Below are 72089 nucleotides of genomic sequence, written 5' to 3' on the forward strand. Positions count from 1 at the left end.
ATTATTATCAACATGCCTCTTCAGTTGACTTTCCTACCTGTCTCAAAGGCCAAGGTCCACACTTAGTACGCATGTGGCTTACCAAGTTAAGTCCACCCAGCCTCATCTGGCCTTCAGAGCCCAGTGGGGGGGAATCCTTCCAGAGAGAACAAGATATTGAAATTGAAGGAACAGCTTGGTGTTAATAAAATTGCTTCAAACAGTAACTCTCCGGCTTCCAACCACCTTTCAGTCTTATTCTGAGCTCACCATTATCTCGCCTAAATTCCATATAAGAACTGGTCTGGGTTTCTTGATTCCTCCTCTTGTTTTAGACACATGTGGCTTGCTATGTACCCCTGGGCCTGCTTCTGGCTTTAATGCCAGCTTGCCCTCCATGTCCCCTTCAACTTCAGCTAGTGAAGAAGATCCTCTATCATTTTTATTTTTTTCTTAAATGATTTTTTTAAAAAAATAATTTATTTGAGAGGCAGAGAGAGCTAGAAAGAGACAGGCAGGGGGAGAGAGAGTTCCCATCTGCTGGGTCACCCCTCAAATGCCCCCACAGCAGCCAGGGTTGAGTCGGAGCTGAAGCTGAGAGCCAGGAACTCAATCCAGTTCTCCCACGTGTGCCGGGTACCCGAGTATTGGATGGATCACCTGCTGCCACCCAGGATATACATTAGCAGGAAGTAGAGCCAGGAATCAAGCAGAGGTGCTCTGATATGGAGTATGAAAGTCTTAACCACTAGGCAAAACACCCACTCCCCTCTTTAGTTTGAGGCTGGACCTTTCATGGAGTCTATGAGGGTTCTCCAAAAAGTTCAGGGAAACATGTATTATGTAACAACCATGCATGGACTTCATGTTTTATTTTACAACAAAAGAAATATTTTTAATTCCATTTAATTCCAGTAACTTTTTGGAGCATCCCTGTATGACTTCAGCCAAGTGTTCTCTGTCCTTTCTCTACGGCTCTAAGTCCGTAACTGTGTGATTGCCCATATGACTTGAATAGCTCACTGCTCAGCACTGTAGATATCCACTCAAGGGTCTTACACAGTTAATGGACTATAAGCCAACTGAGGGGAGAGTTTATATACATCTTGAATAATTTTATGTCCACTGTAGTGTGCAGCATGTATTCTTGAGCATAATGTGTACACAAGAAATTTGCTTAGTGAATAACAAAAAGAAATAAGAGTACAAAATATACCCCTGCATTAATTTGAGTAAGTGTGTGTTTATGAAGCTGTATTTTCTGTGCTGGCACTGTGGTACAGCAGGTTAAACTGCTGCCTGTAATGCCGGCTCCCCATAAGGGTACAGATTCAGGTCCTGGCTGCTCCACTTCCTATCTAGCTTCCTATTAATGTGCCAGAGAAAGCAGTGGAGGATAGCCCAAGTATAAGAAAAAGAGGCTGGGTCCTGCACTGTAGCATAGCAGGTAAAGCTGCCACCTATAATACTGGCATCCCATATCGTTGCCAGTTTGAGTCCTGGCTGCTCCACTTCCAATCCAACTCCTTGCTAATGTGCCTGGGGAATCACTGGAATATGGCCCAAGTGCTTGGGTCCCTGTATCCACATGGGAGACCCAGAATAAGTTCCTGGTTCCTGGCTTTAGATCAGCCCACCTCCGGCTGTTGCAGCCAACCAGAGGATGGAAAACCTCTCTCTCTCTCTCTCTAACTCTGTCTTTCAAATAAATAAAATCTTTTAAAAAAGGGGGGGGCTCTCTCTTGATCTCTCTTGACCCTCTCCCTTACTCTCTTGCACTCCCCCCCCCCGGCCCATCGGGCTTCCCCCACCTGACAATAAACCTTTCCTCTAACGCCAGTGTTTGGTGTGTTTTCTGGTGGCCTTACATTGGTGCCATGACTCAGATCCAAGCTCTTCCATCGACTCTGCTCTCCCCTCAGGGATTTTAGCTGCTTCAGGATCCTGGACCCTGCCAACCACAAAGCACACCCCTGGACCTCATTCCATCCCACCAAAAACTCTGTGATCTCCATCCACACACCGGCCTTTCAAATTCTTGAGCTCTGATGGACTTTTTCCAGTGAACTCTATTGTATTCAGTACTTTGGGATGGCTCTGTAAGCAGATGGAGCTGTATAGGTTCCAACTGAGAGAAAGTATGGTTAATCAAGGTTACTAAGAGGAGAAAGTAATTCAAATCAATTGGTAATTTAAAAACAGTTAAAGATTTTAAGAAGTTATTACTGAAACTGCTTTATTGTTCTATCTTGTATGTTATGTTATACGTGTATACATAATGTTATGTCTACATGGGAAAATTTATTCAAGAACTCTGTTTTAATTGGCTTATAGATAAAATAATGCTCACAAATTTAAACTGATAAGTTAATTGAAGATACATTTTGGTTTGTGTGACCTGAATCTGTATTGGATGTTTTAAATTTTTTGGGAGGAAAAAACTAAAACTGCTTAAGTCATTCACATGTTTGTACTTGAGTATTCTGGTTAAACAAGTTACACCGTGTTAGATATTTAAGAGATGTCTCCAAATACATGTATTCTTGTCTTAAAATTTATAGAAGGATGAGGCTGGCACTGTGGCGTAACGGGTGAAGCCGCCACCTGCAGTGCTAGTATCCCATTTGGGCACCAGTTCGAGTCCTGGCTGCTCCACTTCCAATTCAGCTCTCTGCTGTGGCCTGGGAAAGCAGTGGAAGATGGCCCAAGTCTTTGAGCCCCTGCACCTGCGTGGGAGACCTGGAGGAGGCTCCTGGCTCCTGGCTTCGGATCAGCGCAGATCCGGCCTTTGCAGCCATCTGGGGAGTGAACCAGCAGATGGAAGGAAGACCTTCTCTCTCTCGCTCTCTCTGCCTCTCCATCTATCTCTGTGTGACTCTGACTTACAAAGAAATAAATAAATCTTTAAAAAATTTATAGAAAGCATTTGACTTTCTGGTAAATGTTTTCATAGGCTGTTATTTAATGGTTGAAATTACTTGCTAAGTTTTCATTTGATATTGTTATTGTCAGTAAGTGATCTGGAAAGCCTGATGTTCCATAATTTCTCTATTCTCTTTAAGATGGGAAATTGATTCTATTCTGAAGGACTCTCTAGGATATACAGTTTGATCTTTAGACCTTATAAAAGGAGTGGCTAACATTTTCTGTAATAATAACATAGCCAAAAGGAGAGCTTAAATTAAATTATAATTTCACAGTTAGATTTACTTTGCCATGGGCACAGTAAACAGGCAAAACCTCCCTTTCAGACCAAAGGAAGGGAGAGAAAATTTTACTAGTGACTTCAAATTTTATATATAATGTGGTCATCATTTTGATGTTAAAGTGAAACATAACCTTCCTCATGGGCATTGTCTACCTCACAGAAAAATCACTATCAGAACATGCCTGTGACTGTAGATTTTTATTTAGGCCACTAAAGATTAGAGATGGGACTTGAGCACCCCCTTGACTTGCATCCTCCTAAAGATTTCCTCTGGTCTACTTTAACAGAAACCAGGAAGAAGAGGAAGCTAGGCAGCAGAAGCAATGTAAAGATAGGGGGCAGGCAATTAAGGCTGCTCGATAGGATGATCTGTCATCAAGGAGACCCACAGGCCAGTCCACTGCAGTGGCTTCCGATGTGGAAAGCCTGGGCTTCAGCAAAAGTCAGTCTATGAAGAGCCCTGGAAGCTGTGCCAGCCAAGAGTCTGGTTACTGGAAATGGAACTGCCCTGGAGTTGAAGGACATCCAGGTCAGAACCACAGATCTTGTTGGCTCCATGCTGAAAAGCCCTTCACTCTGTCCAGCTTCCAAAGTAACCACCGCAGAGGAGGGGATGGCCAAGTAGGGTCAGTAACTGCAGGCAGAACTGTAAATTTCCTGTTAGAGATGCTCCCTACCTTTACCTGGGCAGTCTCCTCCCAGGCCAGCTAGGGAATGGAAGTCAACAGGGTGCCTTCCTAAGGAGGATCACACCTCCCTTAGGATGTACCCTGTGTGAAGAGACAGACAGATTTGGGCCTCTTAACTTACAAGGCCTAAAACCCACCAGATTATTTTCAGGCCCCTTCTATCAATTTCTATTTTTCTCTCAATCAGAGAACTTATTCATGATTTAGACAGCACATTTCTTAGGTCCTCTAATAATGACTCTGTTCTTTGTTCTAGATTCTGTCTAGCCCACTTGGGGCCTCATTCCTTTGTAATCATAGCTTCTACTCTTACATCAATGGCTCTACTCCCAACCTGTGTGTATTGATGGTCTTCTCCCCCACTTAACATTGTATGATTGTTTAGAATTTTTCTACAGACAAACCCCTCTACCCACAAGAGATGAGTGGCCTTTCTCCCAGTCTTAGTTGGGAGCAGCTTCAAACCACATCCATCAAACAGTCTTCACTAGGGCCTAACGACCTCCCTCATTTCCTCTCCTCTATAAAATCCTCTCATTACTTGGTTAAGGCCACTCCTAGGACCATTGGCTGCTATTCTCACCCTGGTCTTTATACTATCTTGTCTGTTTAAGTGTTTACAGGAGGTGATAATGGAACGAACCAAAACCTTCACCAACCAGGCAGTCAACCAAATGCTGTTACAGGGATATACTCGGCTCCCTACCCATGAGATTGCAGCTTGAGACATCGTCTCATGCCAGTGGAGAGTCACTCATCACCCCCCATGTCAGCTGGAAGTAGCTCTAAAGACATATCAAAATCCCTTCACCCCTGCTAGACTTTTGAGGCTGATGTAATCACATACAACACTTGCTTTATAAAAAACAAAAGGGGAGAATGTTAGTAAAATGGCACAGTGTTATCTATGGCATGATCTATGCCCTGGATACCATCCTCTGCGCTATCCCTTGCCACCATTGTTAGAAGCCAGGTGACCAAATGGCCCAACCACAGGTTTCAGCTCCACCCCCACCTTAACAGTTTTCTACTCCTATTTCCCTGCCCCCTGCAAAGGTATAATAGGACTTGCTTCCTGCACATGTGCTCTCTCTCTTGATCTTTCTCTCTCGACCCCCCCCCCCCCCACTCTCTTAGCGTGTTGGGCTTCCCTACTCGATAATAAACTTTTCCTCTAAAAAAATAAGAGGGGGTGCAGAACAGAGAGGAGACAGAATACAAACTTGCAGCCAAATTTATTCAAAGAAAAGAAATCCACATAGGTCGACCAACTGCCAGCATGCACACAGACTGAACATGTGGCAGAGGGACCAAGACCCCAGTAGGCTGGGCCTTTTCATATCTTAAGTGGGCTAGGGGTGGGGGTGGGGAGCAGTGGGCAAAGGTGAGCTTCCCCATATATGTTCTTCAAGTTTGGTCCGCCCTGGATTCCAAACCTAGGGAAGACTGCAGAGGGTGGGGTAGAGAACAATTGGACGTGAGACTGAACTGGTCTCTTGAAAGAAGGCAGAGGTAACCAGAACCTAAAATGGTTGAAGATTATGTTCTTGTTCCATCACCAAGTGTTTGGGTCCCTGCCACCTATGTGGGAGACCAGGATAAAGCTCCTGGCTTCTGGTTTTAGCCTGGCCCAGTCCTGGCCATTGCAGCCATTTTGGGAGTGAGCCAGCAGATGGAAGCATTCTCTCTCTCTCTCTGTCTCTCTCTCTCTCTCTGTCTCTCTCTCTCTCTCTCTGTCTCTCTCCCTCTGCCTTTCAAATAAATCTTTTTAAAAATGAAGCTATATTTTTAAATCTTCCATGATTTCATAATATAAAATAAAGCCTTTCAAAACAGCTTTAAGACAGACAAAGACTCCAATGGATAATTTGGAAATGACATAAACATATTTAGTATGTTTACTAGACCTTTGTGTTTCTTCTTTTGTGGAGTGTTTTTTTTTTTCTTTCTTTCTTGATCATCAATAGCCATCAAGGGAATTTGAATTAAAATAATAGCAAGAAGCCCCTTTTAGCCTACCCAAATGTTAAAGTTTTTTTTTTTTTTTTTTAATGTGGAATACGTGGAGTGGGCATTTGGCTAAAATGCCACTTGGAATGCCTGCATTCCATATTAGTGTCTGGTTTGGCTCCTCTACATTCAATTCATGCTAATGTGTGTTCCGGGAGGAAGCAGATGATGTCTCAAGTACCTGGGTCCCTGCCACCCATGTGGAAACTCACAATGAGTTCTGGGCTCGTGGCTTTGGCTTAGCTCAACCATGGCTGTTGTGGACATTTGTGAACCAGTGCATGGAAAGTCTTTCTCTGTGTCTCTGCATTTCAAATCAAGTGAAAATAAATAAATAAAAGTCTTTTTAAGAGTGTGGAATACTTAATGTTGGGAATGGGTCTCTATGAGTTTTCATATGCTGCTGGGAGACTGTAACAGGAGAGAACTCTTTAGAATGGCAGTTTGTATCAGGAAACTTAAAATATGCATATTTTACAATCATTTTGGAAAACTGTGTGACAGTATCTACTGAAGCTGAACATACGCCATCTTTATGATCTCATAATTCCACTCATAGGTACATATCCAACAGAAGTGTGCACATATGTTCACCAAAAGACATGGACCAGAGTGTTCATAGCAGCACTATTCATAATAGCTCCAAATGGGAATGTACTCAAATGCCCATCAACAGTAAAAGGGATAAGTAAGCGTGGCATATGCACATCATAGAGTATCATCCACCAGTGAGAATCAACAAATGATTGCTATACCCAGCTACATGGAAAGATTGCACAAATGACATAATGTTGAGTGAAAGGAGCTACATTAAAAAAAAAAGAATACATGTCATTTGAATGATCTTGTTTGTATGGAGTTTAAAAATATTGAAAATAATTTACTGTGTGAAAGGTCAGTATAATGGTTACCTTTGTGATGGTCTGGAACTGACAAGGTGGCTTCTAGGGTGCTGGGAATATTTTTTGATCTGCATATTGGCTATTGGTTCCATAGCTGTGTTCCTTTGACTATAATTCATCAAGTGAAGCACTTATTATTTGTGTGCTTTTCTGTATACATGTTGTGCTTCAGTAGAAACTAGTTAAAGTCCGCAGGCTCCTTGACCCCATAATTTCACAACTAACACTTTATCCTGGTGAAATAATTATAGGTATCCACAAGGAATGTACATGCAAGGCTTTTCATTCAAAATGTTACTTTAACAATGAGAAACTAGAAATAATAGAAATGTCAAACAGCATTCAAGTGATCAAATATATTATGGTAGGATATTTACAGCCCATGTTTCTGATGACCATATAATGACATGAAAGATATGATTTCATATCAACTGAAAAAATGCAGGATGTCAAACTATACAAAAAATGATTGCAGTTTGATAAATAATGGTCAATGCCAACACTGGCTATTTTGGAGTGATAGGTTTTCAGGTGGTTTTATTTTCTTCTTTGTATTTTAATTTATATTCTAAATTATATGCCATGACTATACAATGATTTTATAAGCACAGAATATATTTAAAGTTTGTATAAAGTCATGATCCAAAGAGGACTCTGTCATCTCCAGTACATGCTTTTTCAAAGCCTATAAAAGTAGAAAAGCCAAACTGGAAACTGTTCTTGTGCCCTGATGCTCAAATCAATTTTCTTTCTGCAGGACAACTCACTCCAATAAAAGCCCATGGAAAAATCTCACAAATCCTAGAGGAAGTTAACCTCTTTCCTGAATAGCAAGTATGACCTAGTGGTAAAAAAAATAATAAAATAGGAACTTCCAGGGAGTAGGAACCCAGATGAGAGGAAGAGATTTTTTCCCCTTTCTTAGATTTACATTGGAGTTATGATTCATGGCTTAAGAGAAAACACTATTGTAATAGATGCCTATTCTGTTTTGCCCTTAAAGGTTCAAAGTTGGGAACTGGCTGTGGAGGGCAAACCCTGGGTGATCATTTTCTGTGTCTGTTGTCCTTGGGAAAGATGACCTGATCCAACCTACCTCCTTGATGCCAATCAAAGAAAAGGGTAGTGGGTGGTATTTCTTAGACCAAAGCACAATGACTTTTTCAACTGATCTCAATCATAAGCAAAATAGCTTTTGACTGAAATATTAGCTCATCTTAATTACGATAACTCCCAAACATCTTTACAATCAGCATCCAAAGCAGCCCACCATACCTAACACTTTGTTCTAGTTCACAAGAGTCTATCATACATTTTATAAATGGCTGGAAGTGGGGAGTTTGATGCCTTCAGACAAGAGGTGGTGATGGGGAGACAGACATGTTGATTGTCCTGATTTGATCAGAACAGATTGTGTACTCCTAAATGTATTAGAACATCTCATTGCAACCCAGAGGCACGTGTTATTATTCTGCAATCAAAAATGTTTTAAAAATGTTTAAGGAGATGGAAATGTCAACTACTCTGGTCATTATACAATATATACACATAATAAAGTGTCACATACCCCACAAAACTGTACAATAAAAATAAACAAAATGAACTTAAAATAATAAACAGTGAAACAAATCATTTGATAGCATTCTTTAGAGAAATTTTGCTGCTGGTTCACTATTGCTCAGGTAGCAAATTCAAAATAGATCTAACACTCAAAGCAACTGGTTGGTGTTACTCTAGTGGCTCAGACACTGGTTGAGATGTCCTAGTTGCATATCAGAGTGCCTGGGTTTGATGCCCAGCTCTGGCTTCTGACTCCAGCTTCCTGCCAATGTGGACTTTGGGTGGCAGGAAGTGATGGCTCCAGTACTTGGATTCCTACCTCCCCCAGGGGTAGACATGGACTGAGTTCTTGGCTCTTGGCCTCCTCCCCCCACCACCACCCCCTAACCATTGTGGGCATTCAGGGAGTGTACCAGTGGATGTGAGTGATTAGGCAGAAAAGCAGTGAGCCAGGAGGAGCCGAGGCCACCAGTTCCTCCCTGCAGCCTTGACTGCATGCAGCCCTGTCTGTACCACCCCAAACTCCCCACCCCTTCCAAGCAGTGGAAAACTGCAGCTTCTGTAGTTTCACCACTTGCAACTGGTGCTGGCTAAAAATAACCAACATGGCTGCTAACTACATACCCACAATGACCTTTAGCTCATTATAAGGTTACAACAATGAACTTACCATGGCTGACACTTCACTCCCATCATGCACCTGATGCAATGGAATTTCTGAGTTTTACGAAAAAGGGCAAGGACGTGGACAGTACTCAATATTCACCCCAAACTCTGCCTCCTTTGAAACTTTCAGTTAAGCTCTGCTCCAAACACCAGCCCCTTTGCCTCCAGTTCATATACAGGATGGAACCAAATCTTGTGGAGTGCAGCTCTCCCTTGAGCATGCCCACGTTCTTTCTTGGATGTGCACTTTCGCTTTGCATGCAAATAAATCCTGCTTCTCTGATGACCTTTACCTGTGTCTCATCCTTTAATTCTTCCCTTGCATAGGAGACAAGACTTGGACCCAGCCACCCCATGACAGGATCGATTTCTCTCCCTCCCTCTTTCTCCTTTTCTCCTTTTCTAACTGCCCCACTGTCTCTGTCTCTCAAATAAATAAAAATTAAAATTGAAATGAAAGTATTTGTGTATATACTTTATTTTTGTCAAGGGTAAGCCTGAAGTGTGTCTTTATACCTGTTGCTAGCATCAAATTCCCAGTTCAAGTCTTTCGCTTTTGTCTGAACAGGAGCTGCTGAGAGGACTGCTGTAGGCTACGCATCTTCCTCTCTGCTTTCAAACACAGAGACAGTGACTGGGCTGTTCAGCCCCACCTTGCCTCCTCCTCTTTCCCTGTTCTGCCTCTGCACCTCTCATTCCTTTCCATGCTGTTGTGCAAGGATGATGCTGCTCACCGATCTGGGCTCCTCCTCCTCGGTCAATGACAAAGGCAAGCCCAGTGAGTGAGCAGCTTTCCTTGTTACCACCACTAATACCGGGATTTAATCTAAGGCCCTTCTTTAAGGATTCAGAAAGCACTAACACAGATGTACTTGTTATCCTCCCTGTAATCCTTTGAAGTGGCAGAGATTGTGGACATTTATAAAAGGCAGAGATGATGCAGGCCCTGCCCTCAAGTTGACTTAAGCGTATTATGTCTGTATCTGGCATTCTGTCAACCAGGACTTTCTGTTAATCAGCAGATCTAAACATCAAAGTAGACTAGATAAAAAATCCACGTTATTCATGTAACCCTAAAGTCACTTAAGAATCCAAAAGGATTTTTGGAATTATCTGAGAGAAAAATTACTGTATTCATCACAGCTTTAATATTTTGTATGGGTTTTTTAAATTATTTATTTTTAATTAATGTATTTGTTTTTATTGTGATATTAATATACAGAGAACAGAGTTAATGTAGTTCATGGATTCAATCATTGATACTTTTCTTTCTCCCTTCTCGCCCTTTACCTTCTTTCTTTTTTAATTTTTGAGATAATATATTTTAGCTTACATTTATAGCAAAAGGCTTAATGCAGCACTAAATAACGAGTTCAGCAAGTAAAAAGTAAAAATTTCAGCAGGATATAGGCAAGAACTATAAAAAATAATAAGATGAAAAGATGTCCATTTCACTCATATACAGTAAATTTCAAAATAATATCAGACCATTAAAACTCTAGTAGTATATAATTCTTAACAATTTTTGACAACAATATAAAACAAAGTTTGATAAAACTATATTTGCAGCCATACTGACACACACAGGTATTTTCTTTTTTTATTTTATTTTGGTGTTTTGAGTTTTTTGGCATGGATTTTTAATAGCCCAAATCTTTGAGAATTTTAAACCCCAAATGCCATATTATATTGCTTGATTAGTGAGAATACCAATGAACTTTGGACCTTTAAAAATTCAAATACACATGCCTTGCCCCAGATACTCTCAATCAAACCCCTTCAGTGGGACCCAGGTATCTGTCTCTGTCTCTCTGTATCTTTATTATTCTCTCTCTCCCCTCTCTTCTCTCTCTCTTTCTTTCTCTGTTTATATATGGCATATTCATTTTAATCTGTTGTTACAGAATTTTTCAAACATACACAAAAGTAGAAAAAATAGCATTTCCCATGTATACATCATTCAATTTGAACACTCTGCTGTTTTAGTTTTAATTCTTCTCTATCTCATTTATCCCATTCCTTCCTCTTTTTTTTGTTTGCTGGAGTATTCCATTTTGTTTTTTCAATTATACATTTTTGTGGGAGTACAGTGAAATACTTCAATACATGTATATAGTGTGGCATGATCAAACCAAGGTAGTGGGGCCGGCACTGTGGCATAGTGGGTAAAGCCATTGCCTGTGGTGCCAGTATCCCATATGGGTGCTGGTTCGAGTCCCGGTGGCTCCACTTCTGATCCAGCTCTCTGCTATGGCCTGGGAAAACAGTAGATGGCCCAAGTCTTTGGTCCCCTGTACCTGTGTGGGAGACCTGGAAGAAGCCCCAGGCTTCTGGTTTCAGATCAGCCCAGCTCCAGCTGTAGCGGCCATCTGGGGATTGAACCAGCAGATGGAAGACTTCTCTCTCTGCCTCTGCCTCTGCCTCTGCCTCCACCTCTCTGTAGCTCTACCTTTCAAATAATACATAAATAAATCTTTAAAAAAATCAAGACTTAAAAAATGTTTTTGAATGGGGTGGGCATTTAGCAGAGCAGTTAAAAGCTACTTGGGACAGCTGCATTCCATATGAGAATACCTGGTTTGAGTCCAGGCTCCTCCATTTCCTATCCAGCCTCCTAGGTAGGAGGCAACAAGTGATGACTCAAATACTTTGGTCCCAGCCACCCACATGTGAAGCCCAGATTGAGTTTCCAGCTTCTGGTTTCAGGGTGGCCCAGTCCTGATTGTGTGGGCATTTGGAGGGTAAATCAGCTGATGGAAGATCTTTCTGTATCTTTTCATCTTTCAAGTTAAAATAATATTGAATTGATTAAAATGCTTTGTTAATATGTAATTATTCTACATATTTTCTGAAGTATGATATGATATTTCAATACATTTGTACAATGTGCACTGATGAAATCAGGTGATTAACATTTCTCTCTTACATTATGTTTGGCTCCTTGGAGCTTCTCTGTTAATTACTTATAAAATATACCATAGTTCATTGTGAACTATAGTTACCCACTGTGCTACAGAACACCATAACTTCCTCTTTCCACCAAAATGGATCTTCTTAGCTATTATCCAGTCTCCATCTGTCCCTCCTTTCCCTACCCTTCTCAGTCTCTGGTAACCACCATTCTATATTGAGATGCCCACTTTTTTGTTGTTGGAGTATTTTAAAAGTGAAAGCTAAATTTCAGATGATTTCTTCCAAATATATGTCCAGTTTGTCTTTTTAGACACGGACATTTAAGAACACATGATTATATTATGTGAATATCACTATCATAACAGAATATGAAACTTGATAATATCGTATCACACATATCACAATCACAGTTAACAATAATTCATCATTATCTGATATCTAGCTTGTATTTAATTTTCCCCAGTTGTCTCAAAAGTATCTTTCATATTATAAAGCATATAAAATCAGAATCCATACAAGGTTAACACATTGTGTTTGACTTATACAATTCTCATGATTCTGCTAAACCACAATAGCTCTTCTTCCCATTCTTACTATAATGTAGACACTGATCTCCACCTAGCAGTGCTTGGAGATATTCTCTTCCTTCTGATAGCCACATCAGAGTCTACTGGGTGGATGTACCATATTTTATTCAGTTCTGCTTCTGGTGAAGAATATTTGAGTTGTTTGTACTCTTTGGATAGTAAAAACAATACTGTGATAATTGGCCTGGTGCACGTCTTCTTATATATTTTTGCCAATGTATCTTGGGTATAGATTCCTAGAGTTAGGACTGTTGGATCAATTACTCCATATTTAATTTTGTGCTATCATCAAAAGATCTTGGTAGTTTGATAACATACTTTACTTCATGTAACTTTAGTGCTGTTTATGGGGAATGATGTCAATTGCTAACTTGAGGCACTGCTTGATACCAACTTTCTTTTTGCCTGCTGTGACTTCCTTTCACTAGCAAAGCTGACCAGCTTCCAAGTCTTGATGTCTTTATTTTTCATGGTTACCAGAATCTGAAGACTGTGCACATCCAAAGAGCCAATTTCCTTACAATTCAGCTTATTAACATTATTAAATTACATGTGTTATATAGCTATTTGGTTAAACATTTCCTAAATATTTTATGCCTAAAAAATGTGTGTTTGTATTTCCAAATCCACAAGCAAGAGCCCATGGGACCCTCCTCCACCACTGTCCTCACTTTACTGTGTCACAACTAAGATAATTGCTCCCAGGAAGCCTGCAAGAACAACTATTATTCTGCTTCAAAGTTTCTGATTGAAATAGAATGATTCAGCAAATTTCGGGGAAGAAGGCTACTCTCCTAAACTATCTTTTATAAATTAGATTCATTATTGACAGCAAACACATTCAAACAAAGCAGAGGTCAGTATAATCTGACATGTAAGTAGAGAAGAATATAAGAACAGCCATAATTATTAAAATACTCAAATAAAAATGAACAAGTTGTGATGGATAAGTGGTAGTCTGAGCAATCAGGAACACCAATATACATGTCCACATCTGCATGTGAACTTATCTAAGCTATTTGTGTACTGCTTGTGAGGCTGGGATGAGCTTGGCCAAATCACAGATAAATGGGTTAAATAGATAACTAGACAGAGTAAGGGACCTTGGCAAGAGCCAGCTCTGGCTCTCCTCCACCTGGTGCTAAGTATTTGTGGTGACTCTTTCCAACCAAATGCTGGTGACTTTTGGGCATGTGGGAGAGAAATATTCTGGTGTAAGTTGATTTCAGCTAGCAGATGGTATATTGATTCTTTTCCAGTGTCATACTTCCCAGAAGTCATATGGAAATGCTGCTTAGACACTGTGCATGTGCCATTCAACTAAATGTGGCTTTGAAGTCAGGGAGACCTGGGTTTAACCTCAAGCTCTCAGTGGCTGTGTGACCTTGTCTATGATTTAAGCTCCCTAAATTCTTTTTCCTCATTAGTAAGATGGAGATAATCATGTATAGCTGGGGTGTAAGGTGAGGCTTAATATTATGTTCTAACTTGACTTCTGGTAAAATGAAGAGAGTTTTCAATGGATTAACTGAAGTTCCCCTTTGCACTCTGCTTTTATATGGATAAGGTCCCCTGGGCAAACAGTTCTCCTTATCACACCATTCTTATCATAGGGACCAGGCATAGCTCCAACTTAACCCTTAGTAGGAGATTTCGGTTCCCTGCCAGCTCTTGGCATTATTCAAACAAACGAATTACATCCTTCCATGTGGACCGGGGACACCCCATCCTATACTTGACACAACAAATCTTGCTTCCTACAGTCCCTGCTTGTTTACTCTGTTCTTTAGTGCAACTCCCATGTGGTGCCACATAGTAAAGTCTCCTCCTCCCCTGGGATATGTATATATGAATCTAACAAACTGCTGTCAATTTGTCAGTTTCATCTGTTCATTGTCAGGTCTCATGTGTTCTTCCACCCCTATAACCCACTTTCACCAATGGGAAGAATAGGAGGTTATTAGAGCAATTTGTCCTGGGACTATTGTCAGGAATAAATGGAATTAAGTGAAATACTTGGGGGTAAAGATGGACATAACTTCTCAGGATGTGCTGAAGTGTTGAAGAGAAGAGAAAGAACAGATTCCGCCCTCTAGATATTCAAAGCATAGTGGAAGACAGACATCATGAAGCATTGCAGTTCTTGATTTATTCATGGCAGTGAAGATGTAGAGGTGAAACCAGGGTTCTCTGTAGGCCAACGGAAGGCATACAAATCAGTAGCCTTTATGACTCCATCTGTAAACTGTAAATGATCAATCATGCCTACATCATAAGGAAGTTTTGAAGATTTAAATAAACAATGCATATATCCCTTATCCTAGTTTCTGGCACATAGTAAGGTCTTAATAAATAGTAGATTGAGTTGAATTTGAAGGACTAATTGGCAGTACTATGTGAGAAAAGTATTTTACACAATGTGAAAGTTCCAATTTATTTCTAGAAATTGTCGCTCTTGTTTTTTCCAAGAATATCTTTTCTACGAGAAAACAGCCAATTAAGTTGAGCAGAATAATGCTGTTTCTTTATAGTAAGCAGTTCCACAGTGTAAATGTTCATACCACTGACATGTAAGTCCCCAAAGAATCTTACAAAAACACAAGGAAGTCAACCATTTTGCCAGCCCTGCCACATATCTTAGGCAGTTAGGACTTGTTGACTTCATGGATTTTGTTTGTTTGCTTGCTTGTTTGTGCCTTTTTTTTATACAGGCAGAGTGGACAGTGAGAGAGAGAGAGAGAGACAGAGAGAAAGGTCTTCCTTTGCCGTTGGTTCACCCCCCAGTGGCCGTTGTGGCCAGCGTACCATGCTCATCCGAAGCCAGGAGCCAGGTGCTTCTCCTGGTCTCCCATGGGGTGCAGGGCCCAAGGACTTGGGCCATCCTCCACTGCACTCCCGGGCCACAGCAGAGAGCTGGACTGGAAGAGGGGCAACTGGGACAGAATCTGGCGCCCCGACCGGGACTAGAACCTGGTGTGCCGGCGCCGCAGGTGGAGGATTAGCCTAGTGAGCCGCGGCGCCGGCCTGTGCCATTTGTTTTGCGTCTTTTCTTTTTGTAAAGGCTTCTCTTAGGCATTGCATCATTTTATTAATGAGTAAAAATATAAGTAGTGTCCAGAGAAGCATGTGATAAATAGCATTCCTGTCTTCTGGTGCCTGCTCTAAGATGACCCGTGAGAAGAGAATTTTTAAAAGGAGCTACCTTGTTGTGAACTTACATTTAATTGCTGCTTACCTGCTGCCTCTGACTGTTTATGCCACTCCCACTGGTCAGGTGTAAGGGCAGGATGATAAAGGAAAATACTTCCTCATGTGTCACCAGGCAGTCTCTTTTATCTCAGTTCTGTCCCAAGCTAATACTTATAAAATGTCTCTTAACCACTGGGAGTCACACTTTTTCTCCTCTGTGGCATCAAGTGTTGGACTGAACTCGCAGACACCTCATAATTCTAACATGCTGCGAGTGGGAGAATCAGGCGTATGGAGTCTGATAGATCTGGTTTGAAATTTTGATTTGTCACTCATTAGCTCAGGAACCTAGATAAGCACTCCCTGGGGGTCAATTTCCTCATCTTACGTAAGTTTTACACTCTTATTTTACTAAAGGTTGTTATGAGGGTTGACTAATATATATACGATCCACCAGTAGATTGCCTCTGTGTTCAAAATGATTCCAGAATCTGGGAGCAAGTGTTTAGCCAAGGGTTAAGACACCTGTGTCCCACATCGGAGTGCTTGGGTTGAATGCTCCAGCTCCTGATTTCAGCTCCCTGCCAATGTAGACCCTGGGAGGCAGCAGTGACAGCTTAAGTGGTTGGGATTCTGCAGCCCATGTGGGAAACCTGGATTGTGTTCCTGGCTCCCACTGAAGTCTTGGCTCAGCCCCAGCCACTATGGGCACTTGGGGAGTGAACCAGCACCAGCAGATGAGAGCTGTATCTCTCTCTCTCTCTTCTTTCCCCTGTCCCTCCCTCACCCAGCAAAATAAATAAAAACTAAAAAAATAAAAATATATATAATTCCGGAATCTGTTGAAAACTCATTACTTCCATGCCGCCATCATCTCCTGCCTGGATTATTCCAAAAGCTTCCTAGTCTCTGTAGCTTCCATTTTTGTTTTTAAGATTTTTTTATTTTACTTGAAAGGCAGGGTTACAGAGAGAGAGAGAGAGAGAGAGAGAGTGAGAGAGAGAGAGAGAGAGAGAGAGAGACAGAAAGAAGTCTTCCATCTACTGGTTCACTCCCCAGATGGCTAAAATGGCCAGGGTTGGTTTGGGGTGAAGCCAGGAGCCAGGTGCTTCATCCAGGTCTCCTATATGGGTGCAGGGGCCCAAGGACTTAGGCCATCTTCCACTGCTTTCTCAGGCCATTAGCAGGGGTCTGGATCAGAAGTGGAGGAGCTGAGACACAGCTGGTGCCCATAAGGCAGCAGCTTTACCTGCTATACCACAATGCTGGCCCCTGTAGCCTCCATCTTGTCCTCAGCCCCAGCAGTCTATTTTCAATGCATTAACCAGAATGACCCTTTTCTAATCAACTCATTTCATCCTTCTGTCGAAATTCTCTAGCAGTTTCTTGCTTCACTCTGAGTGGAATTTCAAATCCTTACCGGAGTGGATGAGGCCCCGCATGAGGAGACCTCCTGCTGCTTCCTCTCCTGTGACGCCTCCATTCTAGCTACACCAGTCTCTGCTAGGGCCCCTAAATCCTTCCGCTTCAGATGGCCCATGGGGGCACTCCTGTACTTTCTTTGGATTTCTTCTCAAATTTCGCCTTGTCAGAGGGGCCTTTTCTATCCATTCTCTTTTAAACAGTATCCCCATCATTCTCTATCACCTTTACCCAGTTTTACTTTATAGCAGTTATCATCATTTTCTGTCTCTCCTGACAAGAATGTAAGTTTCATGAAGGCAGGTACTTTCTTTCTTCACTGAGATACTCTCATCCTTTAGAATTGTACCTGACACATAGAAAACACTCGATAACTATTTATTGATTAAATTAACAAGCCATATAAAATTTCGGCCACTCAACACATGTGATTTCCCCACATCCCTCTTAAAATACGTTTGGTATAATCATGTTACGTTATTTGATTAAAATACAATACAGGACAGACTCTACTTTCAGCTTTAAAATGCCGAGAATTTCGAAGTCAACGCTTCTGGGGACGGTGCTTTGGCATAGCAGGTTAAAGCACTGGCTTGCAGTGCCGGCATCTCATATGGACGCCTGTTCGAGTCCCAGCTGCTCCACTTCCAATCCAGCTCTCTGTTATTGTGCCTGGGAAGTCAGCAGAGGATGGCCCAAGTCCTTGGACCCCTGCACCCGCGTGGGAGACCCTCAGAAAGCTCCTGGCTCCTGGTTTTGGATCAGCTCAGCTCCACCCATTGAGGCCATTTGGGGAGTGAACCAATGGATGGAAGACCTCTCCTCTCTTTTTCTTTCTCTTTCTCTCTCTCTCTCTCTCCCTCTCCCTCTCTTCCTCTCTGTCTCTCTGTCTCTACCTCTCTTTGTAACTCTGTCTTTCACATAAATAAAAATAAATCTTAAAAAAAAAGTCATCACTCCTGTTCTTATCAGAAGGAAAATCTAGATAGGCTGAAAATCAGTAATTTTTCTTGAACTCACTAGGGAACTGAGTTTGTAGAACAAACTGCGATGCTGAAATCTGTACAGACAGGTGCATCTGGAGAGTCACAGCTGAGATCTGCTACCCTGGACCAGCAGCCACTGGAGACAGAAACTGTCAGGAAAATACACATGGTGATTGTGCTGAATTGCTGGAGGCTGAGTGTGGACTAATAATGAAAGTAAGTAACTCATGAGGCCCCAGTTTTAAAGGGGCCACCCAGTTTTGTGGATTTTACCTTCACCAATCCCCTAGATGTTCCTGGTGAATATTGCAGAAAGACTTTGGTGGCCTGGCGAGAGGATGAGAAGCATAATCATTGTGAAATCCTCTCTCCGTAATAGACCCTTCCTCTCCACGAGAAAAGACGGCTCTAAAAGCTTTATCTAAGCGGGGAAAGGGCTCTCCTCTCACTCCGGCCAGCTCTCCCCAGCCTCCTGTCTCACTCAGCGGGGAAAGAATGCAGTCATCAAGGAGCAGCCCTTCAAGGATACAGACTGTGGACGCTGCAGCCAGGAAAGGATGTGGGCGGGGGCGGGGGGAGGACAGCTATGCCACCGGAGAAATGCTTGTGAGGGTCACATCTCTGAGACGCTGAGACATCGACTAAACACCGAGACATCTCCTAAAACACTGAGATTTAACCACAAGATTACAGAGCACTCTCCTCCCTCATACTTACGGCGGGCTCCACATCCACAGGGTTCCAGTGTAATAGCGGATAACAGCCTAAAAGGCTGCAAGACTCACTCTGTCTGATGAGGAGTTCTTTGGGAAGCACAGAGGGGAGAAGGGAGACAAAAACTAGGACACCAGAGGATTTTCAAAACTTCTGGAACTCATGGCAGATTTTAAACACATCCCAACATCCACCAAATGAACATGAATCCTCAAACTACAGTACTGTTTCTCTCACTTCCTGTTCCATGATATAGCATATCTGCTTCTCAACATCAGATTACAAGTAAAATTCAGTCTAAAGAGGCAAAACAGTCCTCAGAAACAAACTCTGATATGACACAGGCTTGTAATTATCAAAAAAGAACTTAAAATGATTGTCATTACTATGTTAAGAGCAGATGGGAAATATAAACAGAGAGACAGAAAATCTAAGTCAAAGGAAATACTGAAAATAAAAAAATAACATAAATGAAGGATATCATCAATGGAACCATCAGATTTGACAAGGCAGTAGAAAGAGTCATTGAACTTGCAAATGTGATAATAAAACATTCTCAAACTAAAATGCAAAGGCAATAAATCTCGAGGAAAAACAAAAAGTAACATCAAAGAACTGTGGGATGATCTCAAATGGTATACTACTAATGTAATTGGATTACCAGGAGAAGAGAGAAAACAATAGAAACATAAAAAAATTTTGAGTCATAATAGCTGAAAACTTTTCAAAATTAATGGCAGACATCAAACCACAGATCAAGGAAGCTCAGTGAACATCAGAAAGTAAAATACCACATCCCTCAAAAACAATGTCTACACCTATCCACATCATTTTCAAAGCATGGAAAGTTCAAGACAGACAGAAAATCTTGAAATAAGCCAAAAAGATGTATGTGAACTAAGTGACGGAGTGGGAATAGCAAGGCTTTGCCTAAAAAGGAAGAACAACACTGGCTTTCTCATTGGAGAAAAGCAAACAAGAAGAGAATGGAGGCAATGTTTAAAGCATTGAAAAAAAAATCTCACCAATCTAGAATTCTTTATATAGAGAAATTCTTTTTCAAATGTGAAGGAGAAATAAAAACTTTTTCAGACAAACAAAAACTGAGTGGATTTATTGTAGTAGACTTGCCCAGCAAGATATGTTAGTAGAAGTTCTTCAGGCAGAAGGAAAATGATATGAGCAAGAATTTGTACAAATTCATGTACAAAAAGGAAGCACTGGAGAAGGAGTAAATGAAAGTACAATGAAATTTGTAAAGTTTTAGTTGTAATTGGTCTAAAAGATTACTGTTTCTTTAAAGTAATAATAATAACAATGGATTGAGTGATTACAGCAAATGAAATTTGAACTGAAATGAATAAGTGCACCATTACAAAGAGTGAGCAGGGAGAACTGGACCTACTCTGTCAGAAGGTATCGGCACCATGCTTAGAGCAGTGTGGTATTATTTGAAGGGGGACTAAGATTACTTTAAAATGTATCTTGGAAACCTGGGAACAATTACTGAAAAATTTTAAAAGAACTGTAATTGAGATACTAAGAGATGAGATAAATTGGAATTATAGAAAGTGCTCAATTAACACAAAAGAAAGCATAAAAAAGAGAAGACAAAAAAAAAAAAAAGAAAAAGAAAAGAAACATGTGATGTATAGAAAGCCTAAAAAAATAAACTTCTACTCTGAAAGACACTATGAAGAGAATGAAAAGGCAAGGCACATACTGGGAGAAAATGTTTTCAAAAAATGTTTTCTTACTCAGCTGTAAGAAAATAAACAATCCAATTAAACTATGGGCAAAAGATATGAACAGACATTTCATTAAAGAAGATATGCAGAAGGCAAAGATTCATGTGAAAAGATATTTGTTATTTGTCAAGAAAATTTGGAAAATGCCAATTAAAACAATAATATGATCCTGCCACACAACTACTAGAAAGGCTAAAATCCAAAATCTGACAATACTTCTTGGTGGCTAGGATAAAGAGCAACAGAAATGCTCATTCACTGAGGGTGGGAATACAAAACAGTACAGCCATTTTCTAAAAATTTATTTATTTATTTATTTATTTTCATTTTATTTGAAAGAAAGAGAGAAAGAAATTTTCCACCTGCTTCTTCACTCCCCAAATGAGCAAAATAGGCAGGGTTGGGTCAGATTGAAGCCAAGAACCAGTAGCTCCATCTGGGTCATCCACGTGGGTAGCAGGGACTCAAGTACTTGAGCCACTGCACACTAGTAGTAAGCTTGATAGGAAGTGGAGGAGCTGCGAATCAAATCAGACATTCTGATATGGGAAGTGAGTGTCCCAAGTGGTGACCTAACTGCCAAGCCAAACACCCATCTTGGTACAGCTATTTTTTAAAAACAGTTTAACAGTGTCTTATACACAGTCCATACAATCAAGCAATTGGTCTCTTAGGTATTTAGCCAAATGAGTTGAAAATTTATGCCCACATAAAAAGCTACATGTGAATGTTTACCACAGTTTTATTTATGCATAATCACCCCTAACTAGAAGCAGCCAAGATGTTCTTCAATAGGTAAAGGAATAAGCAGACTATGGTACAGCATTATATTACATAATGCAATACTACTGAGTGATAAAAAAGAATGAGCTATCAAGCCATACAAAGACTTGAATGAATCGTAAATGTATATTGCTTTGTAAAATAAGCCAGTTTGCACAGTTATGTCCTGTATGATTCCATTTACAAGACATTCTGAAAAAAAGTAAAACTTACGAGACAGTAAATGCAGGGATGGGGAATCTTTTTTCTGACAAATGCCATTTTGATATTTATAACATAATTTGCAGAACATACAGAATTATCAACTTAAAATTAGCCTGCTAGAGAGGTATTGAATCTTGAGTCCCACCTACATTTGCCTTGGCAGGGCCAGATCAAATGATTTTACTGGCCTTATATGGCCAGTGGGCTGCCACCCATGACACGGGTCAATGATTGCCAGAGGTTCAATGAAGATATAGAGCTAGAGGTGGGGAAAGATTGAGTAGGAGAAGCACAAGGGGACTTTTTATGCAGAGAAGCTATTCCATATGAAATGCAATGATAGATATATTATTCTGTGTAATTGTCAAAACCCACACAACTACAGCCCAAAGATGGAAACTTAATGTATTTAAATTTGAAAGAATTAGGAGGTAAATGGATCCCAAGATGGAATGCAGAATGTGACAAAAATAATCTAATTCTGTTATTAATGTATTAATCAATGTAAATAAAGGGATGAGAGAATGTACAACTTAATGATTAGAGTCTATAGGACTAAAGATAAAAGAAACTGCACATAAGTACTATACTCTAGGTGATAAAGCTATTTCCCAAAAGGGTATGTGTTAGCAATTCAGAAGCCACTATATGTGTATACTTGGATTAAGTTGAAACAATAAGTAAATCAACCCTAGATGGTGGGAGCTCATGGTTGGATTGGAAAGGTTATAGATAAGCAAGGAGAAGAGACTAGAATGATCCACATGGTAATGAATTGGAGTTGGAGACATCAGTATGAACTCATGTTTAGCTTAATACGTATACAAATGTATGCATAGTTATAGACATGTATATATACAGAATTAATATTCACAAATATTTTCCTTATGCAGTCAATTTAGATGGCTCAGAAGCCAAAACACCCCAGGTATCAATGATAACATCCAGTGCCCATATCTCAGTTTTCAATACCATTCTCCAATAAAAGGAAGCAGGGCTCCTTGGCAAAATGGCTCATCTTGGAAGTGAGGCGGGAACTATACAGATGATCCTGGAACATTTTGTAGTGCCAGAAAATAAGATTCACAATGAAGGAAGTACATTGAAGAAACAGATGAGCCAGCTGAAAGAGTTGCAGTGGCCAAAGCTGAAATGATTTGAGGAACCAATCAAGTGGTATTGGACCATAAGTCAAAGTATAAAATAAATATTCATGAGTTCATTCTGACAAAAATAAGTGATTAAATAAGTAAGTCAATGGGTGAAAATAAACAAATATTCCATGCAAAAAATTCCAAATAATTTAAGTAGATAAAAGAGGTAGAGAATTTCCATTCCTTCAGTAGGGACTTTCTTTCAAAGAGAGCTGTATGGAAAGTGGGTGGAGAGGAGAAGAAAATTTACTGTGGAGAAACCTGACAATCACTGCCTCAGCCAGAAGATCAAAGTCAACATCAACAGTGATAAATCATGTTGATAGTATGTACCATTGACACGATATGATGTGATGGATATAGCACTTATCTCTCTGGTCGTCTTCCCCCAAACAAATGTAACTCATGTAACTCATGAGAAAAAGATCAGAGAAATGTGAATTGAGGAAAAGTCTTCAAAAGCTGACTACTATTCTTCAAAACTCTCAAGATCATCAAAGGCAAAGAAACTTTGAGAAATTGGCATGGCTCACAGGAGTTTAAGGAGACATGATGACGACATTATTGAGGTATCCTGGATGGGATCCTGGGAAAGAGAAGGGACATCAAGCACATTTGAACTAAGTAGGGACTTTAATAAAAATATATGTCTCTAAAACACAAGAAACAAAAGAAAAAATAGACAAATGGGATTCGATCAAAATAAAAAGCTTCTGCATGGTAAAAGAAACAACACACTGAAGAAAAAAGCTACAGATAGGGAGAAAATATTTGCAAGCCATACATTTGACAAGGAGTTAATATCCAAAATGTGTAAGGAACTCAACTATATCGAAAGAAAACAAATAATCCAAGTATATAATAGGCAAGGGCCTTCAATAGACAGGTTTCAAAGAAGGCACACTAAATAGTCAACAGATACATGAAAAAATGCTCAAGAGCACTAATGATTAAGAGTTTGCAAATTAAAATTACAATGAACCATCACCTCATTCATTATAAAAGCTATTATCAAAAACATGAAAGATAACAAGCATTTGCAAGGATGTGGGATGAAAGGAATGCTTGTACCATGTTGATGGGAATATAAGTTAGTGTAGTCATTACAGAACATTGCATGGTGATTCCTCAAAAATTAACACTAAAACTACCTTGTGAGCCAGTAATACCATTTCTGGGTGTTTACCCCCAAAATTTTATTTGTTTAAAGGTTTGTTTTGAATAAATATTTATTTATTTTAATCTACTTGAAAGGCAGATTGAGAGGGAGAGGGACAGGGTCAGGGACAGGGAGAGGGAGAGAGAAAAGGAGGAGAAGAGAGGGGTATCTTTCACCAGCTGGTTCTCTCCCTAAATGCCTGCAACAGTCAGGGCTGGGCCAGACTGAAACCAGGAGCCAGGAGCTCCATCAGGTGTCCCTCATGGTTGGTAGGAACCCAATTATTGGGCCATCATACAATGCCTCTCAGGATGCATTATAGGAAGCTGGATTGGAAATAGAGCAGCAAGGACTCGAACCAGCATCTTAAGTGGAAACAGCCAAAGTGTTCAACTGTGGTCTATATAAAAAATGGAATGTTATTCAGTCTCAAAAAGGAAATAAAGTTTGTCATTTGTAACAATATGGATGGAATTGGAGAATATGCTAGGTGAGATAAGTCAGGCACAGAGAGACAAATACTGAATGTTCTTATTTATATGTGGGATCTAAAACAATGGAACTCAAAAAACGGAACATCTAATGGTGGTTACCATAGGCTGGAGGGTGGGGTGGGAAGAATGGGTAGGTGATGGTCACAGGGTATGAAGCCCCGATTAAAGTATAAGTTGTGTTTTGTTTTTGTTTTTTAACTTTGTGAACCATTGCACTGTGTGATAAATATAGTGAATAATAATATATATTTCAAGGTTGCTAAGAGAGTACATTCCTAATGTTCTTAACCACAAAAAAATTATTTGCGGTAAACCATATGCTAATTCACTTGATTTAATTATTCTACATTGTGTTCATAAATCATAATATCACTCTGTATACTACATACAGCTATAATTTGTCAATTTACCATTAAGAAATAGATTTTTTTAAAAAATCAGTGTATCAGTATTGGTGCACTAACTGTGACAAATGCGCTGTTAATAATAGGAGACACTGGGACTGAGATGTATGGGGACTCTGTACTATCTTCAGAACTTTCCTGTAAATCTGGAACTATTCTAAAATTTTAAAAGTTTTGTTTAAAATTGCAGTGCCAAAATAGAATATTCATTTATTTTAGAGATATGAGGCCTTTTTGTTTGAGTATAAAGGAGCCTGCTCAGGAATCTATTGCTAGGACAGAGAATTGGGAATTCAATGCACTGGTATTATTCACTAAAGCCCAGATTTTATCAGCAAAGTCTTCCCATTTTGTTCCTCTGCCTTTATTAGCATTTGCAACTCTCCCAATTTAGCATCGTTTGCAATGTCATTACCATGCTGGTTATTTCCTCTTCCAGATCATTAAGTTAAAATAGACCAACTCCGACACCACACCCTGTGGCAGTTTTGAGACCTTGTCCTCAAATGGCTGCAGAGCTGTTAAGTTAGAAACTGGCTAAATAATAATTATGTGCAAATGGCAATTTCCTAACTTAATTGGTTGAATTTCATTCTGCAGGTGGTGATATTAAAGCAAACACTTTCCTGCTGTCCAAACAGACACACTGTGGTTCTGAATTCTGATGGAAAGGTAACCAAGTGAGTTTGTTGTGGTATATTATTTGTCACTCCCCAGGGCGAATTGTTTATATCTCAGAAGGCTGATCATTATCAGATGGAAATTCCCATGACACTCCTTTATCACTTTGTACTACTTTCTTATGTGTGGAGTGTGTTTGTTTTAGGATTCCCCATAGCAAAAACTTAATCAGTTGTCTGTCAGCAACTATAGATAGTCCCCAGTATATGATGGCTTGATTTACACGAAGGCAATGCACACTCAATGCAAACAAAACGTACTCCGAATGTTGAATGTGGATCTTTCCATGGCTAGCGCTGTGAGGTCATATCCTGTACGGCGATGCTGGTCAGTGGCAGAGAGTGCAGCTCCCAGGCAGCCCTGTAGTCATAAGAGGGATCTGCTGCTACTCTACAGTGTGCTGTGCTGTGGAGATGGGATGAGCTCTGGGTTAGAGGATTCCTTTCATTCCAAACTTAATGAGTTCACTGTCATGTGACACCATCACAGAGGAGGAGCATCTGTACTTTCTTCCTCTGCAGGTGTCCAGTTCATTGAATTATCACAAGGGTTGCATGCTGTCAGAATCAGGACGAACATCAAGAAACAAACTCCTCTTGTGCCACCAGGCAGGCTTCACCTGCCACCGTCCCAACATCAAAGAGTAACTGCCATCCTGATATTGAAATCACAGATTAACTTTGACTACTCATTTCATGTTTTAAATAAATAAATCGAATCATACAGTATATACTCATTGGGGTCTGCCTTCTTTTGCTCAACGTAATGGCTGGGATATTCATCCATTTGCTGCACGTAGTCGTGGACCATTCATTCTCATTTCCACTGTGGACTGTATAAATACACTACAGTTTGTTTATCTGTTCAACACTTGATGTGCATTTTGGGAAGTTTGTAGTGTTGAGGCTTTTAAAAATAGTACCGCTGTTTAACATTCCAGTGAATGTCTTTTGGTAACCATGTAAATGCATTTTTGTTGAGTATTGTTTAGCTTTAGTAGATACATTAGGCAATGCATTATTAAGCAGTTGAAGCTTAAATCAGATAAACCTGGCTTTGAAGTTGGACTCTGGTACTTACTAGGAACTTGGACAAGAGTGTGATCGAGAGAAGGACTTATGCCCCTTATTTTCTGTTCAGTTTCCATGGTAGCCCACAGGATGGGGACCATCTAGCTGCAAGCATGTCCTGATCCTCACCTCTGTTTATCTATCAAATGTGAATTCAAGCAGTTCCTGCCTCATAGGGTTGTTGTTCAGATTAAAAGAAAAAAATGCATGGCCCAAATCTGATAGTGTTTGGCACAGAGCAAGCACTCCATAAATGCCAGCCACTTTTTTTTTGTTTTTATCAAAAAGTTATTCCACACAATTTAAGCTTCAAACAAAACTGAAATAAACAGATTATTTACAGAAAATTTTTAAACTTTGTAAGATCCTGACAAAGAATGTGTACAACCTACAAATACTATTCTTCAAATCTCTCTACTGAGCCACATACCCAGTGTTGTTTCTCACTCACATTGTTAACACGAGGACATGCTTGCAACTGGATCTTCCCCATCCCACAGGCTGCCATGGCAGCCAAACAGATAATAAGGGGAATAAGTCTTCACTTCTGTCACAGTTTCCTTGTGGAAAGAACTAAAGGATATTTGCTACCTGGGACTCACTGCCAAATTTGTAGCTGCTTTGAACTCTTTATTCTAGATCATTCAGGCCCAACTTTTATTATTAAAAATATATTTCACGGTATTATACAAATAATAATGTGGTGGTTCATATAGAAAATAAAACATCATATATGAGAGATTCTCATGATTTCTTTGTGTAAAAAAAGAACAATTTTTCTTTTCAATAAATATTCTTCATGCTTTTCATAAACATATGAGAAGCATCAATAAGAAAATGAAGAATATTTGTAATCCTATTGCCTAAAGAATTCTTAAATAATGTATCAATTACAAAAATGTTAGAAAAATAAAGCAAAGCAGCCAACAAATTCCTGTGAAGTTATCATCTTGATATATACAACAAAATCTCAACAGAGTTGAGAGTTCTGATTCTGTTATTTTTTCTTTTTCCCTCCTCTCTTCTCCTCTCCTCTCCTCCCCTTCTATTCTCTTTTCTTTCTTTCCTTTCTTCCCTCTCAAAAAATCTCATCATGTTATAATACTCCCCAACTTTAAAAAAATCTTTTATATGCATATCAAATACTTGATATTTGATCTAATATTCATCTAACATTTAACTTTTAATAACTGAGTAACATCCCATCTTGTGAATAATTTGCCTAATTATTCTGCAGTTTAGATAATAAAAACGCCCATGATATTTGGGGCTGGGCCTGGCTGAAGCCAAGAGCCCAGAACTCAATCCAGGTCTCTTACAGAGGTAACAGGGACCCAAACACTTGCTGCTTCCCAGGGTGTGTATTAGAAAGATTCTGGAGGTACAGCAGTTTAAAGCCCTGCCCTGAAGCGCCAGCATCCCATATGGGCTCCGGTTCTAGTTCTGGCTGCTCCTCTTCCGATCCTGCTCTCTGCTATGGCCTGGGATAGCAGTGGAGGATGACCCAAGTCCTTGGGCCCCTGCACCCGTGTGGGAACCCCGGAGGAAGCTCCTGGCTTCAGATTGGAGCAGCTCTGGCCGTTGCGGCCACCTGGGGAGTGAGGCAGCAGATGGAGGACCTCTCTCTCTGTCTCTACCTCTCTCTGTAACTGTCTTTCAAATAAATAAAATAAAATAAATATTAAAAAAAAGAAAGATTCTGGATTCAGGAGCAAATCTGAGATTTGAACTCAGACACTTCAGTACGGGATGTGGGCATCTTTTTTTTTTTTTTTGACAGCCAGAGTGGACAGTGAGGGAGAGAGAGAGAGAGAAAGGGCTTCCTTTGCCGTTGGTTCACCCTCCAATGGCCGCCGCAGGTGGTGCGCTGCGGCCGGTGCACCACGCTGATCCGAAGGCAGGAGCCAGGTGCTTCTCCTGGTCTCCCATGGGGTGCAGGGCCCAAGGACTTGGGCCATCCTCCACTGCACTCCCGGGCCATAGCTCGCCTGGAAGAGGGGCAACCGGGACAGAATCCGGCACCCCGACTGGGACTAGAACCCCGTGTGCCAGCACCGCAGGAGGAGGATTAGCCTATTGAAACACGGCGCTGGCCTAGGGATGTGGGCATCTTAAGCAGCATCCTAACTACTATGCCAAACACTGACTTATAATGCACATTGTACATGAACTTTTTGAAGATGCTCATATGAATAGATTTCAAAATAAACCTTTGAAGTATCCATGAACAATTTTTTGCATTTCTATTTCCTTAGGATGATTTTATATAAGCAGAATTACAGATTCAAAATTCATGTGTATCAAAACTTTTTGAGACTCATGGCCAAATTGCCTTCTAGAAAATGTACACCATTTTAATTTCTACCATTAGTTTATGTGAGGGCCATTCCAGGCCTCTGGCAATATTGAGAATTATAATTTTAATTTTTCAATATTTATTTATTTGAAAGGCAGAGAGAGAGAGAGAGAGAGAGAATGCTTCCATCTGCTTCGTTCACTCCCCAAATGGCTGCAATGGCCAGGGGTGGGCCAGGCTGAAGCCAGGAGCCAGAAGTTTCTTCCAGGTTTCCCACATGGGTGCAGGGGCTCAAGGACTTGGGCCATCTTCCACTGCTTTCCCAGGCATATTAGCAAGGAGCTGGTTCAGAAGTAGAGCAGCTGGGACTCGAACTGACTCTCATATGGGATGTTGGCATCGCAGGCAGAAATTTAACACACAGCTTCACATCACCAGTCCCTATAATTTCAATTTTTACAAATGTATTAGGTGAGGCCAGTGCTATGGCACAGCAAGCTAAAGCCACAGCCTGCAACGTCAGCATCTCATATGGGCACTGGTTTGAGTCCTGGCTGCTCCACTTCTAATCCAGCTCTCTGCTAAGGCACCTGGGAAAGCAGCAGAAAATGTCACAAGTGCTTAGGCCCCTGCACCCACATGGGAGACCTGAAAGAAGCTCCTGGCTCCTGGCTTTTGCCTGGCCTACCCACGGTCATTATGGCCATTTGGGGAGTGAACCAATGGATGGAAGACCTCTCTCTCTGTTTTTCCTTCTTTCTCTGTAACACTGCCTTTCAGATAGATAAAAGTAAATCTTAAAAAAACCCAAATGTATTAGGTAAAAAATATTTCATTATTCTTTTTAAAATATTTGCTTATTTATTTGAAAGTCAGAGTTACAGAGAGATATCTTCCATCTGCTGGTTCACTTCCCAGTTGGCCACAATGGCCAGCAGTGAGCCAGGCTGAATCCCATAGCCAGGAACTCCATCTAGGTCTCCTACGTGTGTGGCCAGGAACTCCATCTAGGTCTCCTACGTGTGGGCCAGGAACTCCATCTAGGTCTCCAAGTGTTTGGGCCATCTTCTATTGCTTTCCCAGGCCATTAGCAGGAAGCTGGATCAGAAGTGGAGTGGCTGAAAATTGAACTGGCTCCCATTTGGGATGCCAGTGTCACAGGCTGAGGCTTTATCCAACTATGTTACAATGGCAGCCCCTCATTGTTCTTTTATTTTTCTTTAACAGTGAGGTTGAATATTTTCAGCTATTTTTCATTTTTATTTATTTTATGAATTAATTTTATGCCCTTTGTTCATTTTTCTTGGATTTTCTTGTAGAGTTATTGGCTTTTTTCTGTCTTATGGGGTAATTTTTAATGTTTTTAGTCTTTTTTAATATGTTAAGGGGCTAATATTGTATTTATTTATTTTAATATATTTTCTGATTCATTATATGACTTTTATGATGTACTTGAATATGTAGAAATTTAAGAACCAAGTCTTTTTATGTAATCATATTAAATTTTTACATTATTATTTCTTACATTATTCTTATACTTAGAAACCTATTGTCAGTCAGAAATCAATGGAATTATCACAGTTTCTACCTTTTAAAATGTTGGTTTACTTCTTAACTTTTTTTTTTTGACAGGCAGAGTGGACAGTGAGAGAGAGAGAAACAGAGAGAAAGGTCTTCCTTTACCGTTGGTTCACGCTCCAATGGCCACTACGGCCAGCGCTGCGCCGATCCGAAGCCAGGAGCCAGGTGCTTCCTCCTGGTCCCCCATGCGGGTGCAGGGCCCAAGGACTTGGGCCATCCTCCACTGCACTCCCGGGCCACAGCAGAGAGCTGGACTGGAAGAGGAGCAACCGGGACAGAATCCGGCGCCCCAACTGGGACTAGAACCCGGGGTGCCAGCACCGCAGGTGGAGGATTAGCCTAGTGAGCTACGGCGCTGGCCTCTTCTTAACTTTTGACTCTGATTCATCTGGAATTTATCTGACAATAAGAGATTATGAGATAGTGCTCTAGTTTATTTCCTTCAAATAGGCAATTTTCCAAAACCCCCGAATTAAATAAAACATCTACTACTTTCTTTGAAAAAAATGTTAATGGACTTATTTGAGAGAGAGAGAGCAAGTTTCCACCTGCTGGTTTCTCTCCCTAAATGCCCACAATGGCCAGAGCTGAACTGAAGCCAGGAAGTTGGCAGCTCAATCCAGGTCTCCCACATGAGTGGCAGGAACCCAACCACCTGAGCCATCACTGCTGCCTCCCATAGTCTGCATTAGCAGGAAGCTGGAATCAGGAGCAATAGTCTGGAGCTGATCCCAGGCACTCAAATGTGGGAAGCAAATATACTAACCCAGTCGAATGCCCACTCCAAAATATATAGCTCTTCTTGGTTTATGATACCTTTTTTTTATTACAATATATGTTAAGATGGGTTTTGTGGTTATCTATTTGGTCCCATCAATCTGTCTTTTATTTGTGCAACACACTTTTGTTGAGTATCTGTAACTACTAGGTCTCAGACTCTGTTGCAGGCACTGGGACACATAATGCTACACAAGATGCTGTAAGTCCCGGAAGGACAAGAACCATGTCATTGTAAGTGTTAGCACCACGTTGATTCTCACTCAAGTCTTCTTATCATTTCCTCATTTCTTTTTTTTTTATCTATTTTTTCACATGCTTCTTGGCATTCAGTTAATTTAGAAGCCTTTGGAATATCAGGGACTAGTCTTCCTTTCCCACTCACTCCTCCATGATGTTTTTTTCTAGGGCCAGATGGACTTTAAGGACTTCATAGTAAAACCAGTCAAGAAAGTGTTCTGCTCATTCCCTCCCACCTCAACTTAATAATGGCATAGAATCTCTTCTTTCAAGTGCAACTGTGGTTAATGAGAATAATGAATCTGCAGTCAGAAAACCTAGGTTTGAATTGTGATTATGTACTAAGTTCATTGCCTTTGAAAAATGTCTTTACTGTTTGGAATCTCAGCATCCTCATCTTTAAAATGGAGTTAATAGTACGTATCTTAGAGGAATCTTTCAGGGTGAAATGAGAATAGATGTTAAACTCTTCGGAAATTGTAAAGTATCATGGAGATAGAAATCATGATTTCTATTTTCAGTCAAACCAAAGAATAAACAGAAAACAAGGTTTATATCTTGCTGCCTTTCTCACCCCCCCCACCCTCACCCCACACACTGCCTCTTAACACTGCTTATTTAGTGCTTATACTGAAAGGAAGCCCTCAATAAATATTTATTGAATACATAAAGAAATTCCCCTGCTCAGGTAGATGCTATTCTAATATAATCTAAGGGAAACAGTTCCTGCCCAGAAAGCCTAAGCAAATAACTAATTATTTGCTATGGACTTCAATTGCCTTTAGTAGCTTATAAATATATGTTGATACCCCAGAGTTTGGAAACCATCTTAAATATTTCTTAAAAGGACAGAAAGTATCTACAAGATAACACATTAAGCCTTCGATATTTGAGAGCGATACTTCCCTTAAACCCTCGCAAATCTCCTAATTTGCCAATACTACATTGGTATACGCTTTCCATCATTGAATACACTAAAATGGAACTGAAATGTTTATGATTAGATTTTGGGTGATTCTATAAATCTGCTGTATCATCAGTCTTCAGTCCAACTGGTTGGCCATTGTTTTTTCTTGGGAGATGGTCTTTCCTGTTAGTCCCATGGCCTACCCTGTAGACAGGCCTCAGAGGACTTCCAGATTTGCCTGATCACTGAATCCAGGATGGACAAAGCTTCTGTCTAAAATGACATCCATTCTCAAATTTGCATCTTTTCTACCAGGAGAACAATATAAAAACCTGAACAAAATTGATGAGGCCAGATAAATAGCCAGGAGATTGAGGATACTTGAAAACTCCAGCTGGGAAAACAATGAGTATGGTGAACTCATTGGTCTTGTCAGTTTTTAAAAAATATTTACTTATTTATTTGAAAAGCAGAATGACAGAGAGTGAGGGAGAGAGAAAGAATCAATCTTCCATCTGTTGGTTCACTCCCCAAATGCCTAGAACATCAAAGACCCTAGCCAAAGCCAAGAGCAAGGAAATTCATTCAAGTCTCCCCCTGTAGGTGGCAGAAACCCAAGTACTTTGAGCCATCATCTGCATCTTCCCAGGCACATTGGCAGGGAGCTGGATCTGAAGCTTGGAGTAGCTGGGACTTGAACCAAGAATTTTGACACGCGATGCCATTTTCTCAAGCGGCAGCTTAACCACTGTGTCACAATGCCCACCTGTCTTGCCAGTTTTAGTTTCATTTTAAAAATGAGGAGCACTAGAACTTAGAAAGATTTATTAACTTGCTCAAAGTCAAGGAGTTGGAAAGTCCAGGCATTCAAACCCTGTTGGAATCCATATTTCACATCTCTTACTACCTTGTTTCATGGCACTGTGAGACTCTTTTGGACTTTTTTTTTTTTGTCTGTTAGGTACTCAATAAAAACCCAGATAAATTCAGGAGTTGTGGGGCATGATTTAGATTTGCTATGTAATTAGAAAGTGCATTTTATTCTGCTTCAAATATCTCTGTGAACAACGGGAAGGATGAAGCATCTGGTAAGCAATTAGGGGTCTGTACAGCTGAGTCCCACACTGAGCAAGACAGGCTGGCCAGTGGCCACGAAGGAGGGACCCAGGCACTCAGTGCCAGCTCTGTCTGGTGACTTGGTGATCCCAGGGATTCTGATCCTTGTGTTTCTATAGCACTCCCATTCCTATGTTTGATACTTCTGCATCTGTCAGCAGCTACCTAGTCATTTCCAATCTTCATGCTGCTGGGAATTTGCTCTGAAGAGAAATGTACAATGAGGAGGAACTTCCTGGAGGCCTATCTCAGAAGATCTAATTTTGTTACTGAGGTTCTAGAGGGCTCTCTTTTCTGCCTTTTCTCACCACCTCCTTGCCCCTTTGAAACGCCAAAATATGCCTCTCCATCATAATGCCATCTGTCAGGGTGGCTTCATCTTCCTTTTGCTGCTCCCTTAATTGGGGTACAAGAGACAAGTCCATTTGTCTATAAACCCCAGGTCTCCTCTGGGAGCATCAAACCCTTTCAAGAATTCCTCCCATTCAGACTTGGAGTCACAGGTCTCTTCTAGACATTGCAAAGATTATTTCCCCACAGGACACCTGGTCTTTGTTGTAATGCACCAAGTACACATTCTGGCCAAATGCTAAAAGGTCAGTATTAAAAATTATACTTGGTCAAAAGTGAAACCAAAGCTGAAAATCATCATTATAACATGAACTCCTAGGTCATAAATATGCATCTGAAAATGTATGAAAATATTTATTATCAAAAACCTATTTTTAAGATTTTTAATTTGTTTTTAACAGAGTCAATATAGTTTGTAGATACAGTTCTAAGAATATAACCATATCCCCTTCCTCCTTCACACCTTCCTCCTCCTCTTTCACTCTCACTCTCCTTCCTTCACCTCTTCTTTCTTTTTGTAGTTTTTGAAATAACATATTTTAAATTTATATTCCAGTAAAAAGGCTTAATGCAGCACCAAATAAGAAGATTAACAAGTATAAAAGCAAGAAGACCCTAGTTTAGTGGGACTATAGGAAATTGTTACAAGTAATAATTGAATGGACAAATGACCATTTCAGCAATGTCCAGTCAATTTTAAAATAATGCCAACTATTACAGGATTGATATTATAAATACGTGTATCTTCTCAGGTACTGTCAGCTGCTAGATTGCTTCTGTGGTCACCATTATGTACATTTGTGATACCAAATGGATGCTAACTTTCAAATAAGTTTGGTGGATAAGTGAGATATTTTGAAGCTTGTTGTGTCAATACGGGATTTTACTGGGGGCAAGGATGGCTTCCTTTCTCTCTGTTGGTAAGCAGTTGGTCTAGAAAGGAATTAATGTTCTTCTCAAACTTATCAACTAATACTTAATATGGTTTAAACTGTCAATCTACATTCCAATTTATTTAACTACTTGAAAGTTCTTAATAACTGTTTTTGAATATAAAATTAACAGCTTTCATATCATCATTAATTATACTAATGTTTAACTTTTGTGAAGATTAATATGCATTTATACTTCAACAGTTTGAAAGAATTTCAATGTATAAAGCACATGAGGGGATTTTTTTTAAACTTCAGGTTACATTTGGAATGCCTACTCCACGTTACAATTAGAATTTGAATGTGAGCATTCTGATATTAACAATTAATCAGAATGACATGTCTTGTTCATTTCACAGATGTTAGGTTGACTAAGTATGAGAGGAAGCTACATCATTATATGATCATTGACTATTCATAAATATAAAGATACCAGAAATGATACTGGTGTTTGGTTATTTTGGAATTCCAAGGGCCAAGACTGATGCAGATTTGCCTTAATACTGAGACTAAAACCTAATGTTAGGTGCGTCCTTAGTTTCCAGCTTCTATGGTTTTTAGGAGAGGGTTCAAACCAGCCCTCCTCTGACGGGCCATTCCTTCTACTTGACCTTAAACTTCTGGCTAACTGCAGTTGTACTACTTCCCATCTTTCATGGTTTCTCAACAAAGGTCTTCTCCCTGTCTTTCCATTTCTACATGACTCAGTCACTCATATTCACGCATCCAAGTTTCCCTGAGCTTGGACAATGTGGCAGGTAGCATGCTAGGTCCAAGAGATACAACTGAGAACAAAACATCGCCTTATCTCAAGCAGTCTCTATTTATAGAGGTGGAAAGATGAATACACATTGGATTATTATGATAGTGTGCAATTTATGCAGCGAAGAGGAGAGTACAGGGTGCTGTGGGAATCATGAAATGTGGCACAGCGCTGATCCGAAGGCAGGAGCCAGGTGCTTCTCCTGGTCTCCCATGCAGGTGCAGGACCCAAGCACTTGGGCCATCCTCCACTGCCTTCCCGGGCTACAGCAGAGAGCTGGCCTGGAAGAGGAGCAACCAGGACAGAATCCGGCGCCCCGACTGGGACTAGAACCCGGGGTGCCAGCGCCACAGATGGAGGATTAGCCTATTGAGCTGCGGCGCCAGCCTCATTTAAGCCTTTTAACAATAACCATTTTCCTATTTGACCATAACCATTTTCCTGATACTCATTCTCCTGGCCTCCATTTCCTCATCTTCTCCTGGTTCTCCGTATCTTTGTTGACATCTTTTTTATGCTTCTTTTCCAGATCTCATTTTCTTGTCCCTCTTTTTGTGTATGGAAACTCACCCAAGACTCAGCCCGTGGCCCTTAGAATTTTCTTCTCTATGTGGGAAAGTTCATCAATGTGCAAGACCCTCAAATCCCTGTCTGGTCTAAAAATTCTCACATTTAAATCTCCTGTATCATACTTCAAACTACCTGTGCCAGAGCCCATTCTCGGTCTTCATGTCTACCTCACTTTTATCATGGTCCTTCTCCTGTAGCAAGACCCACCACCAGGAAGAGAACAAATATCAGGCATTAACTCTTCAGTCAGAATTTGTTTTCTCCTTCTAGTAATGGTAGCAGTGGTTTCATTTTAAGCTTCATTGCAAACTGCAGAATATAGATTGTATTCTTAGTTAGAATTTCATATCCCATAAGCCATATGAAGTCATTTTTTTAAAAAATTTGGTGTTGCTGGTGAGTTTCTTTAGCTTCCTAAAATAATATCACTGAAGTCATGTATGAAAAAAGTTTTTATGTATTATGGTCGATTAAAAAATAAGAAGGCTCTACCATTTGAGTTGAAAACATACCAGGGGATTCCAATTCAATCCCATCAGGGTGGCATGTACCAATGCCATCTCACTATTCCAAGTGATCAATTTCAGTTCACAATTGATCATAATGAAAGGACTAAGAGTCAAAGGGAGCACATAAACAAGTCTAGTACCTGCTAACACTAACCGATGGAATAAATAAAGGGGAGAGTGATCCAACATGGGAAGTGAGATACTCAGCAGACTCATAGAATGGCAGATGTCCTAAATAGCACTCTGGCCTCAGAATCAGCCCTAAAGGCATTCGGATCTGGCTGAAAAGCCCATGAGAGTATTTCAGGCATGGAAAGCCAAGACACTCTAGCAAAAGATCTCTGCGAGTGAGATTCCAGTGGAAAGAACAGGTCTTCAAAGAAGGAGGTACCTTTCTCTGAAGGGAGGAGAGAACCTCCACTTTGACTATGACCTTGTCTAAACAAGATAAGAATCGGAGAACTCAGAGGGCTTCCATAGCCTTGGAAACTCATGACTGGAGCATAGGGAGATTACTGATGCCATAGACAGGTGTGTCAATTGGTAAAGTCAACAACAGGAGTCACTGTGCACTTACTCCTCATGTAGGATCTCTGTCCTTAATGTGCTGTGTATTGAGATTTAATGCTATAACGAGTACTCAAACAATATATTTCACTTTGTGTTTCTATGGGGGTGCAAACTGTTGAAATCTTTACTTAATGTATACTAAACTGATCCTCTATAAAAAAAAATAAAAAAAAAATAAATTATCAATTCCCAACTTGACTCTCACTGGGATTAAACATGACAATAGGTCTGATCTGATTTCATCATCATTTAAAAAAAATCATCTATTATTTTTCACTTTATGTTTCTGTGTGGGAGCAAACTGTTGAAATCCTTACTTAAGGTATACTAAGCTGATCTTCTGTATATTAAGATAATCGAAAATGAATCTTGATGTGAATGGAAGGGGAGAGGGAGTGGGAAAGGGGAGGGTTGTGGGTGGGAGGGACGGTATGGGGGGGAAGCCATTGTAACCCATGAGTCGTACTTTGGAAATTTATATTCATTAAATAAAAGTTAAAAAAAAATAAGAAGGCTACAAAAAAGTTTGTGCAATGTCTTCCTATTTATAAAAAAGTATACACAGTATACATGAAAATGTGTATTATGAAACAAAAATGCATGAATTTCAAATTTTTTTGCACCAAAATAAATTTATCTTTCAATTCCAGTTCCCACAAGCTTTTTGAAGTACTCTTGTGTGTATATGGATCTACAAGATTTGAATATAGCTTGAGTACTTCCCAAGGAGTCATGTGTTGGAATTTGCTCCTCAGTGTGGTGGTGTTGGGAAGGTGGAATGCCTGACGAGATGTCCTTAGGTCACTTGCAATGTATTCCTTGAAGGGACTGGGGTTATTCTTGTTTGATCCCTGAACTCTCATGAGTGGATTGTTATATGAGTGAGCTGATCCCCTGGCTTTTGTTTAATGCTGTGATCTCTTCCTCTTGAACATGCTCTCATCAATTTGTTGTCATCTGCCATGAGGGCCTCACCAGAGCCAATGCAGGTGTCATGTCCTTGAACCTCCAGAACTGTGAGCCAAATAAATCTCTTTTCTTTATAAAGTGAGGCTGCCGCAGGTATTTTGCTAGAGTAATGGAAAAGAGACTAATACACACACACAATACACACACACTATATTATGTGTATATGTATATGTGTGTATGTATAGTGTATGTTAGAATCAGTGTGTGTATTAGTTATTTATTGCTGCTTAACAAAGTGGCTTAAAACTATTTCTGTGTCTCTCATGATGTTGGCTGGGTCTGCAGTCTGAACAGTTGATGGGGTCTGCAGGATCTGCTTCCAGGATTTCTCACTCACATGGCTGTTGGCAGGAGGCCTCAGTTCTTCACCATATGGAACACTCCATTGGGCTGCTTGAATGCCCCCATATGGCAGTTGGCTTACACCAGAGACAGGGTGATGAGAAAAAGAGGGAGAGAGGAGATAAAGGAGAGAGGGTGAGAACTGCAATACATTTTATGACCTAGTTTCAGAAATTACACACCATCACATCTGTTAACTAGAATACAGTCATTAATTCTTACTCTCAATGGGATGGGGATTAGGAACTACCATTTGAAGAGAAGCATGCCAAAACTTTATGGACATACGTAGAAACTACCTTAATTTGAGGAAAGGCATCAGTAACAGTAAATGAAACATTTTCCTTAGTTTTTGGTTGTTTTTATTTTTTTTTAAATATACTTGAAAGACAGAGCAACAGAGAAGTGACTTTGAGAGACAGAGAGAAAGAAAGAGGCAGAGATAGAGTTCATTCACATGCTGGTTCACTCCCCAAATGCCCACAACAGTTGAGGCTGGGTCGGGACAAAGCCAAGTCTCCCACATAGGTGGCAGGAACCCAAGTACTTGAGCCATTGCATTTTGTCAACCAGGCTCCACATTAGCAGGAAGTTGGAAATGGAAGGAGAGATGGGACTCAAAATGGGATATGGGAGTCCCAAGTGGTGGTTTAACCACTCGTGTACTTCATAAATGCAACATTTTAAACAATGAATATCTGTGAGTGGTGAGATTATGAGTTATTCATTTATCTGCATTTGAAAATTTTTACACAGGCAATATATTAAAATAATAAAAAATTTTAGATGGGAACTCCCCAAATGGTATAAGGCTGAAGTTCTATAGCACTGAACACATTTCCTGAAATGTGTTCTCAATTTCCTGTTCTCAATGGAGTTACCATGGCTAGAAATGATTCCAAGACACAGAACTCCTGAAGTATATATTGTTATTGTCCTTCATTTACAAATGATAAAACCTAGGCATAGATAAGTTAATTGAGGTTAACAAGCTACTAAGGTCATAGAGTAAATAAGTGGTATAGATGAAATTAAGCCATAGGCAGCCTAGTTCTATGTTCCATGTTCTTAAACTAAATGAAACACCCATAATACATATGGGCCTTATAGAATCACATTGCAAATTGTACAAACAACAGCTCAGAGAAATGAAAGAGCCAAAACTGGTTTAGTGAGGGAAAACTTCACAGAAGAGTGGGACAGGGAGCTGGGTCTTGAAGGAAAGGTAGGGTAACTGAGGGATAGAAATTCCAAATGAGGGATGCAGTCTGGCAATAGTCCACAAATGAGTTGGAGCCTTGCCTTTCCAAGGATGTCCCAAGGAGAACATTAGTCTAGGTAAGTTGATGGGATCCTGGTGAGTGGTATGAATTAAAGCAAAATGAAGTGAGGTAGGAGTTAGCAGTGAGATGCCAGATTCAGATAAACCTCTGCTGGTCCAAACCCCTCATCTTAAATATGGGCAATTAAGGCCTGTGGAAGAAAGTGATTCATTCACTCCCCAAACTTATTTTGCAGTCAAATGCTCTATCCCTGAGCTATACCCCCACACCCTACCCCAAACTTATTTTGCTTATTACCTTATGTTAGGGATTACAAGAATGTTACAGCATTTTTTTTCTTTTAAAATATCTTATTGTATTTTTACTGTTAGAATTTTTTTCTAGGACAAATAATAAGGGAGCCCTTTCTATAATGTAGCATTGCAGGTTACAGTTTACTCCATATTAATAGAAGTTATATAAAGTCCTTGTGCTAGTACAAGTCACCAAAATCAAAGAAGACCCATTTACCAAATTACCCAGTATACTCATGTTGTTGTGGCGAGATTGATTTGTTTGTTTATTTAGTACATGTTCCGAATACAAAGAGATTCTCAAACCAGATATACAAACTTGTCTCCAAGGATTAAGCAGTTTAAAGTCTATTAAAACTTGAAAATCACCCAAACTGGATATTTTCACCAGACATTGCTGTGCTATTGCTCTCAGAAATCATTGCCAGATGGAAAGTTTTGAAGTCTCCAAATAACAAAAGAGACCCTATTTGCTTTCCTTTCTTCTGATTATCAGTCTATGTTGAAATGAAGCACTTCCAGATCTGGGGCCAGTTCTCTACAGTATGAAGTACCCATTTCCTACTGTACTCTTAGATGACCTTATCATGTTAATTGTCTGGAAAGGCTGGATGAAGCAATTCTTTTCCTTTGATGACTAATCATAACTGATGGATTTTAAACCCCCCCCCCCATCACCTGTTTTTCCCCAGCAAGAATCCGAGGAGTTTTTACTAGATTATTTGTAGTTCCTTAGTTCAGCCTGAAGATCCAAGGTGATTCAAAGTACGCATACACAGACCTGGAAACTAAACAGGACGTATCTACCTTGCTGAGTAATTCCCCTGCCTTTATACAGGGGCTCTAGTTCTTTCCAAGAATGAATTACAGTTTATTCTTTCTGTCTCCTGTCCACCTCCTTCCTTTTTCCCTCCATCCATTTCTGTCTCCCTTCTTTCCTTCCTTCCCAGCAAGGATACAAAAAAATATGCAATTATCATGGGCCAATCAGGGAAAAGAACTTATATGTGACAATTAAAGACGTCAGGCCATTAACAAGATAATTCATCTACCCAATGATGCCACTCCCCACGGGTCATGTCTTCCTAGTAGACAATGTGGGCAAAATGATCTTAAGGCATCCGTGAGGACTCTCATGTAAGTGCCCATGGGAATGAATTCACTGGCTGCCTCTACTTGGAAACAGTGTGCTCCCCTGACCTGGGGGCCTCCTTACCCAGCCACAGTGTTGGCCCCCCAGGTGACTCACCTGGCTCAGCTTTGTCCTCTTCCCACATCCTGCCATTTGGAGGGCCTCCTGTTCACACATGCTTGTGATTATTGGCCTATTCTTGCTGAGTTTCCTTCCCCCCATCCTGAATCTTTCAATCAGCCTTAACTGTCCCCATTTTGTATTACCTTTTCTTGGGCTGCTTATTGAATGCCATTTCCTGCACATTTTTCTGCCTCTTTGATTATTCTTCAGTTATACTTCCTATCCTTTACAACTCTACTAGGGAATTTTTTTTGAAAAAGAAAATTACCCTGCTAATGGAGATTAAATTGCAGGGATGTAAGACACACATTTAGCGAATGTTTCCTAAAGACAGCACATAGGATTTTCCTCTCTATATACATTTCTTATTGTGGTTTTTTAAAACCACAACTTTATTTTAGAGTGAAATTATGCTATAGATGCTATATTAAGAGGGAAGAAAGCTTTAGTTCAATACCTGGTTGTTCAGTTATAAGTTCTGTCACCCATTAGATTTCTGCTGATATAATGTTATCTAAAAACCAACACCTAAAATCTCAGCAGTTTATAACAGACATTTTCCCCACTTTTGTGTCTGCAGGTTGGTGGGGACGGCAGCAAGTAGGTGCATACAATTTTAACACCGACAAGGGGTGGGTACTAACAAGGAACAGGTGGAAGATGAGGTCCCAGCGCTGGGTGGGTGGCAGGTTTACAAGGGCCTCATCCAGCAAGCAGATAATGGGGAACCCCAGAGTTTTTAAGTAACTGTCATGGTTTTGTTTTAGAGGATACCATGCAAGTATGGATGTAACCGGGCTACAGTCTACTTTTTTTCTTTTTACATTCTAACCTTAGGACTAGCTGCACATTTGCAATTGTAAAAAAATATACCTTCTTTCCCTTTTTATATTCTGATTAACAAAAGCTCGTTCCAGCACATACATGGGATGCTGGCACTGCAGGCAGCAGCTTTACCCACTACACCACAGCACCAGCCCCTCAGGGCCCAATTTTAACTGATAACATGGAGAAAAGGCTGGGCTTAGGTGCCCACCTGTAAGGCTTCATAGGAGCCGATAAAAGAACTGGGGAATCTGTGAAATGGGTCTTTGGCCATAAGGATGGCGCCCAGAGTAAAGACACTGGAGAGTCATTCTATAAGGCCAATATTGCAGCCTATTTCATGTAGAGAATAAGGGGAGGAGAGGCTATGGTGAAGCCAGTATTCCAAGGCCACCTTGGAAGAGGGTACTGTAGCCTTGGAAAGAGCAGGTGGATACAGGAGAAACATGAAGGAAAATAAGACCTCAGTATTCTTCATAGATTCCCCAGGATGAAAAGGGACAGGCAGGCAAACTTGTTTCCTTAGCCATAGAATTCATTCAGAATGTAGAAGACGTAGCTAGATGATGATAATAATTAGAATTAACATGAATGATGTTGACAAAGAACAAGGAGTGGTTACCTTATTCGACACTCACAATAGCCCTGTGGTATAGGTACTACTGTATTACTATCCCCATTATTCAGATGAGAAACCTGACACCCAAAGTTAGTGACCTCCCAAAGACACACACCTGATAAATGGTAGCTTTGAAATTTGATCCCAGGTGTGCCTGGCTTCTCTTCACCTTGCTTGGTGAAGCAGTTGCTACCTCAAGGCTATGCTGATAATCAGGTAGTGCAGACTGGCATAAACCTACAGGGATGATTTCACAAATCATTTGGATCATATAATTCAGTGCCTTTCTTTTATATAATCATCGCTTGACTGATGGGTTGATTGCAAAGGCTTCACGATAAACATGTTCCTAGCTAATAAAGTTAATTCCTTAAAGGAGTAGCACTTTTCACTCAATTCACAGAATCTTTCCTATGCATCTTTCTATTTGCTCTTTACAAAAATGCTACAGGGCATGCAAGCTGGATATTATGATCACCACCTTTTAGTCCAAAGATCAGCAGACTTTTGCCTTAAAGGACAAGATCATAAAAAATTTTATGTCTTGGGAGCCATATGGTGTACGTGGCACCCCTCAGACTTACTGCTATAGCATGAAAACAGCCATAGCCAATACAGAATTGATTTAGCACAGTGAATTCTAACAAGACTTTATTTACAAATAGATGATTGGCTATATTTGATCTGGGGGCCATAGTTTGCCAACCAAGATTAACAAGTTTCCATCAAAGGTAGTTAAATGATCCTCCTGTTAGGCACAAAGACAGACATGAGTGTGTGTGTGTGTGTGTGTGTGTGTGAGAGAGAGAGAGAGAGAGAGAGAGAGTATGTGTGTAAATGTGTGTGAGAAAAAACAGAAAAGCCAGAAGTTCCTGCTGTTAAATGAGGGAAGAAACCTTAGAAGCATGTCTTGAAAGCAAGACATCCCAGAGGAATCTTCATAACCTGGCGCTAGGGGCCCATCCAGTCCAATAATATTGGAGGATAATACCCAAGGGTAGAATCTCAGGCCTGAGAAGCCTTCGACTTGGCAATATTCCAGAAGAAATGGGGGAACAGTAGGAAAAAGTGCACCCCCTATCCATAAAAACCCCAGTCATTGTGCAGGCGGGTGTCGCTCCCCCTCTTCGTGGAGGAACGACACAGGACCCTGCACTGTTCTTTCGTCTGCTCGGCCCTCCCCGGGTTTGCTGCTGGTTCTTCCCGGGTTGGCTACTATCCCTTCCACCTCCGTGGAAGGGCAGTTCCCCCTGGCCGCATTCCCCACTTCCGCAGGGGAGCGGCACACCGCCGGCCGGCTCTTCTCGGGGGCTGCACAGGTGTTCCTTCAGCTAGATGTTCCCCATAGATGTTCCTGGTGCATGCCGTCTCTCTCCTCCTTTATAGTCCTCCTCCGCCAATCCTAACTCGGCTGCCCACACGCCGAGTACGCTGCTCTCCTCCAATCAGGAGCAGGTCCTACAGTTTATTAGTTGAACTGGAGGCAGCTGTGCGGAAGCTGTCTACTTCTCTCCCAGCGCCATATTGTGGGAGAGCAGATGCATAGAATAAGTCTTAATTCCAGTAACTCAGTCCAGTCCGGATTGCTCCCCACAGATCCCCCTTTCTTTTTATTTTTTGGCGTTGATACGCGCCTGTCTTCGGTGTCCCACGGCACACACTCTGCTCTACTTGCTAGAGTTGCCACAGGCTCTTACAAGTCCTATCAATCAGGCAAACCGAATCCGGGCCTCTCTTCGCCATGTTGTGAGGAGGTTTTTAGGCGCTGATGCGTGCCTGTGTTCGGTGCCCTGCAGCGCATGCTCTGGTCGAGCCTGCAGGGGCTTACAAGCCCTATCAGGCAAACCGAATCCAAGCCTTCTCATTGCCTTTTTGTGGGGAGGCCTTACTGATGTTAATTCGTGCCTGTCTTCGGTGACCTGCGGCGCATAAGCTGCTAGCCGCCCAGGTGCTCATCGCCTCACTAATCGGGCAGACCGAATCCAAGCCTTCTAATTGTTGTATTGTAGGGAGGCCTTTCTATTTCTCTATTTCTCTATCTCCGGGCATTCCTATTTCTCCCATTTTACTTCTGTCTGCCAACATTCCCATTTCTCTCACTCCACTTCCAAACTTCTGTTTCTCCCCGCAGCTTCCCGCTGCCCGCCCCGAGGCTACTTCTCGGCGGCTTCCCAGCTGAGCCGCTTCAGCCCGCGCCTCTCTCATCTGCGCAGCTTCCCGGCTTTGCGCGGCTTGGCTTCGCGCGCTCCACGGTCTCCACGCCCTTCGCGTCTGCACCACGGCCTCACGCCAGCCCCGTTCCCTATCTATTCACGCCCCGTGCTCTCTCTGCACGCGGCGGCTTCCGCGAGTAACACAGCGTAGCTTACGTGTCCGCCACTAGCATTCAATCTAAGTTCCCCGGGCTAGCCTGGCGAATTCAACCCAGCATACGTCTCCGCCCCACGATTTGGCTTCCCGTCCTTTGCTCCCCGGGCTAATCAGACGGATCCCAATCTGGCTTACGTTTCAGCTTCTGGTTTCAACTTTTCGCCCCCTATTCCCGGGCTAACTTGAGAATCCCAAAGTGGCTTTCGTATCCGCCTCGGCCTGCCCCCCGTAGTCCGTAGTCCGTATCTGAGTCTATGCCTAGGCTTTCAATAGCTTCTTCCGGCACCCTTTTTGTCCGGCTTTTCCCTAGGCTGTTTGCTAGTCTCTCTCTCCGAAATTTTCCCAGTTCTTCCCGTTTCTTCCCTCCTAAGTTTCATATCCGTCCTAGGTTTCCTATCCGAGCTAGGTTTCCTATCCGAGTCACGGCACCATTATGTCGCTCCCCCTCTTCGTGGAGGAACGACACTAAGCCCTGCCTAGGCTTCATATCCGAGTCACGGCACCATTATGTCGCTCCCCCTCTTCGTGGAGGAACGACACAGGACCCTGCGCTGTTCTTTCGTCTGCTCGGCCCTCCCCGGGTTTGCTGCTGGTTCTTCCCGGGTTGGCTACTATCCCTTCCACCTCCGTGGAAGGGCAGTTCCCCCTGGCCGCATTCCCCACTTCCGCAGGGGAGCGGCACACCGCCGGCCGGCTCTTCTCGGGGGTTGCACAGGTGTTCCTTCAGCTAGATGTTCCCCATAGATGTTCCTGGTACATGCCGTCTCTCTCCTCCTTTATAGTCCTCCTCCGCCAATCCTAACTCGGCTGCCCACACGCCGAGTACGCTGCTCTCCTCCAATCAGGAGCAGGTCCTACAGTTTATTAGTTGAACTGGAGGCAGCTGTGCGGAAGCTGTTTACTTCTCTCCCAGCGCCATATTGTGGGAGAGCAGATGCATAGAATAAGTCTTAATTCCAGTAACTCAGTCCAGTCCGGATTGCTCCCCACAGGCGGGTACTCAGTTTTTCTGTTGAGCTGCCTACCTGACAAGGTATACACCTTTATTAAACTTCGTTGGCTTGCTTACAAGCCAATATCTATTTTTCATCTGAATTCTTTTCTTATGGGGAGACAAGGACCTCTGTTCTGGCTGTGCTGGTAACACTCCCTACTTCATGTAGCTTGTAGAAATGGCATGGAAACTAAGCCTCCTGCTTGCTGCATTGTCAATAAATATTTATTTTAAAATGTTTATTATCAATAAATATTGACAACCTACTCCATGTTAAGAACTGTTCTCAGTGGTAGGCGTCAGGGAGGTTCCTGCTCCCATGTAGCTTGCCTGTTTCAGGGATACAGATGATAAACAAGTAAATGAAGAAAGGGAGTACCTTCAGAAAGTGAAAAATGACGTGAAGAAAATAAAAAAGTGATAGAGGACAACTTTAACCACAGAATCAGAGAAAACCAGTCTGAAATTGAAAACAATGACCTGAAATCAGAAGGAAGAGAATAATTTAATTGCACAGCAATTTGGGGAAGATTGTTCCAGGTAAATGGAATAGCCAGTGGAACCAACGATTGTAGCTAGAGCAAAGGGATAGAGTGGGGATTGGAGGCGATAGGATCTGGCAAATAGAAAGATAAGGGCAAGAATAATAAGCTGTGGCAAAGGACTTGGATTTTCTTCCACAAGAAGTGGAGGCCAGTGCTTCCATGATGAGAACATGCTGTCTTTAAGTCTCTTTGTGTCTTCTCTGCTGCCCAAACACATGGCAGATGCTCTCGCAATATATTGATTGATTGATGGGTTCTTGTCACTAAAGTTCCTTCAAGGCATGAAAGACTCATGAACATGCTGGAATCATTAAAGACACTTGTGAGGAGATATAGTTAGTAAATCCTCTTTAACAGTCAGATTCCCCAAAGCCATTGTTTAACACTTTTGTCCAGGATCAGCATGGCAGCTCTTTGTTCTCTCATGGGGTGGTTCTGGGTGTCATCCAGACCATCTGCTCTGGCTCAGGGTCCCTGTCCAAAGACTCTCCCATTACTAGCCAAAATGCCCCACTAGCCAGGAATGAGATGTCTCTGACACCAGAACCCCTTTGTTGGGATGAACCATCATGGTGGATTAAGAGTTTTATGGTGATCACTTCCAAATACACAACTGACTAGCTGTAGGAAAGCTTTTCTGTCTCTGTTTGCTCTCCTGTAAACTCAAAGAATTGTTGGACTGGTGAAATAAAATTATGGATATTAAAGACCTAGTACTCTGCCTGGGCCATAGAGTGCTCTTTCTTTTCCAAATGCTCTTGTGTTTAATGATTAAGGTCAAGTCCCATTGAAAGCAGGGATTCACTCAGAATCTTAATTTTATTAGGAATTTAAAACTACTACATTAGTCAGATTTTCATTACTATACTGAAATAGCTAGACAAAGTAACTTTATAAGGAAAACAGATTTATTTTGTTTCACAGTTCCAGATATTTAAAGTCCAAGGTTGGGTAGGCTCCTTGGGTTCAGCATCTGGTGATGGAATTTTTGCTAGAAGAATTCCAAGGTGGCTCTGGGCAGGGAACAAATGTGTCTGTCTATATCTCTCTGTGGTCTTTTGTCAAGCCACCAGGATTCATGGGGACTACACCCCAATAAATCCAATCTAATAACCTCCCAAAGGATACATATCTTTTTTAGCACCTATCTGACTTTATTTATTTTTAATTTTGTGTTTATATGAAGTAAACAGATTTCATGTATTTCATTTCATATGTACAGATTTAAGAGCATAATGATATTTCCCACCCTACCCTTTCTCCCAAACACACTCATACCTTCCCTCTTTCTTCCTTTTTTCTTTTAATTTTTACAATGACATATTTTCAGTTTATTTTACACTCAGAAGCTCAACCCTCCACTATGTAAAGAACTCAACAAATAGTACATAGAAAAACCACTGTTTTTCAAGAGTATAGACAAAGGCTGTAAACAATAATCAAATCTCAAACTGTCAATTTTGCTCATAGATGTTACTTTTTTTGTACTCTACCACAAGTCAGGGAAAACATATGATAATTGTCTTCTGGAGACTGGTTTATTTCACTAAGTATAGTGGTTTCCAGTTGCATACATTTTGTTGCAAAAGTCAGGCTTTCATTCTTTCTTATGGCTTAGTAGTGTTCCATAATGTATATATGACCCTTTTTTGATCAGTTGTTGGACATCTCAGTTGATTCCATATCTTTGGTATTATGAATTGAGTTTCAATAAACATGGAGGTACAGATAATTCTTTCATATGCTGATTTAATTTCCTTTGGGTAAATTCTCAGAAGTGGGATGGTTAAGTCATGTGGTAGATCTATTTTCAAATTTATGAGAAATCTACACAATGTCTTCTAAAATAATTGTAATAGTTTACATTCCCACCAACCATGCATTAGGGTACACTTTTCCCCAGATCCTTACCAGCATTTATTGTTTTTTTGGGGGGTGATAATCATTCTAACTGGAGATGAAATCTCATTGTGGTTTCGATTTGCATTTCCCTAATGGCTAGTGATCCTGAGCATTTTTCATGTGTCTTATGGCCATTTATATTTCATCCTTTGAAAATTGCTTCTTCATGTCCTTTCCCCATTTCTTAACTGGATTGTTTGCTTTGTTGTTGTTGGGTTTCTTGAGCTCTTTATAGATTCTGGATAAATAATCCTTTATCAGTTGGATAGTTTGCAATTATTCGTTCCCATTCTGTCATTTGCCTCTTCACTTGGTTGAGTGTTTCCTTTGCAGTACAGAAACTTCGTAGCTTGATGTAACCTCATTTGTCTATTTTTGCTTTTATTGCCTTTGCTTTGGAGTCTTCCAAGAAGTCTTTGTCTATGCAAATTTTTTGCAGAGTTTCTCTATAGTAATTTAATTATGTCAGGTCATATAGAGATACTTGATCCATTGAGTTGACTTTTGTATAAAGTTTAAGGTATGGGTCCTGTTTCATACTTCTGCATGCATAGACTCATTTTTCCCATCACCATTTGTTGAAGAAACAGTCCTTCCTCCAAATATTGACTTTAGCTCATTCATCAAAAATTAGTTGGTTGTAGATGTGTGGATTAATTTCTGAGATTTTTATTCTGTTCAATTTTTTGCTAGTGCAAGTCTATTTTTATTATCAATGCCCTGTTGTAAGTCTTGAAATCTAGTATTATAATGCCTTCAGCTTTGTTTTTGTTCTTTAAGTTTGCTTTAGCTATTTGGATTCTCTTGTGTTTCCATATGAATTCTAACATCATTTTTTTTCAAGATCTGAGATTAATGACATTGGTATTTTGATTGGGATCACATTGAATCTGTAAATTGCTTGGGGTAGTATGGACATTTTTATGATATTAATCATTCCAATCCAAGAACATGGAAGATTCTTCCATTTTTTGTATTTCTTTCATTTCCTCTTTAATGTTTTGTAATTTTACTTGCAGAGATCTTTGCTATCCTAGGTTAAATTTATTACAAGTTATTTCAGTTTTTTGTAGCTATTGTGAATGGTACTGATTTTACAAGTTCTTTCTCAGCCATGCCATTGACTATGTATACATTGGTTATTGATTTTTGCGTGTTGATTTTCTATCCTGCAACTTTACCAAACTCTCTTGTGAGTTCCAATAGTCTCTTGGTAGAGTCTAAGTTTCCCTATATATAGGATCATGTTATCTGCAAACAGGCATAATTTGACTTCCTCCTGTCCAATTTGTATCTTTTTGATTTCTTTTTTCTTGCCTAATGGCTCTGGCTCAAGCTTCTAGGACTATATTGATTATATACTTCCAGAACTATATTGATTATATCCCCCAAGCTTATATTGATTATATAAATCAATATATTGAATAACAATGGTGAAAATGAGCATCCTTGTCTGGTTCTGGATCTTAGTGGAAATGCTTCTAACTTTTCACCATTCAGTAAGATGCTGGCTCTGGGTCTGTCGTATATTGTCTTGATTGTGTTGAGGAATATTCCTTCTATACCCAGTTGGTTTAAATTTTTTTTATCATGAAAGGATTTTGTATTTTATCAAATGTTTTCTCTGCACCTATTGAGCTAATCATATGGTTTTTATTCTTTAATTTGTTAACGTGATATATCACATTTATTGATTTGCATATTGATATGCATAACCGAGATAAATTCCACTTGAGCCAGAGGAATGATCTTTCTGATGTGTTACTGGATTCTATTAGCTAGTATTTTGTTGAGGATTTTTGCATCTATGTTCATTAGGGATATTTATCTATAGTTTTCTTTCTCATATCTTTTTCTAGTTTTAGAATTAAGATGATGCTTGCCTCACAGAAGGAGTTTGGGAGGATCGTTGCCTTCTATTGTTTTGAATAGTTTGAGAAGAATTGTAAATAGTTCTTCTTTAAAAATTTGGTAGAATTTAGCAATGAAGCCATCTGGTTCTGGGCTTTACTTTTTGGGAGGGTCTTTATTACTGATTCAATCTCTGCCTTGGTTATTGACCTATTTAGATATTCTACGTCTTCATGATTCAAGTTTGGTAGGTTGTATGTGTCCAGAAATCTATTCAGTTCTTCTCAATTTCCCAGTTCATTGACATTCAGCTGTTTGTAGTAATTCCTGATGATTCATTCTATTTCTCTGGTATCTATCCATTGTAACATCTCCTTTTCATGTCTGATTTTTATTAATTTGGGCTTTCTCCCTTTTTGGAGAGGGGTTAGTTGTGTCAATGGTGTATCAGTTTTTTTTTTTTTTTTAGTTTTTCACAAAAATCATCTCTTCATTTCACTGATCTTTTGTATCATTTTTGGTTTCAATTTTGTTTACTTCTATAATTTTAATTATTTTTTTCCTCCTACTACTTTTAGGCTTGCTTTGTTCTTGTTTTTCTGGGTACCTGAGATTCACTGTTAAATCATTTATTTGATGCCCTTTCAATTTCTTGATGTAGGCATTAATTGCTATAAACTTCCCTTTTAAATCTGTTTTTGTTGTATCCCATAAGTTTTGATATATTGTGTTGTCATCTTCATTCATTTTCAGGTATTTTTTATTTTTTTATATTGCACTTTTTTCTTATTTTTTTATTTAATAAATGTAAATTTACAAAGTGCAACTTTTGCATTGTTGTTTTCCCCCATTACCTCCCTCCCACCCGCAGCCATCCTATCTCCCACTCCCTCTCCCATCCCACTCTTCATCAAGATTCATTTTCAATTATCTTTATATACAGAATATCAATTTTTATTTATCTTTTTATTTGTTCTGTGACCCACTATTCATTCAGGAGGATGTTGTTTAGTCTCTATGTGTTTGCAAATTTTCTGGAGTTTCTTGAGTTGTTAATTTACAGCTTCATTCCACTGTGGTCAGAAAAGGTACATGGTATCATACATAGTAAGGTTTCATTTTTTAAAATTTGTTGAGGCTTGCTTACGGCCTAGCATATATACTAGCATATAGTATCCTAGAGAAAGTTTCATGCATTGATGAAAAGAATGTGAATTTTCCAGATGTGGGATGAAATGTTCTGTAGTTATCAGTTAGGTTGAATTGGTCCATAGTGTAGATAAGCTCTGTTGTTTCTTTGTTGATTTTCTGTCTAGTTGATTTGTCCATTGATGAAAGTGGGTGTTAAAGTCCCTCATTAGAATTGTATTGGAGTCTATGTTTCCCTTTAGATCCACTAACATTTGTTTTAAATAGCCAGGTGTCCTGGGGCCAGTGTTGTGGTGTAGTGGGTAAAGCCGTCACCTGCAGTACCAGCATCCCATATGGGTGCCAGCTGAAGACCTGACTGCTCTACTTATGATCCAGCTCTCTGCCATGGCCTGGGAAAGTAGTAGAAGATGGCCCAAGTCCATGGGCCCCTGCGCCCATGTGGGAGACCTGGAGGGAGCTCCTGACTCCTGGCTTCGGATCGGCGCAGCTCTGGCCATTGCAGCCAACTGGGGAGTGAACCAGCAGATGAAAGACCTCTCTCTCTCTCTCTCTCTCTCTCTCTCTCTCTCTCTCTCTTTCTGCCTCTCCTTCTCTCTATGTGTAACTATGACTTTGAAATAAACAAATAAATCTTTAAAAAAATAGCCAGGTGTCCTGGCACTGGGTGCACATACATTTACTATACTCACATTTTCCTGTTGAATTGATCTCTTAATCATTATGTATTGCCCTTCTTTGCCTCTTTTAACAGTTTCTGTGTTAAACCCTATATTATCTGATATTATGATGGCTTCTCCTGCTCTGTTTTGTTTTCCATTAGTATGGAATAACTTTTTCCATCCTTCCAGTTTCATTCTGTGTATATCGTTCTTGGTGAGGTGTGCTTGTTTTTTTTTTTTTTTTTCAAAAATTTATTTATTTACTTGAGAAGCAGAGTTTGAGAGAGAAGGAGAGAGAGAGAGGTCTTTCATCTGCTGGTTCACTCCTCATATTCACTCCCCAGGTAGCTGCAATGGTCACAGCTGGGCCCATCTGAAGCCGGGAACAAGGAGCCTCCTCCAGGTCTCCCACAGAGGTGCAGGGGCCCAAGCACTTGGGCCATCCTCCACTGCCTTCCCAGGCCATCAGCAGGGAGATGGATCAGAAGTGGAGCACCAGGACTTGAACCAGATCACATATGGGATACTAGTACCACAGGAAGAGGCATAACCTACTACACCACACCATCAGCCCTGAGGTGTGTTTTTTGCAGGCAGCAAATAGATGGGTCTTTTTTTTTAATCATTCAACTAGTCTATATCTTTTAATTGGAGAATTTAGGCCATTTGATTTAAGGTTATTATTGAAAAGTAATCACTGGGTCCTGCCTTTTTCCCTATTGTTTTCTTTTGATTTCCTTTGTACTTTTACTAGGAGATTTTCTGCTTTCACATTCTTTCATAATGATGACTTTCTCTGTTTCTGTTTGTAGCACATCCTTAAGTATCATTTGTAAGGCTGGACGAGTGGTTTCAAATTCCTTCAATTTCTTTTTGCTTTGGAAGGTGTTTATTTCACCTTCATTTAAAATTGAGAGAATTTCAGGGTACAGTACTCTGTGTTGACAGTTCTTTTCTTTTGGACATGGTCAATGTCTCTCTCTTCTCTGCTAGCCTGTAGGGTTTCTGATGAGAAATCAGCTGTCAGTTCAATGGGAGACCCTCTGGAGGTAATTTGGCATTTCTGAGGCTTTACTTCTAGACATCATAATTAGATTATAACCACTATCTTAGCACCATTAAAGTAAGACTTTGGGGACTAAGCTCCTCAGTTTGAAGAGACAAATATTCAAACCATAGGAAGTACTAAAATATTATATCAAAGCTTAAAGAAATTGAAAATGTAGTAAAGCAGTTGACCATCTCTGAAATGACTACTCGTTCAGAGAAAATTATTGTGCTGTGTACCAGGATGGTCTTCCACCCCGATCCTCCTTCAGTGAATGATGGGTTGCCCCAACCATTGTAAGGGCTTTTTGACAGTCAGCTTTCTGTCTCTTCCTTTTCATGTATTAAAAAGTAGTTTCATCAGGGCCACTCCTCTCCCGGATGGTCCACTTTTGACATTCATGGTCTCATTTGGGAGAATCCTGAGGCTCCACAGTTTCTTGAAAGGGAGAGACATGGCTAGAGACAAGAAACACATGTGTATGTCTACATGAAGTGGTTTTTACTTCTGCTTACCCCATCTTCTTCCTGTACTCAGTCCTGCTGTCATCTCCTTTCCACAGGTGTTAGTCCTAAGATCATTCACTAATCATTCCTTAGTCATCATTGTGGCTGTTAAGCTCCATCCCACAGTCTGGTGTCCAGAAAATCTAACCTGCAACAATCAGCATTCCTGTTACCTTCTATCAATGAATGTGATGCTCATGTAAAGTACTTATTTATGATTGCTAGCATTTATGTCCTGTATCTATCTGAAAGGGTGAATGATCAATGTACTACTTACAAAAAACTTGTCTTCTATGAAGTTTAAAAAGGACACAGAGAACTCCAACACTTAAAACATATAATTTCTGCAAGTAAAATAATTTTATTGGATCTTTGATTACTAAATACTTAGTACTTAAAAATGAATGACATGAGATGTATAACAAGTGAGAGATTAATTATAGTGATCTGTGACTTTATGTATCCTATCAGTATTCAAGGGAAGAAGAAGGAAATACTGGCACTGTGGGGTTAATTCAGGGTCAGAAAGGTCAAGAAATATAGAAAAGTATAAAAAAGGTGGCATACCATATTTGTTAGAATACCAAACAGCTTGGGAGTTTAAAAGTTCTTTTAAGTGAAATGCATTTACATGGCAGTTTGTGTCCTTAGCAGAATATGTCCTTGGGACAATTAGTCTTAGAGAGGTCAAATGAGGGTGGTTGTGGTGATTAAATGAGAAAATGGATGGATGGTACATGGTAAGTGCTCAACAAATGATAGCTGCTGCTGTTGTTGTTATTCAAAGTGGCATCTGGCTAGCAGTCCTCAGGAAAGCTTTTCTTAATATCTAACAAAAATGCTAATGAAAGCCTACAGGGAAAAGGCAAAGCTCTCAACGCAGAAAATAAGACTGGTGTGTAATGTAATACCAGAACCTTAAAGAAACTGGAACTAACTACAGGACCACAGAAGCTGAATTTGGGCATAAAAGCAACTTCATGAAAGACAGAAAAAAATATTTTGTGCTTCAGTCACTAGAGTTTCAGTTACCCAGAGATTTGGGACTGGAACCAGCCAGAACTTGGGGCATCTCTCTTTCTCCTGAGTATGAGAAGAGACAGCATGGCCACCGGCAACAGAGGGGTAGGACTTATTTACATGGTGACATTGTAGGAAGACCCAAGCAAACAGTGGATGCTGGAAATGGTAGTTTTTCATGTGACAAAGCTCTGAGTACCAAAGGACCAGACCATGCCATAGGAAGAAGCCACATCCTCACAAGGTACAAAGGTATACAAAGTGAAATTTTGCCTAAATTCCATATCAAGCTGTCATCTTGTTGTAATTGGAGGAAGGATATTCTACAGCTAGCCCTGAGCAGTGTGCAGGACCAAGGACTAACTAAGATAAATAAAGAAAAAAAATCAACAATGGAAGCTGTGAAAACTGTAGAACAAGGGGACAGAAACAGTATCTAGAAAACTCAGAATACCAAATTCTGATAATTAAGTGAGCCCAGAGAAAAACTTCAGGAAACTAGGAGAGGCTTTCAAAAAGTTCATGGAAAACGTATATTATGAAAAAATTAGTTTCAAGCTTTTTTGCATCATAATAAAATTACCTTTTAATTCAATTTCTCACAACCTTTATGAATTTCTCTTCAAGGTCAACTCTTGCAACAGAGCATAGGAAGGCACAGACTTCATGTGGATTTTAACAATCTAAGGACAATATATTTTTTTAAAAAAATATGATTATAAGATAAAAGTCAAAAATATTCCAAAATGAGAAGCAATACGATTTTTTAAAGTTGAGGGCTTTAAAATTCTTTATTATGCTTTTAGTAAAAACTGAGATGGGCCGGTGCCGCGGCTCACTAGGCTAATCCTCCGCCTTGAGGTGCCGGCACACCGGGTTCTAGTCCTGGTCGGGGCGCCAGATTCTGTCCCGGTTGCCCCTCTTCCAGGCCATCTCTCTGCTGTGGCCAGGGAGTGCAGTGGAGGATGGCCCAAGTGCTTGGGCGCTGCACCCCATGGGAGACCAGGATAAGTACCTGGCTCCTGCCATCGGATCAGTGTGGTGCGCCGGCTGCAGTGTGCCGGCTGCGGCGGCCATTGGAGGGTGAACCAACGGTAAAGGAAGACCTTTCTCTCTGTCTCTCTCTCTCACTGTCCACTCTGCCTGTCAAAAAAAAAAATGAGATGGTTGATGGGAACTATTAGTAGGGAGTCAACAAGCACAGGAGACCTAAATGACATTATTTCATCCCTCATTGAGGTTTTTTTTATATTTATTTATTTATTTTGACAGGCAGAGTGGACAGTGAGAGAGAGAGACAGAGAGAAAGGTCTTCCTTTTCCGTTGGTTCACCCTCCAATGGCTGCTGTGGCCAGCACACCGTGCTGATCAGAAGCCAGGAGCCAGGTGCTTCTCCTGGTCTCCCATGGGGTGCAGGGCCCAAGCACTTGGGCCATCCTCCACTGCACTCCTGGGCCACAGCAGAGAGCTGGCCTGGAAGAGAGGCAACCGGGACAGAATCCGGTGCCCCGACCAGGACTAGAACCTGGGTTGTCGGCACTGCAGGTGGAGGATTAGCCTATTGAGCCTCATCACTGGCCCCCTCATTGAGATTTTAATACGGATTAGAGTGTAAGTTATTTATAAAAATAACTTCGAAAGGACTAATAGTAGAATTAACAGAAATTATTAACAATGAAGCAAAAAAGGAAACCAGAAAGAGTTTAAACTATAACAGTATAGAATAAGATGATAGAGGTCATATTAGAAATAATAATACACTTAAGTAGGTTGAACTAGTGAACTTCAAAATCTTAAGTACCTAAATCTTATTTTTAAATGAAATATGTCTAATCCTAAATTATGAAGCTGTACTTTTTCAGTTGCATTTGTCGACTGTAAAGTCAACCAATGAGGGAGTGGCTGTTTAGCAGGTAAGATGTCTCCATACCAGGGCCTGCGTTGTGGTGCAGTAAGTTAAGCCAACACCATCTGTGATGTCAGCATCCCATATTGGAGTCCTGGTTCAAGCTCTAGCTGCTCTGCTTCTGATCCAGCTTCCTGCTAATGTGCCTGAGAAAGTAGTCGAGCAAAACCCAAGTACTCGGGCCCCTGCTACTCACATGGGAGATGTAGGCTGAGTTCTAGGCTCCTGGCTTTGTTTTGGCCCAATCCCTGCTGCTGCAGCCATATTTGGGGAGGTGGGATGAATAGCAGATAGAAGATCCCCCGCCCCCGTGTGTGTATGTGTGTGTCCCTTTCTCTCTGTTGCTTTGCCTTTCAAATAAATAAATCTTAAAAAATGATGCCTGCATCTCACACCCAGGTACCTCAGTTTGAGTTTTGGTTGCACTTCTGATTCCAACTTTGTGCTAATACACATCTATGGAGGCAGCAAATAATGGCTCAGGGGACTGTGTTCCTGCCACCTACACGAGAAATCTTGATTGAGATTCTAGCTCTTCATTTTGGCTAAGCCCAACAAGATTGATGTAAAATCCTGGGTAGTAAACCAGTGGAAGGGAGCACTCTCTGTTCCTCTCTCTCTATCTCTCTCTGTGTGTCTCCTTGCCAATTTAATTAAATAAATTAAAATATTCTAATTTAATTAATGAGATCAAAGTTAATTAAATGTAGCAATCATTGTGGGTGTATACCAGCATCTTGAATTTTAGGTTTTCCTGAAACTTACTCTTTAGTTGAATGCAATTCTAATCAAAGCACAATGCAATTATTATTTTAACTTGAGAAAATGAGTGTTAAGAACATTTTTCATTGTCAAAAATTAAAAGAAAAGTAAGAAGTCAAGGAAGAAGGAGTATGGGAGTGAAGGAGGGAGGAGGGAAAGCAACTATGGTTATCTTCTAAGAATTGAATATTTGAAATACATGAAATCTGTTCTCTTTTTTCTCTTCATATTAATGAAAATTTTAGAAAAGAATATTTTAGAAAAAAGAAGAGATCAACAACAAAGATGTAAAGAGCTTGAGAAATGTAGAGCTACTATACCAGATACTAAGGTGTACTAATAAACTCTAATAATTAAAGTCCTAGAATATTAATAAAATTTTAGAAAATCAAGTATGTGTGTATGTGTTTATATTATTTTAATTTGGAAAAGATTTCAATTCAACTCAGTTGGGAAAGTATTGATTGTTCAGTAAATGATGTTAAGCCAGATGGCTAGCCATTTGCAAAATAGATCAACAAAATTAATTACAAAGGTATTAAAGATTGAAATTTTAAAAGTTATGTCACAAACATAAGAATAGAATAAAGAATAGAACAGAATATATAAAATAATAAATCCTTGTGGTGGAGAATCACTTTACAAACACGACTCTAACAGCTTAAACCTGAGGAACAGTGCTGAATTTAGAATGTGGCCAAACTCATTCATTGACACATTGTCTAGAGCTGTCTTTGCTCTACAAAGACACAGTTGAGTAGGTCCCACAGAGGTCATTTGACTGACTTTAAACATAAAATGTTTGCCAACTCCTGACGGGCATTTAGTCTAGCAGTTAAAACACTGGTTAAGACACCAGAGTCTTATATCCAAGTACCTGGGTTCCAGTCCCATCTCTGGCTCCTGATTCCAGTTTCCTGCCAATGGTAGAACCTGGGAGGCAACAGGTGATAGCTCAAATAACTGGGTCCCTGCCACCAACATAGGAGAGTTTGATTGAGTTCCCGGCTCCCAACTTCAGTCTAGCACAGCCCCAGTCATCACAGGCATTTGAGGAGTAAAGCAATGGAAAAGAATTCTCTCTCTTCTCTCTCTCTCTTTCTCTCTCTCTCTCTCTCTCTCTCTCTCTCTCTCTCGTGTATGTATGTATGTGTGTGTCTTTCTGCCTCTCAAATAAGTAAATCTTTAAAGAGTAATAAAAAATGCTGACCCTTAACATAAAACATAAAGCCATAAAGTAATTTTATGTGGTCAAATACAAAAACTCTGGCACAGAAGGTAGCTTCATAAATAATAAAGAACTTGAAGAATATTTGTAACATATGGCATAACATGGTTGTAATATATGATATCATATATATACACCTATATGTTATACCAAACAATCAGAAAAGTGGTACACTAGTAGAAAAAGACAGAAACAGGCAATGCACAGCTCAAGCACCATAAATAGCCAATGTATCAATGAAAAACAAAAAACAGTAGTTTTAAAAGAAATGAATTTTAAAAAGTTCTTTTTTAAAAAAAAAAAACTATTTGAAAGGCAGAGAAACAAAGAGATCTTCCATCCACTGGTTCACACCTCAAATGCCCACTACAGGCAGGGCTGGGCCAGGCTGAAGCCAGGAGCCTCGAACTCTATCTGGGTCTCCTACATGGGCGGCAAGGACTCAAGCACTTCAGCCATCATCTGGTGCTTTCCAGGGTGTGCGTTAGCAGGATGCCATCAGAAATGGAGGTGGAACTTGAACCCAGGCACTCTGATATGGAATGTGGGAATCTCAAGCAGCAGTTTAACTACTGTACTGAATGCCCACTTCGGAAATGCATTTTTTAAAATACTGCAAATAGATATTAAGCAAACCAAAAGAAGGAAAATACTCCTCATGGGCCAAAAGTTGGAAAAACAGACTCTTATGGGCGGGTGTGAAAACTGCAGGGGAATTGGCAGCAAATAGGAAAAGCTTTAAACATTTTCACGGTCATCCCCAAGTAGCAATGGGGAATTGGTTCTAGGACCCCTACTCCCTAGGATAGCAAAATCTGCAAATGCTCAAGTCCCTTACATAAAATAGCATAGTATTTGCATAGAACCTGTGCACATCCTTCCGTGTACTTTAAATCATTTACAATACCTAATGTAATGTAAATGCTTTGTAAATCGTTAACCTGTATTGTTTAGGGAATGCTGACAAGGAAATAAAGTCTTTGTGTTCAGTACAGAAGCAATAGTGTGTGTGTGTGTGTGTGTGTGTGTGTGTATTTTTGATGCACAGTGGACTGAATTCCTGGATGTGAAACTTTTGTGCAGATACTGAGGGCTGGCTGGGTCCCTTTGGATGGAAAAACTCCACTACTAGGATTTACTAGAAGGAAACAATGAAGGAGAAGTGCAAAGATCAAGTTCTAAGGATGTTTGTTGTAGGACTTGATATAATGGTAACACATGGTAAGTAACTTTAAACATTTGCTGAAGTAAATGATCAACTCATAGGATAAACTGTTCTAAGCTATTAAAAATTATATTGTCATACACCTTTTGAAAGTAAAAATGTTCAGGATACATTCCCAAGAATAGAAGATTGGTTAAAAAACAATGAATTCATTGTAATTGCATTTTTGAAAAGAAATTCTCATAAAAATCTCTGGCAAACATCGGTTAATATTAGTTATAGCTGCCTTGTGGGATAACAGATGATTTTTATTTTCTCCTCTTTGCTTATTCATATGTAAGTGTTTTATTGAGCTGTCTGATCCCTGTGGGGTACAAAGAGGAAATGGTTTTCTCTTTCTCCATTCTCAGCACTCACGCCCACAACTGTGCCTTACGAAAAGTTCCTGCATGCTGGGTCATAGACTCCTTAAGGACAACTGGGGATGATTCTTTAACTTCACTCCCAGATGTTAAGAATCTGAATGGGATAGGAGAGGGAGTGGGAGATGGGATGGTTGCAGGTGGGAGGGCGGTTATGGGGGGGGGGGCACTATAATCCAAAAGTTGTACTTTGGAAATTTATATGTATTAAATACAAGTTAAAAAAAAAAGAATCTGTTTTATTTGCCCTTCAGAGCTTTTTGCTTTCCCTAGAGCATGCCAGGTTTGTGGCTTGAGCAGTATGAACATGGTGTGTAGGGGACTCCTGGGAGGCCTCTTCTCAGGCCCTCACTCTTCCTGCCACTGGTCTGGTGTGGGCAAGGGGGCAAAGAGGAGGGAATCAGGAAAACAGCCAATTACTTGGCTGGTAATTTGCTCTTGGTTATTGCTGCTTCCTTGATGGGTCCTTGGTAACCTCTGTGTGACAGGTCTAAATGCCCACTTTCCCCAGGGACAATGAGATGTTTACCATCTGCCTCTTTTTTGAGCTCTTCTAACCCCCTCCTCCTCTCCAGCCCTGCTCAACTGCTTCCAGTTAGCTCTGCTGTCTCCTCCTCCGCTCTCCTAGGTTTAGAAAGGGTCAGAAGTGTGTCAGCAAGGTCCCAATATCCACCTCTTCCAGGAACCCCCAATGTGTCTACTGGAGATGCCCTTGGAGCCCTTGACTTTCCAAGTGCTCTGTTCAGCTTTGTTGAAGGGAAACACTGCATCTCATTTCAGGGTGGTTGGGGAAGGAAAGGACTCTCTGGCCCACCTCATGCTTCCAAGCCCCTCTGGTAAACTGAATGTGATGGAATTGTTAAGATCCGAGTGGATTTTTTTCTTAGACTATTATAGGAAGTTCTTTGTGAAGAACACACTGATGAATAATGGTATGAGATGTGAACATGTGGGCAGTTGAAATTACTTGCTTTGCCAGCTATCAAACAAATTATAAAATTATAACATAATTTTGACCAGAAATATTGAATGATAAGTATAATAGAACAGAGAGCCCTCAAACAGATTCTAGCATTTGGAAGACTTTAGTATATGCTAAAGGAGATATCACAGACTAATGGGAAGTGGTGACATATTCAATAAGTGTTGAGAAAATTGTTTGGGAAAAATATTGTATTATATCCTCAACTCATATTATACACCAAAATAAATTTCAGATGTATTTAGAATTAAAAATATAGCCACAAAGCCCTAAAAGATAAAACACATAGTTTTCCTGTATTGAGGAAATATTTCTTAATCTAAAAGCATTGCAAGATGACATAAAGACAAATGATTAATTATTTTATGTTAAGTAAACAAATAAGCATGCAAATATTTTATAAGTATATTGAAAACTTCATCAAAATTAGAGACGAATGCGATATGTTGAATAAAATCTGAATAATAAGAGAGACAATAGGTTACTATACTTAATATAAAATACAGCAACCAAAGCATTAATGTCTCCGTAGAAAAATATGCCAACATATGAATAGAAATGAAACATGTACACATGACCCCAAATTATATCAGAAGCAGAGTTGACAATCTTAGCAATTGAATAATGACAATCCCCAAAGCAGTGAGATACCTTTGCACTTAACAAAAGGTTTTAAAAATGTACAAAGATGATGACAATGTAATAAGATGAACAACTGAGTATTACATAAACAATCTTAGAACTGCTGGACCTCTTCCACTCAGCTACTCCACTCCTAGGAATCTATCCCAAGGGATGATGTGCAACACAATGTATGGATGTACAACACAATTTATGCACAAGAATATTGAATGTATATTTCTAATCATCAAAAGTTGGAAATAAACTACTCTCCTATTTGAGAGAAATCAAGATCTCTCCATTGGATAGTTTTAGAGTATCTGTGGGATATGCCAAATATCCCATGTCTTGGAGAATTTTAACTGACATGATGAAGTGCTTATGTTAAAAAAAAAAAAGCTGACTAACTACAGAACTATTTATAGCATGATTTAAAATTTTTTTATAAACATGACTCTGATCACGTTAGTGCTTATGCCTCTTAGATTGTGCTTTTTCCAGACAGACAGAAAGAGACAACCTTCCTGAGGCATGGCGGTTTCAGTCCAAAAGGAAACAGAAGGGATTCAATGCTGCATTACAGCTACAATGGTCACCCCCACCCTCTTTCCTCTTCTTTCTCAATTCATCTGTAGTCGAAAGTTTGTATTTAATTACAGCAGATTCAAATACTCAATTTCTATTTTCTTAACTAATATCTATATAACAACTATTTAGTCTTACATTGTTTACATTTTAAAAACAGCTAAATTGAGGTATAATTGACATACGATAAACTGCACATATTAAAGAGCGTAATCTGATACGTTTTGACATATTCATCTGCCTGTAAAACCATCACCACAATCAAGATAATGAATATAGCATGATTGGGATTTTATTATGAAAACATATGGCCTGGAAAAGAACTATGCCACAAAGCTCAGATTATTTGTATTTAGCAAATTTCCTTTTACTCTTCTGAATGTGATTTCAAAATTTCTTAAAATGTGCATGTGTTACTTTCATGAGTAGAAAAACCTGGAAGAAAAGTCAGTGACATGGATGGTGGTTGAGTGGGAGAGTGGTAGTTCAGGAGATTCTGCCTTATAGAAACCAAAGAAAGAGAAATTCTTAGTAAAGAATGCTCAAGGGGCAGGCGCTGTGGCGCAGTGTGTTAAAGCCGCAGCCTGCAGTGCTGGCATCCCATGTGGGCACCGGTTTCAGTCCTGGCTGCTCCACTTCCAATCCAGCTCTCTGCTGTGGCCTGGGAAAGCAGTGGAAGATGGCCCAAGTCCTTGGAGCCCTGCACCCACATAGGAGACCTAGAGGAAGCTCCTGGATCCTGGCTTTAGATCGGCTCAGCTCTGGACTTGCAGCAATTTGGGAAGTGAACCAGTGGATGGAGGACTTTCTCTCTCTCTCTCTCTCTCTCTCTTTCTCTGGATCTACCTCTCTCTCTCTCTCTCTCTCTCTCTCTGGATCTACCTCTCTCTGTGACTCTGTCTTTCAAATAAATAAAATAAATCTTTTAAAAAATGAAAGAATGCTCAAGATTTCCAAGTCTTGTGTATCAGATGATTAAGATCTAACAAAACAAGTCTAGTACTGTGTGTGTGGCTGTGTGTATGGGGGAAGGGGTTAAGCTGATAGTAAGAGAAACATACACCTTCATTAAGAGCTACATAGGAATGGAAGACTACTATTTGAAGTGGTCCCTATTTGTCCACTTTTTGTTGTTACATTTTGTCAGTAGACTAGGGGCAGAAAAAGAAAAATGAGTTGTGGGGCTGATATAAAAGAGAAGGTAAGTAAGCAAGCAAAGAGTTACGATACTAGGTAGGTAAGGGATGATTTATTATTGGAGACAAAATTGTTAGTTGGAATATAAATTAGAAATGCCAGCTGTTTTTATAAAAATGCAGAGGAGTGGGTGTTTAGCCTAGTTTAGATGACCACGTCCCACACTGGAATGCTCGGGTTTGCTATCTGGCTCTGGCTACTCCTCTTCCACTATTAATGCAGACTCTGGGAGGCAGCCATAATGGCTGAAGTAGTTGGGTTCCTACTGCTCCTTTAAGAAACCTGGATTGTGTTCCCAGCTCCTGGTTTTGACACAGCCTAGTGTGGCTGCGTGAGAATTTGAGGAATGAACCAATGGATGGGAGCTCTCTCTCTCTCTCTCTCTCTCTCTTTCTCTCTATCCCTCTCTGTCTCTTTCTCTCTCTCCCTCCCTTCCTCCTTCTCTCTCTCAAAAACAAATTAAAGATATTTAAAAGGCAGAAGTTATGTTTAAAAAATTACCACTGCTGTTTTGGAGACATGGTTGATTTTGGCCATATTCCATGTTGGATTATCACATTTTATTTCTCTCTGCATCCCAAAAAATAAAAATAAAAAGCTGAAGATTTGTTAAAAATAATTAGTATTAGTTTTGGTATACGGCTGATTTTAGTCATATTCCAAATTGGATTATGGCATTCTTCTCCAGCTAAGTCTTGACCTAGTATCATTTAGTCCACATTTTTTAACACTCCCAGTGTTACCCCATTGCATTGTTACAATATAGCAATGAAAGAAGCTCTTGTATTTCAAAGCAAATGCCAGTAGTGACTGCCTTAAAGTAGGTATTCTATAAATAGGCTGAACAGAAGACCAAGCATCTCTGTGCATCTAGTCATATATAAAACAGTGCAGCATTGAATAATGCCTGTGAGACTCTTTCACATAAACACTAATGAGTAAAGGCAGTCTTAACATTGTCTGTAATAGATACTTGGGACAAAAACAAATTTACCAGTATTCTATTGTCTCTAGAATGGAGGAATATCCTACTTAACCAAATCAATGACAAATCTAGTGGTGTCGTCAGTTCTAGGCAGATCAGATGACAACTACAAATGGATATTATTTATCGAAAATTTCCCATTGCATTATACTTGTTTGCTTCTGCATCTTCACATGTTATTAAAGTCACTAAATAAATTGGCATTTCTTTTCTTTGGAATGTTTTTTTTGGAATGTTCTTTTCTTGGAATGTTCTAAAGTTCCTGAGAGTCATTACTTTTTAGAGAGCACATGAAATTATAGAACTTGTTTATCAGCACCAGGTATTTCTTTTGAAGGTTGAGCATTAGAGATGATGTGTATTTATTTCTACCAATTATGAAAGCTAAAAGGAAATTGTCAAGGACTAATATTAAACAGTTTGAATGTATTTGCATTAACCCTAAATCTAATATTCAGCAAACTTCATTTCTGGCACATTTTTAATGCTTTCTCTGCTGTCCTCACTTAAGCAATCCTTATAATTTAAGAGTCCTTGCCTTGAGGTTGTATTTTGAAAGACAATGACCTATTGTTGATTAACAGAGTATTTCTGTGCCTGTTTTCAGACCTAAATTTCATATTTTTTCTAAAAGAAGCCTCAGAGAGAGGCTGTGTGAAGTGACTTTCATGCTCTGTTGCTAGCAGTGAAATCTCATTGATGGCACTTGAAATTTCCTGTGCCTCAGTTTCCTTACCTATAAAAAGATAATATGTCTGGCTTTATCCTATAAAACCTTTCAGGAATTCAATATGACTTTGTGTGGGAAAGCACTTTGAAGAAGAAATCAGAACAAAACAAATGTAAGAGAGTTTTCTTCTCAGAAGGGCAACTCAACCAAATGCAAACAACGAGGGTTTCCCCTTTTAGAATGTTGCCATTGGGCTTCTGGCATCATTTCTTCTAAGTGATTTGATGAAAACTTCTGGTTGAACTGGTTGTACTTCCATCATAGTTTAGAATCCAGTATGCAGTATTCACTTCTAGCCTCATAAGTACTAGATCCCATCCTCCTGTCCTCCACCATGAATGAATACTTGGGGCAAAATGGCACCCATGATTCTGAGAGATCTAAGACCCTTTTGAAAATTTCATCATTGGAACTCAGTAGTTCCCTTTTGAAGGAACAAAGTCATCATTAGTTATTGGAGAACAGTTTCTTTGTTTAGTCTGATTTCATTCCTGATAACTTAATTGTTGTACTGATTTGTTTATAATATCGAAATTGCCTCTCAGCTCAGTCAGTAATGATTTATTTTGATATTACAAAAAGTCGTTAAAGGTAGGATAATACTCCTTCTTCTATTACTTCACTGCTTTCCTAAAGATAATTGCCTTAGGATTTATAGTTCTCCTGTTCCTAAAATAAGAACTTTTGCCCACACAAAACTATTTGCCTAGCTCTAATAAAATATTATCTACATAGACTTTTTTTTCTGGAGAAAAAAGTATGCTGGAATGCTGAACATTTTCACGCTGGATTTAATCTGTACTGCAAACTACAGAGATCATTACAGTGAATACAAGAAGTCACTACAGTGGAAAGAGTAGTAGGATTAAGTGTTTGGGGATAGAATAACCAGCAAGTAGACGGAATAGTGAGGATTTTGCATGAAGATTTGCATCTAAGCTTCTTTTCTTTTGTAAAGGCTGTTGGAAGTGCTTCTACATAGATACACCAATAACAGAGTTACCAAATCACCACCCCCCATTGATTGGGGTAGCCAATACTTATATCTCCTTAACTATGTTGTTGCATGCTAGCTCCCCTCCAAATGCCAGCAATTTAATTTTTGGCTGAGGGCTTTCTCTGGTTCCTTGAGCCAACTTTGCCTTTGCCCATGGTAGGCCATAAGTGCCAGGAACTTAATGCTACTTGGGAGTAATCTTCACTCAATGACTTGTGGAAATGGCTGAATATCCCTTAGCCCCTTTTGCCCCTTGAATGTAGAACATCAAAGTATCTGTTCTAGGCTGCTTTCCAAAGGACCTCAGTAGGATTGAGCTTACATTGCCCCCACTGGTAACTTCATAGCAATGCCCCTTTTATTGACCTCCTGTCTCACTTTGCTGCTCCCTTACAGGTAGTTTCTGATATCCCCTCCCAAAGAATCACTTGAACACAAATCCTCGACTCTAGGTTTGTGTTTAAGGTAATCCAAGCTAGGATAGCTTTTTACAGAGGGAGGTTGACAGCTTTAGTTAATAAAGAGATCATAGAGGATGATGAGTGACCTTATGGATTCATATTCTACAACTCTTTACAAGAGCTATGATGAAATTAGGGAGAAAGCTTTCTGCCTTTTAAGGAGAGAGCAGGTGACCGAGCAACTGAGTTCATGTGGGAGAGAGACAGAGACAGACAGAGACAGAAATAAATTTAGGGACAGAAAAAGAACTTGAAGTTGAGAATGACATATGAGTGTATGGGAACCAAAGCTCCTAGTTGAAGGAAGAGAATTGAGTTGCTTGTGGCAGCACAGTGGCAGCCAGAGCTTTTGAGATACCAATATGTCTGCTACCCATCAGTTCTTTTATATTGTTCCCCTCCGCTTCCCTACATTATCTCTATCCATAACAGGCAAAGCTAGAAGTTGACACAGATTACCATATATATTTCCTCAACTATTTTTTTTGAAATTTGGAAATACCATTATGGTAAGAGTAAAAAATCTGTAGGTAGTTAATATTCCCAGTTAAGGGGCAGAGAGCAGTACCGTAAGAGGAGCAAGATGTTGTTTGACATTTAAAAATAGATCTAACTCTGCCAATTACTCTGTTCTGTCCATGGTAACTTTATTCAATGTTGTGGTGGTAATCGCTTCTGGAAAGCTTTGACATGTTTTATAATTGAACTGCCAGGTTCACACTTAGCTATAATTCATTCACAGATAAGCATGTCTTGTTAACCAAATTATGTTGACTCCCTTGGAAAGCTGGTGTGAGGACTTTCCTGTTTCCTGTCTTCATGTGGTTTTATAGTCTCATGACAGACCATTAGCATGATGAAAGATTGATTATTGTCTTGGGTACCAAAGTGTAATTTGGCCCCATTTTCATTTTTCTTTTTCATCAGCTGCAGAATCATATGCATTTATCAAAGTGGGTGTCATCTGTTTTGAAATTCATGAAGTTAGATTGCATACTTGTCAAACAATTTTTTCTAGCATTGACAAAAACATCAACATCAAGCTTTACTTAAATTGTCTAGGAATAGAGATGTCCAGGTGAAACAATGGTGGAATCAAAATGAAAGACTAGGGACTGGAATCACTCATTCATCCTACTAACACGTTTTGAATGTATTCAGTGCACACAGCCATTTGCCAGACCTGGGCTGCATTCTGTGAAGGGTTAGAGGAATATGAGGTTGATACATTTGTTCCAAAATATTTAGCATCTACTGTGCCTGACACTGTGCTAGACACTAGGAAACAGCAGTAACAAAACAGGCAATATCCCTTCCCTCATAGAAATTATATATTAGAGTTTATGTGATATGGAGGAAAGGGAATATTTAGTCCTTTTCCTTAAGGATCTTAAAATCTATATGGAAAGACAAAGTAAATACTCTAAATTAAAGTCACAAAGCAATGCAAAAAGGGGAGAAATGAATAAAGAATGCATTTCAGATGTAGATGGTAAGACAAGTGCAATAAAAAATGACCAAACACTGCTTCTGTTGGACACTTGCAAGGACCTGAAGGAAGCTCCCTGACTGCCCATATCTGCTCCCACAGCAGTGGTCCATGGATAACTTTGAGGCTGAGTAGTCTCTGGCCATTTATTTTGAAGGCCAATGAACAATCTGGATATATGTAATGCTATGGAGTGGGAACCCCCTCAGAAAACAAACGAACAAACAAGGGCCAATAGAGAACAAACCTACAGTGAATATCATACTACATAGTGATGGATGTATTTCTTTAAGATTTAGTAACGTGATAAAGTTGCCTGTTTTCACTGTTTGGGTATCTCATGGTATGAGAGGTTGTGAGCAGACTAATACAGTTTCAAGAGTTGGAAGGAAGAAGATAAATTGAAATTCAAGAGACCAAACAAGCTATTAAAACTAATAAGAAATTTCAACAAGGTTAGTGGATAAAAATAAAAATTTTAGATCACCACTGTTCCAATACAACAACAACCAATTTGAAAATGTAATTTTAAGAACCCTAGTCACAAGAGCAAGAAACCCTTATCTATGCCTAAATCTAATAAAAAATACAACTTAATGCAGAAAACCAGGTGGAGAGTGCTAAAAATTATGGATATAATGTCAATAAAATTCTCAGAAGATTTGTGTGTGTCTTTGTGTAATTTGATCAAAAGACCTTAAAATTCAAACAGGATGGTAAAAAGCCAACAAAACAAAGTTTTGTTTTTTAATTTTAAAAATCAAATAAATAAAGGAAGATAAAAGAGCAAGCATTGCCTGTTATACATATCGCAATATTACATTAATTAAAACAGTATAGTGTTGCTCCAGGCATAGAAAAATTACTACACATACTTTTATGTGAGTGCGCTTTTGCATATGTGTGTTGAAGTGCATGAGTGTGTGCCACTGTTTAAAATAGAACTCTTCTTGTCTCAGTTTTCACTGAAGCCTGAAGACAACAAATCCTATATGCCAAAGACACCACTGTGCAAACATTTTAAAGTCAAACCATGAGAATTGTGAGTTCAGCTTTTAAAGTCCTTCCCTTTCATAGAGAATATTCATAGCAGTGAAGAATTGGAGGGGGATCTGGGAAGAAAATGTCTTTGTCAATTGTTGGCTGCCTCACCTAAAACCCCTTCCAAGACAGACAAGTTAGGGAGGCTCTCCCTTTCCCTCAAGTCCAAGGGAAGAAAGGGACTATGAGAAGTTGGGATTTAAGTTCCACAGTTATTGAGACACAATAAGCCTAGAGCTTGTGTATGTGTGAGAGTTGTGGGGGCTGCTTTGATCTGTGGAACAAGGTGTCCCTGTATTAAGATTGGCCTATAGTCCTAGAATTGCCTGACACTAAGGATGACAAAATGATTCTTGCGGATGAGATGGGACCATGTGCAAAAGGGACAGCAAGCCTGCAGCTTTACACAGCTCTATCCCATACAGCCACCAGCAAAGGCAAAAGTGTATCTAAGGAGAGGGATCTATGGAGTGGGAACCCCCTCAAAATATAAACTAACAAACAAGGGCCAACAGAGAAGGCGGCAGCCAGAAGAGAAAATGGGTTGGCCTGGCTCACAGAAAGTTCACATCAATGCCTCTGGGGAAAGCTCTAGAAAACCTCAGAGAAAAGAAATCAGTCTCTGCTGGTCTCAGTGAGTGTAAAGTGGGTTTGCACTCACCCTCACTCTCTCTTCCTTCTTTAGCTCTTCTACAATCATAAAGCTGGGGAGGAAGGTGGGAACAAGGAGTTGGAGGGGTTAGATGGCGGGAGAAAGTAGAAGGGTCTATTTCCACAACATAGTCTCCCCTGCAGAGGCCCCAGCTGGCTTGGAAATTGTAACTTATAATTTAGTTTTGAGTTTTAATCATTATACAGGGAGTGAATGGTTTGAAGATTTATTTGCTTATTTTTGAATGTGAGAGTTACACAGAGATCTTCTATCCACTGGTTCTCTCCCCAGATGACTGTAATGGCCAGCACTGGACCAGACAGAAGCCAGGAGCCAGGAGCTTCATCTATATCTCCCACGTGGGTGGCAGGGTCCCAAGCACTTGGACCCTCTTCTATTGCTTTTCTCAGGTACATTAGCAGGGAGCTAGATCAGAAGTGGAGCAGCTGAGACAGGAACTGGTGCCCATATGAGATGCTGGTGTTGCAGGTGGAAGCTTAACCTGCTCCACCAGAACTCTGGCCCCTAAGACTGAATTTTTATATGTATGTATATATTCAGGCTCCTGTCATAACGGGAATAAATACATACATATATGATATACATATTTCTGGGGAAAAATAGACTATTTCAAAGTCACACACTATAAAAAGGGCAGGCCACGCAAAATCTGGGAATTTCTAAGAAGAGTATAATCAAAAATTGTAGTGATTCTAATAAAAGTAATACCATAGTTTGATCTCCACTGATATTCAAACTCAGTCTCACAATTGATCTTTGCCTGTTGTTAGCCATAGATGTATCCTCTCACATTTGTGATGCATGGTATTGAGGGCATTCAATTCTTTTGACAAGTTTCATCAAAACTAAGAATCAGATCAAGGTGTAAACATGTTTAAATCAAGGTCCACTCTCTCTTCCTTCCTTCATTTCTACCAATTGACTAGCTTTGTTTAATATCTTTTTCAAGACAAGACATCTCAATACCAAGTTTATGAATGTGCAAAGAAGCCATTACATTTAAATTGATGACAGGGAAGTGTCAGCACAACCATAAGGCTACTCATCAGTACTGGTTCACATAGGCTTTTATTTCCACTTCATCACTTGCTCAGTTTATCTTAGCTGCTTGCTCTATGAGTGATTTCTCCAGCCATCTCTTGCTTACATTTGCTTCACCTTCCCACAATCCACTACTCAGCTGCTATGCCCAAATCTCCATGGTCTGTGTATTATTTCTCCTGTGTCTCCTTTTCTCTTCTTCATCTCTGTGATTTTTGTGTAGTATAGAAATAAATGTACAGAAACATAAAAGCAGCCAACTAAACTATAAAAAATAGGAAGTATCTCCAAATATCAGTTTGAAAACCCTATCATTGTGATTGCGATAACTGTATAGGATAAGATACGATGTAAAATTTAAAAGAAAAATCCAATTCAACACCAAAAATGTACTATGTGCTTGAAAAAGAGAAAAACAAATTTCTCTATCAGTGACCACCAACTTCAGGTAGCTACATCTATGACAGCAGAGAGCCAAAAGGAAGAGGTGAAATAGAAGGGGAAAAAAGAGATATATAATAAGAGCAAGAAGGTATCAGGTCACCAAGCCAATTTCTAAAAGAATATCTGTTGAAGTTTCTTCCTCTACTGCCGTGTCAGTCCATGACTCCCACTGGCACCCACCTCTTTCCCTGGTGATACATTTCCTCGAGTCTACTGCATACTTGTTTAATATGCTTCTTGACTATAATACTTTTCATTGATTGTGTGAATTTCTGGCTTTCATAACAAAATTTCCAGCCTGTAAAAGGTGGGTAATTAAGAGACTTGCAGCCCCATGTCCCCTGCAAATACACAGAGATCAAAACAAATCATGGATAATGTTGTTTCTGTTATACTATATTGCTTATCCTGTTTTGTGTTGCTATAACAAAATGCCTGAAGGTGGGTGCAGCGATTCAGTTTGACATGAGCACAGCCGTTTTGGATGTAACCACAGATTTGCCATTAGGTAACCTGTCGCTCCCCCTCTTCGTGGAGGAACGACACTAAACCCTGCATAGGTTTCCTATCCGAGTCACGGCACCATTATGTCG

The sequence above is a fragment of the Oryctolagus cuniculus genome, chromosome X (assembly GCF_051225735.1).
Source record: "Oryctolagus cuniculus isolate XC-2025 breed Fujian yellow rabbit chromosome X, ASM5122573v1, whole genome shotgun sequence".
In the NCBI taxonomy this organism is placed as follows: Eukaryota; Metazoa; Chordata; class Mammalia; order Lagomorpha; family Leporidae; genus Oryctolagus; species Oryctolagus cuniculus.